We start from the raw sequence: 72089 nt of genomic DNA, 5'->3' as shown, positions 1-72089 counted from the left end.
CCCTTTTTAGCTCATATTTTTACTAAGTATGTCATATTTATCGTCATTAGAACTTACCTTAACATGAATTAACCTATTTTATGCTCAGTTATTTTACTCGACCTCTTTGCATCTATGAGACAAGTTGTTTCAATTTGCATGTTAATTCATGATTATTCCTTGACAAGAGTTAGCATGTCCTCTTCTTTTTCTTCTTGGAAACAAAAATTATGAGGTCCAAAGCTTTTTCATTAAGTTCATGGTATAACTTTGTAAACTTATCATTTCCTCTTTGATAAGTTTGATATTCAATTTACCTTTTAAACTATTTAGGACCAAATTGTTATTTAACTCTTCTTCTAACTTGTTAATCTTGATCTTCATTTTAAGATTTTCTAGATTATTGACCACTCATTCTTGGGCTAGTGATTTCTTTTATTGTCTTTACTTTTCTTTTTCTTGTAATCTAATCACCATTTTCTACAGTTTATTCTCCAAAACCACTATTTCATTTCTATTTCTTTCTAGATCTTGTCTTCAAGGCTTGAAATGTATTATCAAGCATTACCTCTAACTATGTTTGAAGTTTAGTTTTTCTTTCTTCCCGTAACGGTTCTATATATTCACAAACTTTTTAGAGTTACTTGGTTAGGCCTCCCCCTGAAAGCTTTTTGTAAATGTGGTGAATTACTTACATTGGAAAAAAGAAATGGAGAGGAAAATAAACTATAACAAATAATGGAGAAAGGAATTTTGCAACTTATTAGGTGAAGTTTTGTGCCTAGTGATGTATTTGCCTATGCCCCAATAATATATTCTCTAGATCCACCTCAGAGAACTATGGATCTACTTTTTGAACCATATAATGTTTTGTTCCTTATAATACACATCAATGGTGAACATAGTGACCTTTTATATACTTTTGGTAAATAAAAATCAAATGTATATTATAATATTTAATTATATTTTTAATATCAAATGAAATGTGTAACTATTAGGTTTTTTAATTGAGTTTGTTGGTATTAAGATAAAACAAAAAATTAACAATGTGGTGTTTCCTTCTTAAGTCTTCTAATCATGTAGCAAACTCTCTTCCAACTATCAAAATTTGATGATACGAGGACTTTGATTTTCCATTGATATGGAACTTTGATACATTTTTTACCAGGATCTATGCCAATTTACAATTCAATGAAACGCCTAAGAGCATCACTCCCCCATGCACAAAACTTCGAACATGATGGAATTCTCTCACACCTAAAATTTCTATCATTTTTTTGTCAAATTTGTAGTGAGGAAAAGGGTCCTTTTGTTATAAGATTAGCTTGCCCCACCACTTAACCACATCACATATCAATCCCAAGAACATGATTTTGTTTCAATTAGAGGCAGTCAGGCCTATAGGGAAAACAAGCACTTCTAACATAGGATTTGTGTAGCCCTCCAGATTGTCCATTTGTAATAAAATCAAAATATTTATCTCTACACATGATAACATAAACATTATTTAGGCTATGCACCTTCTCAATAACAATGAAACTAAACCAAAAATTCAAGATGTGAAACCAACCTATTAAATATATGTTATAAATTGTTGTCTCAGAAACAAGGACAAAATGGAGGCCACAAATAAGTTGTTGATACTTGTAATTTGTGAGCATATAAATGAACACCAAAACATAAAACCCATCCACCTCGAGAGAAGGGGAATGAAGGAAGTCATAAGGCATGATAATGAAGGAAGTCGTAAGGCAAGGTAGATATTAGATTGCCATCTACAACCTTTATCAATCTAATGTGTTATGCCTCTTCCTATGCCTTTTAGAAATCCCTTCCCCCTAATGCCGCAGATAAATGGTGATATGTCAAGGCATAATATTTCCAACAATCTCCAACAACCAAAACCTCAAAGTCCCTATTATTAAACATTATTATCCTTGTGTAAATCAATTTCCGGACTCATATTGCATTTGGTTGTTGTTGTAATCGACGTTTAGAACTAGCAACGGTGGTTCATCGTCAGGATGAGAAAGATCTATTATCATTGAGAAAGATATATTATCCTCACTTGTCTCAGTTGATAACTTGGAAATATTAGTTCCTTGTCCAATTGCTTGTCTTATTCATGGTTTCCCTTCCTTACTCTGTTGATGAATGAAATAAATTAGGGAAACATCATGAGGGCATTAATGGTTTGAGTGTTCCCTTGTATGTGGATAAATTGTGTAACCTTTCTCTCTTCATTCAATTATTGTTGCTGCCCATAATTATTGTATTCAACATCTATTATCAATTTGTCTTTAAAAATTAACTTCCCTAAATGTGTTTTACTTACCATCATTATATATTATTGATTCAATGTTAAAAACATCAAATCAAACTACATTATCTACCATTAATAAAACCTAACCACATAAAATAAGTATAAATCCAACATCAAAGTAAATATAATCTAACCAAATATAAAACAAATTACATATTTATACCATTACACGGTATTACAATTAATGACAATCAGTGTAAATCCAACATCAAGTCAATATAATCTAACCAAATATAAAACAAATTACGTATTTATACCATTACACGATATTACAATTAATGACAATCACTATAAGACAAAATTAAATACAATTCAGCCGTAATCACAATAAGTCAGAGCTACAAACAATGAATTTATTATCACATATTATTATATAAATAAATAAATATTAATTAATATCAACTTTAACATCTCCATGCCGAAGGCTATAGTGGTTGACATCTTCTTTGACCACTTATTAATTTACCGTAAATATTTGTGTGATCATCAATGTTTAAGATATCATTTCATTTATATAATAAATGAAAACCTTTTTATTTTAAATATAATTGGCCAATAAGATTGAGGGTCTTATTGCAAACTTCACTTTCTTTCCTACATAATTCTAGCAGCTCGGAGGTTTGAAATATATATATATATATATTAAACATGGATCAGTATAATTTAATTTTAAAAAATAAATATTATTTTTTAATATTATTAAAAAATTTATTTTTTAAATATTTTATTGGATTATAATTTGAAGGTTTTATTGTAATTTTTGCACAATATTATGTAATGTTGATAACACCTTACATGTTTATGTCATAATTTATAGATATGGTTGCAATATTCATGCATGATTATGATGGAGAGCATGCAGGCGTTAGAGACAATCTTCCTAATCTGTCAGCAAGTTCTGCTATGTATTGATCAACTTCTCTTTCTGGTCCTTCTTTAATATCAGTCATTAACTGATATTCTCATTGTCTCTCCAATTGCAACTTGGCAAAACAGTGGCTTTATCTGTATCGGCAGTAATTCTCAAAGAATTATGCCAACACAATATCGGAGGTCTTATAAGAAGGGTCAAAACCCCAACACTATCGGCAATCGCTTTACAAATGGAGGACTTATACAATATAATCTATCGGGCAGTAATTCTAGCGAATTACCTTATAACATACCCCGCTTTATAATGTCTCTTTAATCTTTTCCCCGATGCGATATCGCATCGGCGATCACTATCGGCGGCCTTGCTATGGAACACAAGCTCTGATATATTACGACCCAATATATATATATATATATATATATATATATATATATATATATATATATATATATATATATATGTATATATGTATATATGTATATGTATATATGTATATATGTATGTATTTATGTATGTATGTATGTATGTATGTATGTATATATATATATATGTATGTATGTATGTATGTATGTATGTATATATATATATATATGTATGTACATATATATATATATATATATATATATATATATACATACATATATATATATATATATACATACATATATATATATATATATATGTGTATATATATATATATATCCCCCCTATGTTGAGTTTGGGTCCGATACATGTATCGGCAGTCGCTCCAACCAAATGATCTCCTCCTCCGAATTCACGGACCCGATGCTTCCTTCCAAACTGCCCGATAAAGATTTCAGGTCCGGATCTTTCAAGGCCTCCGCGGACCCGATCCACTTATATACACGGCCTTTATAATTTCGGCGGGTCCGCTTTTCGGCGGTCGCCACAATTAACAATTCCCCCGCCTCCGAATTGACGGACCCGGCGATAAATATATTGTAATTTATATGGCTTCGGCTCCGAATATGGAAGCTCAGTCGGAGGGTTGCGCTATGGAATCCTTACGAACCCGAAAAGCTTTATACACCGGCCTCTATAACAAATCGGCTCTGGAATTTCGGAGTGCACAACTAAATGTTCCAAAGGTTCTCCCCGACGCCGATATGGGTTCGGACCCGATATGGGTAAGAACTTACAATTATATTATTTCGCGTCCGCTACAGCCACTTAATGAAAGATTTCAAGGATTCTTAGCATAAACAGAAATATATGCGTAGTTTTAAAATAAAAGTAACAGCCTGTATAAACATAATTGAAAGGGAAGGCGACTCGGAAGTTAACACATAGTACTGCAGCATGCGGAAAACAGTCACCGATTCAACACTATTGAGGCACTACACAATAATCAATAATCTATGCATGCATATTACAGAGTCATTTTAAATAAGAGACGCCGAGAGAACAGTTTTTAAAATAATGCTATGGCACTCGCTCCTCTCCTCTCTCTCCCTTTTGAGCTTCGCTGCCTCTTTATTTATAACTAAGGATAGGCCTTCTCGATCCTTATCCGATACAAAGAAAAGCATGCTTTACAGGATGATTTAAAGCTTGAAAAGATCTGTTACAAATAGCATGATTTATTGCTATAATTTATTCTATTTTTATCTAAGAATGCATAGAAATTGCAGGCTAAAGGACCCCACTCCCTTGCGTGTAAATTTTTTTGGATTTTTTGGAATAATTTGGAAGATTTTTTCCCTCTGAGTCACATGCTCCGGCATCAGACTCCTGAGGACAAAATTCTTCATGGGCTCCTGTCCATGAGCTCATCTACAGATTTGCCCAATTTCTGTAGAATGTCTTCTGTAAGCCAAGTAGCTTCAGCGATCGGCTGTCCTTTCCATTTCACCAGATACTGGAAATACTCTCGTGCCCTTGTCTTCTTATACACTTTCTTATCCAGAATTCTTTCTGGCTGTAAATTCTTGGTTGTGGGTAACTGTTTTACCCAGTCAATCTCTGGAGTCTCTTGATCTTGTGTTGTATCATCTGTAGTTTCATTCTCATACTTGTACAAGTCTGCAACATTAAAAATTGGTGATATTCCCACACCAGGTGGTAATTCAATCTCATAAGCGTTTGCAGAGAACTTTCTCAGTATCCTGCATGGCCCAATTTTCTTGGATTTTAACTTATTATATGCTCCCTTTGGAAATCTCTCCTTTCTGAGGTGTGCTAAAACCAAGTCTCCAACTTCAAAGTTCATTTCTCTTCTCCTCATGTCAGCTCTGGTTTTATATTGAATGTTGTTGTCCTGTAGCTGTTGTTTCACCTGTTCATGTATCGCCTGCATTCTTGAAGCAAAGTCTTCACCTTCTGCACTTCTCACTTCTTCTTTTCCCAAATTCCTTAATTCAGATATTCCCCTTGGGTGCATTCCATAAACAATATGGAATGGACTCTGTCCTGTGCTCCTGTTTGGTGAGTCATTATATGCATATTCAACTTGTGGTAACACTTGATCCCATTGCTTTGGATGTTCTGCAGTAAAGCTCCTCAAAAGATTGCCTAAACTTTTGTTCACAACTTCAGTCTGTCCATCAGTTTGTGGATGATAGGTAGAACTGAAATTTAATTTAGTTCCCAGCTTCTTCCATAGTGTTCTCCAGAAATGTCCAACGAACTTTGAATCCCTATCCGAAACAATGCTTTTGGGAAATCCATGTAATCTTACAATTTCTTTAAAAAACAAGTTAGCAATATGAGAAGCATCACTAGTTTTATAACATGGAATAAAGTGTGCCATTTTTGAAAATCTGTCCACTACAACAAAAATTGAATCATAGCCTCTTTGAGTCTTTGGCAATCCTAGCACAAAATCCATACTTACCATATCCCAAGGCCTATCTGGAATTGGCAGTGGAATATACAACCCTGTGTTCTGGCTCCTTCCTTTTGCATACTGGCAGACTTTACAATTTCTTACATACTTCTCTACTTCAGATTTCATTTTCGGCCAGAAGTAAAATCTGTTGAGCTGTTCAAAGGTCTTCTCTCTACCAAAATGTCCTGCAAGTCCTCCACTATGCTTCTCTTTGATTAAATTCTCTCTCATTGAACAGTTGGGTATGCACAGCTGATTTTTTTTAAATAACAGTCCATCTTGTATAAAATAATCCAGCCACTTGCTCCTGTCCGCCAAAACAGGATTCTTACAAGCCTCAAATGCCTCTTTAAAATCTGAATCGGTCTCATATAATTCTTTAAGAAAATCAAAACCCAACACTTGGATTTGACTTTCTTGCAGCAATACACTTCTCCTACTTAAGGCATCTGCCACTTTGTTTGATTGTCCAGTTATATGCTTCAACACAAAATGAAAGCCTTGAAGATATTCTACCCATTTAGCATGTCTCTGGCTGAGTTTTGGCTGCTGCATTATAAACTGCAATGCATGGTTATCTGAATAAAGAATAAATTCTTTTGACATTAAATAATGCCTCCACTTCTTTAGTGCCTGCACAACTGCATAAAACTCCTTATCATAAGAAGAATACTTCCTTTTGGCATCATTTAGCTTTTCACTGAAATAAGCTATTGGTCTATCTTCTTGGCTTAAAACCCCTCCAATTGCTTCTGCGCTGGCATCACACTTAACTTGAAAAGTTTTGTTAAAATCAGGAAGAACCAAAACAGGCTTTTCAGTTATTTTCCTCTTTAACAGCTGAAAATTTCTCTCTGCTTCAGCAGTCCACTTAAATGGTTGTTTATCCTTCTTTATGGTCTCAATAATAGGTGCATTAATCTTACTAAAATTCTTAATGAATTTTCTGTAAAAACTAGCAAGACCATGAAAACTCCTTACCTCAAAAATACTCTTGGGTGAAGGCCACTCCACAATTGCTTTGATCTTTTCTGGATCCATCTTTAATCCTTCAGCTGAGATAACAAATCCCAAGTATACCAGCTCCTCTTTCATGAATAAACATTTCTTCAGATTCAACAATAATTTTTCTTGCTGTAGCTTCTGTAATACATAATGTAAATGCCTCAAGTGCTCCTCTTTGGATCTGCTATAGACTAATATATCGTCCAGATATACTATTACAAATTTACCAATGAATTCTTTAATAACTTCATTCATAAGCCTCATGAATGTACTTGGTGCATTGGACAACCCAAAAGGCATCACTCTCCACTCATATAATCCTTCATTGGTCTTAAAAGCGGTTTTCCATTCATCCCCTTCTCTTATCCTTATCTGATGATAGCCACTTTTAAGATCTAACTTTGAAAAATATTTTGCGCCAGACAAGCAATCCATTAAATCTTCAATTCTGGGTAATGGAAATCTATACCTGATTGTAATCTTATTGATGGCTCTTGAATCTGTACACATTCTCCAGCCTCCATCTTTCTTCGGGCTCAGCACTGTTGGCACTGCACAAGGACTCAGGCTTTCTTTGATCAACCCCTTGTCAAGCAATTCTTGCACATGTTTCTTAACTTCTTCATTTTCTGCAGGAGTCATTCTATACGCTGCTTTGTTAGGTAAGCTTGCTCCAGGAATCAAATCTATATGATGACTGATTTTTCGTATTTGCGGTAATTCATTAAGAAAATCATCAACAATAATATCACAATAATTCTCCAGCATTTCTTGAATTTCAATGGGTAATTCAGAAATTTTAGTAGAAGTCAATATTACCTTGGGCTTGCAAATTACAGCAAAGTTTACCTCATTTTCTTCAATCTGCTTCAAGTATTCTTTCCCTCCAAGCAACAGAGTTTTTGGACTAGTCTTCTGTCCCGGTACATCTTCTTCTTGCAAAGGCAACAATGTATGATTAACACCATCCTTTCCAAACTTGTAGGTGTTTCTCTTCCCATCATGTATGGCTCCTCTGTCATATTGCCAAGGTCTTCCAAGCAATATGTGACACACGTCCATTGGCATCACATCACAAACAATTTTATCTTTGTACTTGCCCACTTGAAATTCCACTTCACACTGTTCACTTACCAACAGTTGATGTCCCTTTTGTAACCATGACACCTTATAAGGTGTTGGATGCTTCATTGTCTTCAGCTTCAATTTCTCCACTACTTCTGTAGAGACCAAATTATTAGTGCTGCCACTATCAATGATCATCTGGCAACATTTCCCTTGGGCTTTGCACACTATCCTGAATAAAGTTTTCCTTTGTGGCGGTTCAGCAGCCACCTCCTTCATTTGCTTAAGTAAGACTTTATTAACCACCAGAGATTCTCCTCTTTTTGGTGTATTTTCTTCTTCTGCTACCGCTGTCACTGGTGCTTCTTCTTTAGCTGGAGCAACAATTTCATTCCTCTGCTTTATGTCTGCATTCTCTAGGCACTCAAAAGCTCTGTGTCCCAGCTTGTTACATCTGTAACATCTTATTTCTCTGCCTCTTCCTCTACCTCCTCTTCCTCTGGAAAAACTCCCTCTGCCTCTTGCATCACCTTCTCTGGGTGCATGCTGGGTTGAGCTACTACTAGCTCCATCTCTAGGTGTTGTAGATCTTCCTCTACCACCTTGACTTCCTTTTCCTCTGAAAGTCCCTCTCCCTTTGGCAAACTGCTTCCTCATGAGTTTTTCCTCAGCTTTCAGCGCTATCTGATAAGCTTCCTCTACTGTTTTAGGAGACAACAAACTTATCTCATCCTGAATGTCCATCCTGAGGCCATTCATATATCTAGCCACCTTCTCATCTGTGTCTTGGGCTTCTCCAGCTCTTATGCTTACTTTATAAAACTCTTCTGTATATTCTTTTACTGTTAAAGCTCTCTGTCTAAGATTTTGCATTTGTCTAAACAATGTTTGCTGATAATTACTTGGCAAGAACTTACCTCTTAACTTTGCTACCATTCGGCTCCAGTTCTTGATTGGCTGCTTACCAAGTCTCTTCCTTTCTGCCTGCACACCATCCCACCATAGTGTTGCATGGCCTTTTAACTTGGTGACAGCAAACTTTACTTTCTTCTCATCTTCTGTTTCTTCGTAATCGAAGAATTTCTCCATGTTGTTAATCCAGTCGATCAATTCTTCTGGATTCAATCCTCCTTGATATAGCGGTACTAATTGGTTCCATGGCCTGGCTGTGGATTTTAACACTGACTGAAAGAATCTCATCTCAGGAGTAACCTGTACAGCTTCCTCCTCTTCCGCAGCTTCAATTTCGGGCTCACTGACATCTCCATCATCTATATTTCTATCTGAAGTTAATGCATCCACTCGAGCTCGCAGCTCTTCTACTGTTTCCATTAGTTCAGCATTTGCAGCAGGTCGTCCTCTTCCACCACGTCCTCGTCCTCTTCCAACTCTGAAAGCCATCCTTCTTCCGCTCTTGAGATTCAATTCAATGTCAGTTGATGGCTCTGATACCACTAATGATGGAGAGCGTGCAGGCGTTAGAGACAATCTTCCTAATCTGTCAGCAAGTTCTGCTATGTCTTGATCAACTTCCCTTTCTGGTCCTTCTTTAATATCAGTCATTAACTGATATTCTCATTGTCTCTCCAATTGCAACTTGGCAAAACAGTGGCTTTATCTGTATCGGCAGTAATTCTCAAAGAATTATGCCAACACAATATCGGAGGTCTTATAAGAAGGGTCAAAACCCCAACACTATCGGCGATCGCTTTACAAATGGAGGACTTATACAATATAATCTATCGGGCAGTAATTCTAGAGAATTACCTTATAACATACCCCGCTTTATAATGTCTCTTTAATCTTTTCCCCGATGCGATATCGCATCGGCGATCACTATCGGCGGCTTTGCAATGGAACACAGGCTCCGATATATTACGGACCCGATATATATATATATATATATATATATATATATATATATATATATATATATATATATATATATATATATATATATATATATATATATATATATATATATATATATATATATCCCCCCCCTATGTTGAGTTCGGGTCCGATACATGTATCGGCAGTCGCTCCAACCAAATGATCTCCTCCTCCGAATTCACGGACCCGATGCCTCCTTCCAAACTGCCCTATAAAGATTTCGGGTCCGGATCTTTCAAGGCCTCCGCGGACCCGATCCACTTATATACACGGCCTTTATAATTTCGGTGGGTCCGCTTTTCGGCGGTCGCCACAATTAACAATTCCCCCGCCTCCGAATTGACGGACCCAGCGATAAATATATTGTAATTTATATGGCTTCGGCTCCGGATATGGAAGCTCAGTCGGAGGGTTGCGCTATGGAATCCTTTCGGACCCGAAAAGCTTTATACACCGGCCTCTATAACAAATCGGCTCCGGAATTTCGGAGTGCACAACTAAATGTTCCAAAGGTTCTCCCCGACGCCGATATGGGTTCGGACCCGATATGGGTAAGAACTTACAATTATATTATTTCGCGTCCGCTACAGCCACTTAATGAAAGATTTCAAGGATTCTTAGCATAAACAGAAATATATGCGTAGTTTTAAAATAAAAGTAACAGCCTGTATAAACATAAATGAAAGGGAAGGCGACTCAGAAGTTAACACACAGTACTGCAGCATGCGGAAAACAGTCACCGATTCAACACTATTAAGGCACTACACAATAATCAATAATCTATGCATGCATATTACAGAGTCATTTTAATAAGAGACGCCGAGAGAACAGTTTTTAAAATAATGCTATGGCACTCGCTCCTCTCCTCTCTCTCCCTTTAGAGCTTCGCTGCCTCTTTATTTATAACTAAGGATAGGCCTTCTCGGTCCTTATCCGATACAAAGAAAAGCATGCTTTACAGGATGATTTAAAGCTTGAAAAGCTCTGTTACAAATAGCATGATTTATTGCTAGAATTTATTCTATTTTTAACTAAGAAAGCATAGAAATTGCAGGCTAAAGGACCCCACTCCCTTGCCTGTAAATTTTTTTGGATTTTTTGGAATAATTTGGAAGATTTTTTCCCTCTGAGTCACATGCTCCCGCATCAGATTATTATATATTTGTGGAGTGATTGTTTATTTTTAAGCTTTGTAAGAAACCATCCAAAATCAAAATCCTTGAAAATAGCTCATACATAGGTAAATAACATATTTACCATCAGTTACTTCCCACCATAATTTAAGCAATTCTTTGCATAAAAATGGCTAGGAATAAGATGTGGGAGCTACTTCCTACGATTATTTATGTTTTCCTCCACACTTATATAAAACTGAAACTGTAAATATGTAAACTTATTGGGAATTACTACTCAAAATTTATGCAAATCATTGTGTCTTAACAAGCACTTAATTTATCCACTTCATACCTCAATTTATTAACTCTTAGCCAAACAAAATTATTTACTTACGACATTTATTTGTTTATTGCATCAAGACGATTTAACTATTTACCTCTCACCAATTGTTAATGAACTTGTTGACACTTTCATAATATTTCTGGTCCATATCCTTCGCATGTTGTCACTTCTCCTGCAACCATATTGATAAATTATTGATTGAAACATTACAATTGCATATCAATGAAGAGGCATTTATGAATTGACACAGAGGGGCGGAGAAGCAAAGAAAAAAAAAAAAAAAAAAACTGGTAAGAGTTATTTACAATTAACTAGTAATAAATTCTCTTTAAAAAATATTGAACTACTAGACAAATTAGTGAAATAAATAGTTAAAAACCTATATTCTGCATGTTTATGTTAACATAAACATATTAAAGGGAAGAAATATTGAAACTTTACTGGCATCGTTGCTATTTTAGTGGTCCTTGATATGGGCTTGAATGTTATTGAACTGAAATATTTATTAAATATAAAATTGCAGGGAAGAAAGACTGAAACTTTACCGGCATTGCTAATGTTCTAGTTGTTCATGTTATGGGATTAAGATTAATTGTTAATTCAGTCTTTAGGGTGAACGCTATATCCAAAATTCCTTTCCAGAGCTAATAATTGCAGGGTCCTCGGAAAGACAATAGGAAGTTTTTTTAGATTTTGAGCCATGATGGTAAACGGGTTTTGAAGCTTTCCTTAGTGTGAGATATAATTGAGGTAAGATGTTGATTAATTCAAGTAAGATGTTGATCAATTGAAGTAAGAAATTGATAATATAGAAATTTAAGTTAATTGTAAGTTTTATTGAAGCAATGTCTTCAAATAGCATCTTGTAAGAAATAAAAATGAAACTTGAAATGTAATTGCAATCAGAAATAATTAAAATTTTGTGAGACCAAAACTAATCTACAAATAATTAATTAACATAAGAAAACACCTTAATGAGAGAAAGGAGGTCAAATCCTCATCTAGTAATGGGAGAAAACACAGAGGCAGAATAACAACAATTAGTTGTAGGAGGCTCACAAACATCTGTGATTATAGTTGAATATTCTCCAAAGGGAGTACTCTTTGTCAATATGAGCACAAAGAGCTCTATAATTTTTAGTTTTTTTTAGAAAAATATAATATATTTTTTTCTGGCCGTTAAAACACCTTTGCCATTGAGAGGTCATTGTTTCAATTATCTTGACACTCTCGAGGTTAGCCTCTGTGGTTGAGTCGGCAGGAAGTGATCCCTTCGAATGGATCTACCTATTACAAATATTTCATGGATGTAGCAGTCACTGATCTCTGGGATTCATGAACCAAATAGTGTGTGTGTCTGTATATATATATATATATATATAAAAAATACCTTTTCTAGCGATAGTAATAACTTTGAGATATAATTTTTTTGTATTGTATGCATGTTTGAAGCTTTGTCTATTGCTTGCTACAGCAAGGCATTTCTTTTATCTATCTCAAAGAGGAGCAACCACCAATAAAGGAAGGGATGCCTAGCCAAAGAATCACATCATAGTAGATTGTGCAAGATACCTTGGCATTCTATGCAAATGGGCAAAAAAGAACAAATCGGGGTATGGAATGTTTGATGGTAATCCTACCATCTTCCATTTGGATTACATGTACAAGCCATTTCCTTTGCTACACCTAATATTATGAAGAAAAAAAGATTGAAATCCTTTTTTTCTCTAATAATATCACAAGATAAATTTTCAAAATGTTACATTCCTTGTATCATTCCAAAATATGCCAAAAGAATAAAAGTTATTGCTTAAAAACATTGACAACAATAATCTATAAGGATGAGAAGATACAAGCTAATGACACTCAAATAAGTTAATACCACTAACATAAGCTACACTCCTACATGGTTTTGTTGTTGTGGTGGTGGTATTGAAGAGTGCAAACTCTGGGGCAAGATATAGCATATTATCTCATACCAACATTAAAATAACTGTGAAAATATTAAGCTTTAAAATAAAGCTCAAAAGTAAATAATGTTTTCACAAATCAAACTTTCTAAAAAATTATTGACCAATTCATAACTCATGTGGTTGCTTTAAAAAAAATCAAAGGTATTTTACCCTATCTCACGCTGCTCGTTATTTACACAACCTATACCAATGACAAGTAGCCATTGTACTCTGCAATTCTACCATCTTTGGATTCGAACTCTTCCACTCCCTCCTGCTCTGAGAGACAAGCGTTATTTCTTAGAACACAAGCTTTTCGATAAGCTTTTCAATGCCACAATCAACACAGAGAAGGTAGTTGATACACTCACCGGAGGAGATAAGATGGAATTACTCTCAACTACTGATATCACATTGATTGACCCCATTGATATCACACCAATCTGACGGGGTTACAGCCACAGTCTGCCTTTGAAACTCCTTCATACATAAAAAATCTCAGATCTATATCTATGCACCACATAACCATTTTTTTTCTTCCAGTGTGCACTTTCATTGGTGGCACAACACAACTCTCAGACTCAACTCATATTTAACACACCATGATTATATGTCTCTCTCACCAAAGATCAACTTATGCTTTGATACCAACCAAAAGTAATAAGGATCATAGAACATTGATAAATGAAACTTATATTAATTTATGCCTAGGCCTACCCACCCCAAATACATAACAATGAGTCCAATTATATAGTGATGGGATAAATAGAATCGATAGACATGACAACCTGTATTATAAGGACTCTAACTCAACTACAACTCACACACATTGGAAAACAATGACTTATAGAATATGACATGCATCATAACTAGCATACATATGTGTGTGTGCCTATGCAGACCAGATCATTAGGAGGAGCATATTATTTCTTGATATTTGTTTATGATTGCACAAAATATACTTTGGTTTATTTCATGAGAGAGAAGAGTGATGAATTTGAATACTTCAAATGGTTTAAAAACTTGGTTCGGAAGAAAATACGAAAATACATCAAGTTCCTTCGACCTTATCAAGGGGGAGAATATACAGAGGAGCATTTGTGAAATATTGCAAAGCAAATGAAATTGTACAACAAAACAAAGTGCCACATACTTCACAGTGGAATGTAGTAGTTGAAAGGAATAATAGAACCTTCATCAAATGTGTAAGGAGCATGCTGAAAGGTAAAAATCTTACTAATGCTTTTTGAGCCGAAACTATTAGTATTGTTGTTTATTTAAAAAATAGAAGTCCAACTAAAAGTTTAAATCATAAGACTCAATTTGAAGCTCTTTATGGTTATAAACCAGCAGTAAGTCATTTAAGAATATTTGGAAGCAAAGCATTTTCTCATGTTCTGAAAGAAGATAGGAGAAAACTTGATGCAAAATCTATCAAGTGTATTTTCATTGGTTATTGTTCTGATCATAAAGCATATAAGACGTTTTATCATTGCACACATAATTTTTTTGCAATCAGAGATGTTTCATTCCATGAACAAGCGGATGAAGGCCATAAAAATGATAGTTATGATGCATGGCATATTCCTCATGATTGTAATGATGTCACAGAAGAAGTTGATGACAAACAAGAGCATAAACAAGAGGAAGAATCAAGCAATGAAAGAACACCTAGAGGAGGATGTGAGTCACCACAAATCAGGAGAAAGGATGAAAGCATAAAACTACCAAGAAGGCCATCACACCAAATTCAACCGACAATAATGTATAAAGGCTATGCCTTGATGACTAAAGTGAAGAATTTCATAGAACCTTTGAACTTTCAGGGAGCTAATGAACATATTGAATGGAGAAATACAATGAAGGAAGAATATGATTCCATAATGAGAAATGATACATGGGAATTGACAGAATTGCCAAAGTATAAAGTTCCCATAGGTTCAAAATGGTTGTTAAAAACTAAATTTAATGGTTATGGAACTATTGGTAAATCTAAAGCTAGACTAGTAGCAAAAGGTTATTCACAGAAAAAAGGGATAGATTGTGAAGAAACTTTTTCACGAGTAGCTAAAATGAAAGCCATTAGAATAATGATTGTATTGACAACTAAGCATAATTAGAAGCTAAATAATTTAGATGTTAAGTCAAGATTTTTGAATGGAGAACTAAAATAATAAGTCTACCTTGTTCATCTAGAAGGATTTGTAAAACAGGGAGAAGAACATCTTGTTTGTAGGTTAAAGAAAGCACTATATGGACTCAAACAAGTACCCAGGTCATGGTATGTGAATATTGATAAATTCTTCTCTCAATAGGGTTTTACTAAAAGTAAAGGAGATCCAAATATCTACATCAAGAGGGAAGAAAAAGTCCATATTGTGTTGATTTAGTATATGTTGATGATCTCATCATAACAATAAGAGCTACTAGATTAATTGAAAAGATCAAAATTTATCTGTCACTGGAATTTGAAATGAAGGATCTTGGAGAATTGCATTATTGTTTAGGCCTTGATGTTTGGAGAGTAAATGGTAGAAATTTGGCCACACAAAGTAAATACACACAAGAATTAATCAGGAAATTCAACATGAATGGATATAAACCAGTGACTACACCACTAGAATAAAATGTCAAACTCAGTAGTGATGATGAAACAAAATAATTAAATGGCACATTGTATAAACAATTGGTGGGAAGTTTGAATTAGTTAACTACATCCAAGCTATATATTGCATATCTAGTCAGCATACTTAGTCAGTTCATAGCTAAGCCACATGAAATCCACTAGAAATCAGCCAAGAGAGTCCTTTGATATTTGAAGGAAACTAAAATTTTTGTATTAAGTATACTAATGATTTGAATGTTGAGTTGACAGGTTATTTATATTCTGATTGGGTAGGAGATCCAAATGACAAGAAGTCCACCTTTGGCTATGCATTCAATGTTGGATCTATTATTGTGTCATGGAGCAGTAAGAAACAACCAATTGTTTATTTGTCTTCCATTGAAGCAATTTGGCTAAGAAGCATTCTTGAAGACATGAGCGAGAAACAAGAAGGACCAACAATCATCAAGTGTGACAACCAAAGCTCTATAAAACTAAAAAATAACCCAGTCAATTATGCAAGATCAAAACACATAGAGACTCAACATCATTTTGTACGAGAAAAAAATGTAGTCAAAGGAAATTAATCTTATCTATTGTAATACAAATGAAAATGTGGCAGACATCTTTAATAAGCCTTTAAGAAATTATATTTTTATGTTCTGTAGAGAAAAGTTGGGTATAGTAAATAATTCATTTCTCCAATGAGGGGGAGACTTGGAGATAATGGAGAAATGTTCTAGACTTATGTGTGTTATGCAATGTTGTTCTAGAAGTCAATGTTTTTCAATGTGTGTGAGTTGTAGCTGAGTTAGAGTCCTTGTCATCTAGGTTGTCATGTCTATCAAGTATATTGATTCCATCACTATATAATGAGATAGATTGTTATGTATTTGGGGTGAGTAGGTCCAAACCTAAATTAATATAAATTCCATTTATCAATTCTTTGTGATTCTTATTAGACAACCTTATTATACATCCAAGACGAATTCGACTCTATGGAATTAAATTTGTTGCTCAATAGGTTAGCTTACTAACATGATGCAACAATGATTAAGGAAATTATGCATGATTTTCTTGGCTTCACTTCCAACCTATTGCGACTTGACCATGTTATTATGTCGATAGGCGTTATATTACGAAGTTCTTCTCGGTGACATTGTTGAGATTCGTTGTCCTCACCATTTTTCGTGAATCTCAATAGTGTCACCTTTATCACCCTTTATCTTCTATATTTCATCTACTCATTTTATCTTTCGCATTTCACCTACCCATGTTACCCGCATCCAATTTCGTTAACGCCATGTCTACCTTTGATTTTGTGGGCTAGAAGCCAAAGTCTTTCCCACTCACTTTTCCCCAACACTGTCATGGTCTCTATGTGGCCATAACCATGAGTAATAGGAAATTTCGGCAACATTTCTAATAGAGAATAGATTGCCATATACTGATAATTCATGAAGATAGACAACATGCAATTCATCCTCTGACCATCGAGTCTCTAATTCTAGGTCTCCCTCTTGCGATAACCCTTCCCTTCCCTTCATATCTTGTGTCTCTTGAGCTGAGCTCTAACTCTTTTCCATTAAAGGTTGCTTATGGTTGGTTCCTTCCATGACAAGAGGAAGGAAATTTTAATTTTGGGTAACTAACAGTGATTGAATTGAGCAGAGCAACCATTTTTGGAGCATGTGTTTACAATGTTAAGAATATCCCCCACCATTGGAACTGCAAAATTTATTTCAAGGATGTTGGGAGCCACCACAGATCCCTACATATGAAACCACAACAGCCACCACAAATACCTACATAGATGCAACGACAATGAATGAGATTAAGATTCATTCTTCTCTATTTGGTTTGAAAATGAGCATTCTGGAAAGATCCCATTCTAATACTTACGACATTCCCTCCCTTCTTGACATATTATTACGAACACAAAGAAAAGAGGCAGTGTCAGTGTGTGTGAAATGCATGGTCTGGTATTATAGAAAAGAGAGGTGGAGTCTCCATACACAGTGTCGTCTCTTTCTATTAAAGGAACAAATTAGGGATTACCAATATTCCTCCATTGTTCCTTCAATTCCTCCATTCTTTCTCTTACTCCAAAAATATACAAACTGGACGCTCCAAAATCTACAAACCAAATGTTGTAACTTCTGAAAAAATAGGCATGTGAATTCATCAAGAATTGCATATTAAATAGAGAGCTACTTGTATGCATTTAGAAAAACTGAACAAGTGAAAAAAAAAACAAAAAAGAAGAAAAATAGAAACAAAGAGACTATACATAAGTTTACTCAAAGATACGATACAAAATTTTACCACAGTTATGACGATGAGGATTGAATAATACACCTCCTTAATTTTGTGCCATGAATGTCCAATCAAGACTTGTGAAGTTTGCAATAGTTGTAGGAGGCAATAAACCAATGGCAACAGTGCATGCACTATAGGGGAAAGTGTTTCCTTCACTACTAATGTTATGTGACTTCCCTACAATATAAAAAGAAAACCCATAGAATATATCAAGAAGGAAATAAGGAAATTCATACATAGCAGTACATTACTCGGTTCATGCACAGATGTTTGAAAAAATAAATTCAAAACCAGGTAAGAAAAATTATTGTTTATTACAAGTCTGCCAACATGTATTAATAATATTTCATATTCAATTTAAATTTCTCATTATGAATGTTCACAGGTATTATCAGAGATGAGGGACATGATATGAAACAGAAGTATCCTACCATGAAAAGGAAATAATACATACCCTAACAATCCCATTACAAAAAATTGATAGAAGATGTAAAATGTGAGTTTGGGTCACACTTTGCTGCAATGTACAGTGTGTTGTGAGTTTGGGTCACACTTTATTGCAATGTATAGTGTGTTAGATGTAAATGTATATGCAGATAGGAACAAGAAAGCATTATATAGCTTCATGTATCTCATTAGACAACAATGCCTTCAATAATGCATTGGTTTTTGCAGACAAAACTGACTGCATTAGTTGTTGCAGACAAAACCGACTGCATTGGTTGTTGCAGATATAACAAATTGTTAAAAATAGCGACAAGAAAATCCTAATTTAATTTGTCCTTGAATTAAATTAGGAATGTAATTCTATTCTCATAGAAACTTGCAACGATTAACTAAGTTAAGTTAACTTAGTTTTCTCAGTAAATTCGAGTTGGAATTCTATCTAGAGTCATGTAGAGTGATCCCTAAATTTTAGGGGCCCAGGTTGAGTTCTTATTGAGTTGTAATTCTTTAATTCAGTTAAACTAGTTCTAACTGTTGGAGGAACTAGTGAGTGGTCAAGTGAATTAAATTAGATTTAATTCACATGCAATGATCAATTAGATAACTGATAATTCACTCATAAATAACTCATGCATGTCATTTCTGAGAAAGGCTCAGTGGATATTAGAGTTCAGGGACAGTGTACTATTAGTTGTAAGATCATCTAAATTAAATCGATGATGCATGCAATTAGAGAAAGGAATATGGATGGATTGCGCAGTTATTAGTGAGTAATTTCCCAATAAAATATGGGCTAATTCCAAGGGAACAATGCAAGGAAGTAGGAGCTTGGCAAGCAGCAAAATTGGCTAAGTATTGGATTGACCTAGTTTGTGAAGTAGTGAGATAGATTGTACTTGTGCAGAGATTGTTTAGGTTGAACAAGCATTGTATTTTCTTCTCGAATCTTCTAGTTAATGCAATATACAGATAGCAAGGGTTTTTAGCTGAGGCTTTCCCCATAAAATTATTGTGTTATGTGTGATTGAAATTCTTCCTTTTTTTCTGCTTCATGATTTCATTGATCAATTTTTGTTTCCGCTGATGAATAGAGTATATTCAAGTCAATTGTTTTATCATATCACATTCTGCAGTTTGAATCTACAAGAAAATTATACATGGTATCAGAGCTGAAATCACTATAGAAGAGGAGAATGTGAGTTTGTTGTGCAGGTGAAATCGAATTTGCAGTTTCATACTTCAGAGCCAACAGGATGTTGTTCTATGGTTTGAGACTTGAGTATGCTCTTGAGGGAAGCTCCAATTACATAACTTGGAAGTATAGGATGGAGGTAGTGTTGGAAGAGAACAGATGAAGGAATTCATAGATCATGATATCCTGAAGCCTCCAACATCTGATGCTAAAGATATGGCAAAGTGGAGAAAGTGTGTGGCAAAGGCAAGAAGGATTATCCTAGAAGGAGTTTGAGATCATATTGTCTCAACTCTCCACGGTAAGGAAAATCGATTTGTAATGTGGAAGGCATTGATGGACCTATTTCAAAACAGTAGTGACCACAAGAAGCTAGCACTAAAGGACAAGCTCAGAAAGATCAAGATGGAGAAGGGAAACTCAATTCCTAAGTACTTGACCAAGTTCACGCAATGTTGGGATGAGCTTGGAAGTGTCAGTGTTACTGTTGTAGAATTTGATCTCGTGAGACTAACACTTCTAGGACTTCCCAAGAGTTGGAACAACTTCCAATACTCAATTAATGGGAGGGAGAAGAGTAGTTATGGTCCGACTTGGTACAGGAAGAGATTCGGTGGAACACCAGAGATGGATCCTCATCCAAGCATGATGATTAGGAGAATTGTGCCTTAGCTTAAAGGAGAAGAAAGGGAAGGAGAAGACATCCCATTCCAAATAAGATTTCAGTCAGGGTGGCAAGAAGAAGGATATGTCGAAAATTGATTTTTTTCATTGTCACAAGCTGGGACACTATGCCACAGAGTGTCCGCACAAGAATTATGGTAAGAAGACCTCAGGAGGAGCGATAAATGAAGCCATTACTTCACAATTCAAACTATATTTCACCCTCATCACTTGTATGGCAACATCAGCATTGGGTAGGGTGAGGTACCTAGATAGTGGAGCCTCATTCCATATGACTGGCAACAAAGATCTCTTCAGTAACTTGGAGAGAAGGACCTCCAAATGCACATTGAAATAGGAGATGATGGGAGGTATAGCACGACCAACATCAAACAATTAACTTTCAGAGGGAGTCTGGTTCTCCCCTCACATTGAAAGATGTCATGTATGTTCCGGGTTTGAAGAAGAACTTGTTTTTTGTTGCCATGTTAGAGGATTGGCTACGATGTGATATTTAGTAAGGGAAATGTTTTCCTTCATCACATAGCCTCAAGACAGGTGAAGCAGATCGAGGTTTGGGTGAAGAAGCTCTACAAATTGGATGTATCAAATTGTGCTGCTTTGAGCACTAAAGCAGAGAAGGTGCAAAGCCGAGACATCGATGAGTTGTGGCATTGAAGATTTGGTCACTTATTACACCATAGAGATTTGAAGATCATGCAAAAAAAATTCTACAGGACTTACCAGAGCAGAGAGACACATGCAAAGGGTGTACATTAGGTAAGTACACCAAAGGTTCTTTTCATCATAAAGACAGTGGAGCGCAAGCGATCCTTGATCGAGTTCACTCAGATGTGTGTGGACCATTCTTGACAACATCCATGGCCAAGCACATGTATTATGTAATAGTTGTTGATGATTTTTCTCATAAGTGCTATATTTTCTTCATGCATAAGAAATATCAGACATTCTCTAAATTTTTTGAATTTAAAGCACTTGTTGAGAAAGATACTGGTAGGAAATTTAAAGCTCGCAGAAGTGATAACGGTGAGGAATATGTGTCGAATGAATTCAATAAATTTTGTGCAATAGAAGGCATTCGACGGAGTTGATAACACCTCATGACCCACATCAAAATGGGGTGGTTGAAAGGAAGAACATAAGTATTGTGGGAACGACACAGGCAATGTTACATGATCAGGGCCTACCATTGCACTTGTGGGCTAAAGCATGCAACATAGTTGTTTATTTGCATAAAAGAAGCCCTCATTGAATTCTCAGGATGAGTACACCAGAAGAATCATTTTCAAGTAAGAAAATAGATGTGGCACCCTTTATGATCTTTGGTTCATCAGTCTACTGTCATGTTACTAAGGATGCACAAAAAAAGGTAGAGCCATCAGCTAAGTTGGGCATATTTGTGGGGAACAGTGATACACCTCACAACTATCAGGTGTACCTGCCATCCAACAAGATGATAGTGGTTCGTAGAGATGTGAAGTTAGATGAAGAGAAGGCCATGAGATGTTCCCTTGAGAGGGAGTTTCAGTTACATGCAGATGAGGAGATTTTAGCTCCAAAGGAGGAACCTCGGGATGATGTGGAGCAGCCACATGCAGAGGACCAAAGAGTGGAAATAGCCACTCATGCAGAGACTTCCAGAGATGGGAGAAAGTGCACCAAATAGGCTGACATATTATTGCATGATGCTAGAGAGAATGTGGGAACACCCACATCACAACATAGGCAGAGGAGGTCACCAGATGGATACACTAGCTACATGGCTCTGATGAGCGAGAATGTAGAGATTGAGCCATCCTCATTCGAGTAAGAAGTGTAGCAACCAATGTGGGTTGATGCCATGGTTGAGGAGTATGACTCCATTATTAGAAACAATGTTTGGGAGGTAGTCCCAAGACTAGCAGACAAATTAGTAGTGAGTTCTGGATGGCTTTATAAGGTGAAGAAAGTAGCAGATGGTAGTGTGGAGAAAAATAAGGCTAGATTTATGGCTAGAGGGTTCTCTCAGGTGGAGGGAATTGATTACGGTGAGGCATTCTCTCCTGTAGCAAGGTATTCACCAATTAGATCTATTCTAGCACTATCAACGCAGATGGGATGGAAGATACATCAAATGGATGTAAAGACATCATTCCTCAATGGCATGATTGAGGAAGAGGTGTATATGGAGAAAGCGGAAGCATTCGAGACCTTCAACAAAGAGTCACATGTGTGCAGACTCAAGCAAGCATTGTATGGATTGAAACAAGCACCCCATGCTTGGTATATTGGGATTGACAACTATTTCACTGGGTTGGGCTTCACCAAAATTGAAGTAGATGAGAACCTTTACCATATTGTGGTTGAAGGTAAATTTTTTATTATAGTTTTATATGTCAATGATTTGATTCTCACAGGTGGTGATAAGCTGATTAAATCTTGAAAAGAGGATCTTGCAAGAGAGTTCAAGATGAAGGACTTGGGGCTCATGCATTACTTTCTTGGTATGGAAGTATGCCAAGGAGGTGAGGGATTGTTTGTCTCTCAGGGAAAGTATGCCAACAAGATACTAAAGAAGTTCCACATGAAGAGAAGCAAACCCATGGAGACTCCTCTAGCAGGTAACTGGAGGAAGGAGGGTGCTACTTCAGGTGAAGTAGTGGAGTCTACTATTTATAGACATATTGTGGGTTCACTTATGTATTTGGTGAACACACAACCATACATTTGTTTTGAAGCTAACCAGCTTAGTCAATCCATGGTTAAGCCAACCAAACTATATTGGAAGGCAGCCAAACATGTGTTGAGATACTTTAGAGGCACCACTTAGTTTGGTCTTTGGTACAGACAAATAGAGGGAGTGAAGCTTCAAGGCTTCACAGATTCAGATTGGGTAGGGAGTCAATCCAACAAGAAGATCACATCTGGGGGAATCTTCAGTATTGGGTCAGCAGTTGTTTCTAAGTGGTACAACAGGAAGCAGAGGTCAGTTGCACTCAGTTCAGCAGAAGCAGAGTACATGGTTGCTAGTCAAGCAGGTTGTGAGGCTATCTATATGAGGAAGATCCTTATTGGGTTGTTTGGTCAACAGATGGATCCAAAGGTGATTTAATGTGGCAATCAAAGTTATATCAAACTCTCTGAGAATCCTTTTTTTCATGATCGGTCCAAGCATATTGACATTCGGTATCACCATCTATGAGATTGTGTGCAGAGGATAATCGTGTTGTTGGAATACATTCTTACAGAGGAGCAGGATGCAGATATTTTGACAAAGGAATTGTCAAGATGAAAATTCGAGTTTCATGGAGGCAGGATTGGGGTAGTTGATAATCCCTTTCTTGTTGAGAGGGAGTGTTAAAAATAGCAACAACAAAATCCTAATTTAATTTGTCCTTGAATTAAATTAGGAATTAAATTATAATTATATTCTCATAACAACTTATAATAGTTAACTAAGTTAAGTTGACTTAGTTACCTTGGTAAATTCAAGTTGGAATTTTATCTCGAGTCATGTAGAGTGATCCCAAAATTTTAGGGGCCCGATTTGAGTTCTTATTGAGTTGTAATTATTTAATTTAGTTTAACTGAGTTAAACTCAGTTAAACTAGTTCTAATTGTTGGAGGAACTAGTGAGTGGTCAAGTGAATTAAATTGAATTTAATTCACATGTAGTGATCAATTAGATTACCGATACTTCACTCATACATAAATCATGCATTTCAGTTCTGAGAAAGACCTAGTTGAGATTAGATTTTCGAGACAGTGTACTATTAGTTGTCAAATCATCTAAATTAAACCGATGATGCATGTAATCAGAGGAAGGCATATGGATGGATTGCGCAGTTATTAGTGAGGAATTTCCCAATTAAATATGGGTTATTTCCCAAGGGAGAATCGCAAGGAAGTAGGAGCTTGGTAGACCACATAATTGGGTAAGTATCTGCTTGAGTTGGTTTTTGAAGCAATTAGATAGCTTGTACTTGTGCAGAGATTGTTCGGGTTGAACAAGCATTGTATTTTCTTCTCAGATCTTCCGGTTAATGCAATATACAGATAGCAGGAGTTTTTAGCTGAGGCTTTCCCCATAAAATTGTTGTGTTATGTGCTATTGAAATTATTCTTTTTTCTACTTCGTGATTTCATTGATCAATTTTTGTTTCCGTTGATGAGTAGAGTAGATTCAAGTCATTGTTTTAGCATATCACAATCTACAGTTTGATTCTATGAGAAAATTCTACACAAACCATCAATCTACCAAGGGAAAGCCAGGAGCTCCAAATACAACTAGTTGATGTAGTGATTCCAACGCATGACCTTGATGTGGGAGAAGCTAGTGATTACTAATCGAATGGAAGTGATACGCACCAGTTGTTTCAAACCACCAACCACTTGGACAAGGAAGAGATCCACTTGTTGTGCATTGCCAGAAATAAGGTTTTTCATTAACCAATATCTCCGAGTATGTGAGCCCATCTCATGAAAACACTTGCTCCCTCATGGCTCATTGTATAAGGCCTACACCTGTCTGTCTCCACTAAACCTTGTTTTGGAACTATTATCCATGCTCCATTCCATGATCCATGTTATTCATGTCATAATAAATAATAATCCATGATCCATGGCATTCATGTCATATTTCATGATCCATCACAATTAAAGTTTTAACTATTTTTTTTCAATATAAATTTGAAATTTTGTGCATGGATTTCTATATAAATTTGAAATTTGGAGTATGGATTTCTATATAATTTTAATGATGGAGTATTTATTTCTATTTGAAATTTGGTGCATGGATTTCTATATAAATTTGAAAGTTGGAGCATGGATTTCTATATAATTTTAATAACAAAGTATTTATTTCTCTATAATTATTAATTTTAATAGTGGAGGATTTGTTTGTCAAACTCGAATACTAAAGCATGCATTGTATATAAATTTGATAGTAGAGTCAACGTCTATATATTTCACAACATAATTTTATGTATTTATTATAGATTTGCAAAGATATATAGGATCATTGATATTTTCTTATGAAATTTTAAATGTGTTATGCATTTTTGCTAATTTTTGCCAAGTCATTCAAGTTGATTCTCAGCTTTGAGATGATGGATTTGGAATCCAAGTGTGTGAATTTGTTACAAATACATATTTATTTTGCATTTGACAAACCCATAATATTTCCTTTGAATCCTACAATGAAACTAAAAACACCTTCCACAGACCAAGGTGTTAGACCCCTATAATACTAGTGACTCCCCCATTACTATTGTCATTGTATCCCTTATTGTTATTATTGTGCCCCTATTGTCCCCATAGTGTTATTAGTATGCCCCAAAGAAACCCACTATTGTTATTTTTGTGCCTTCATGGTATTACTGTTATGTCGGCTTGATTATATTGTGACCCCTTAGACTCCTACATATAGAAGGGAGGTTTAGTCATTTGTATCATCCAAGAATTGTTCATTTGTGTAATGTAAAGGAGGTTGCCCCCTTGAAGAGGCTTATTTCTAAGGCGTTCATCTATCTTTTCTATCTCTTTGTGAGCTGGTTTCATAACATTTGGTATCAGATCTTTGGATTCTAGGGTTTCGCTGCTCCAAACAGGTCATTGTAGCATATTCGCTATAACTTTTTTTTCTGCAACGTTTCAGAAGTTAAAAAAAAAAACTGTTTGAGAAGAAATCACGTTGAACCTCTGGTTTCGATTTTAGATCTTGTCTCACTATATTTTCGGAGATATAATCTGAGGAAGTTAGGGTTTTTGCAGACCCCTGAATTACATTCCAAACAGGTCACCTTGGGAAAATCGTCATAACTTTTGCTCTGAGCATCAGATTGAATTTTCATAAGAAGTTACAGAAAGAGGACGGACTGTAGTTTTTTTGGGTATAATTTTCAGAACCTAAGGTTGAAACAATGACCCACGGTGCATCGTACAAGTTCACTCTACTGAACCAGTCTATACTCAGGTCATTGTGGGAGATTTGGCATAACTCTTCATTGGAGAATCCAATCTTGATCAGACTTTCGGGGTTAGAAAGATTACTCAGAGGGTTACCACAGGAAGCAATTTTAGACCTGGGAGATCCAAAATTACAAAGATACATCAGATTCAATATCGAGCTCCTACAAAGTGAAAAAAGGTGTGTAGTTTTTTTTAATTTTTGCATAAGCTTGGTTTGAAAAATTAGTTTGAAGGAATTCAAAGGGCATAGTGAAGCATTATTATCGGTAATTGATGCCCCGAAGAAAGAAAATGGAAACACCTAGTAAGCAACCTGAAATCTCTAGCATGACTCATGAAGAAGAGGAAGAAATGCAACATGATATATCAATATTACGAGACCAAGTGCAAGAAAGACGTAGAAGCTAATACAGATGGTTTGAAGAAAGGCGTAGAAGCTAAGATGGATGGTTTAAAGAAATGCATAGAAGCTAATATGAATGACGTGGAAGCTAAGATGGGCGGCGTGGAAGCTAAGATGGACGACATGGAAGCTAAGATGGATGGCATGGAAGCTAAGATGAATAGCATGAATGCTAAGATGAATGGCATGGATGATAAGATGGAAGAATTGAAGATAAATTTGAATAAGTTGCTACAAAAAATGGTCACTAATGGTGAAAGGGTAGTAAAGGAAACTCATGATGAGAACAAAAGAAATGTTAATCATGATTTCATAGACTCTAATGTTGGATTGAAGACCCACCATGTTCCAAAAATCGATATGAGGAAGTTTGATGGCAAGGATCCCGAAAGATGGATAATATAGATGGAGCAATTTTTCGATCTCCATAATATGCAAAACACACAAAAGGTACGTATTGCAACTTTATATTTGGAACCAAATCAGTTTGTATGGTATCAATGGCTTTGCTCTCGTAAACAAATTGTCACTTGGGAAATTTTTACGAAAGAAATGATAGCACATTATGAGGATACAAAAAGCAACACTTTTTTTAGCCAATTGATAAATCTCAAACAAAAGGGTTCAATGATGGAGCACATTGAGGACTTCCAAAAATTGAACATATGTGTAAAAGATATTCCAGAGGAGTAGAGGATTGATGTGTTCATAGGGACTTTAAAGGATAATATCCAACATGAGGTTCGCCTTTGGTAACCTGATTCATTGGAGAAGACATCCAGCTTAGCAAGAAAAATGGAAAGCAAAATTATGGCAACCAGGAAGCCTATCAGTCACAACTATAAAGATGGAAGTGTTGTTTCCCCTAGCCTTCCACAACCTACAAGGTTGACACCACAACAATGGGAATAAAAAAGAGCAAAAGGGCTTTGTTATAGTTGTGATAACAAATGCACTAAAGGTCATAAGTGTGCTGAGAAGAAATTATTCTACATAGATTGTGAAGAGGAGGAAGAAAAGGAACAAGAAAGGTCAAAAGAAGAGGATATACTCCAGGAACAAACCCTAGATAAAGAAGAAATGAATCCGACCATATCTTGTAATGAATTGGTTGGAATTACCATTCCTCAAACTATCAAGATAGAAGGACATATCAAGAAGAAAAAGGTAATAGTGTTGATCGATTCGGGAAGTACCCATAATTTTATTCATTATAAGATAGCAAAGAAATTAAATTGCTTCCTATATCCAGCACCAGAGTGTCAAGTGATGGTTGCAAGTGGAGGAACCATAAATTTCTCTGGAAAGTGCCATAATATCAAGCTATCCATGAGAGAATATGTATTGAATAGACCAATGCTTTCCATTCCAATGGGTGGTGCTGATGTTGTACTAGGAGTCCAATGGCTACAATCCTTGGGTACAATAGCTTTTAGTTTTCAAGAACTTTTCATGAAATTTTGTGCCAAAGGAAAGGAAGTTGAAATAAGGGGTATTGCAGGGAAACCGGGAAAGATAATCAGCTCTAACGGTATGACAAAACTTCTAAATAAGGAACAACAAGGTGTAATTACACAATTATGTTCACTAGAGCTTCCCACATCGAAATCATCTATTTCTCCATATCTCCAAAAAGTCTTGGACAATCATTCCAAGGTATTTGAGACTCCCAAAGGTCTCCCACCTATTCGTGATTATGATCATGCTATTCATTTGATTCCAGGAAGTGTTCCTCCAAACATCAGGCCGTACAAATATCCCTATGCCCAAAAGAGTGAAATTGAACGTATGGTTGTAGAAATGCTAGAGGCTGGTATAATTCAACCTAGTCAAAGTTCTTTCTCTACTCCAGTAGTGTTGGTGCACAAGAAGGATGGATCATGGCGCATGTGTCTGGATTATAGGGAGCTCAACAAGCTCACTATTAAAGATAAATTTCCCATTCCTGTCATTGATGAATTATTGGATGAATTACATGGATCAATTTACTTCACCAAGTTGGATCTTCATTCAGGATATCATCAAATCAGAATGAAGACTAAAGACATTCCGAAAATAGCATTTAGAACTCATGAGGGTCATTATGAATTTTTGGTCATGCCTTTTGGCCTTACCAATGCACCTTCTACATTTGAAGGTTTGATGAATTCCATTTTCAAACCCTTCCTTAGAAAATTTGTGTTAGTATTTTTTGATGATATACTAATCTACAGCAAGTCTTGGAAGGATCATGTTGAACATGTTGACAGGTGCTCAAACTATTGGAGGAGAAACAATTATATGCAAAAAGCTCCAAATGTTTCTTTGGAGTACAAGAGGTGGAATATCTGGGTCATATTGTATCTCATGAAGGTGTTAAGGTAGACCCTAGCAAAATTAAAGCCATTAAGGAATGGAAAATCCCCACATCCATAAAGCATCTGCGAGGATTTCTCGGGTTGACAGGGTATTATCGCAAGTCTATTAAGAATTATGGGAGAATATCAGCACCTCTAACAACATTATTGAAGAAAGATGCATTTTCATGGACTCCAAAAGCAACAAAGGCCTTTGAACATCTTAAAGAGGCAATGTGCCAAGCACCGGTCTTAGCTACGCCGGACTTCACAAAAACCTTTATTGTGGAATGTGATGCTTCAGGAAATGGAATTGGTGTTGTTTTAATGCAAGATGAAAGACCCATTGCTTTCGAAAGTCATCCAATCAAGGAAAGTATTTACAAAAAGCTATTTATGAGAAGGAAATGTTGGCAATACTACATGCACTTAAGAAATGGCGACCCTACCTAATGGGAAGACACTTCAAGGTAAAAATGGATCATGATAGTCTTAAATACTTTTTAGAACAAAGATTATCCTCTGAAGAGCAACAAAAATGGGTCACAAAGATGTTGGGTTATGACTTTGAAATCATGTACAAAAAAGGGAAGCAAAATGTTGTGGTAGATGCACTCTCAAGAAAGGATGAGGATGTGGAAGCATTGTTGTGCACCATTTCTATTATCCAACTGGATTGGATAAACGAAGCAAGGGAGGAATGGAAGAATGACAAAGAAGTGTGGGCACTCATTCGAAAGTTACAACAAGATCCCAGTACATCTGATACATTTAGCTGGAAAAATGATTCATTATGGTACAAAGATTGCTTATACCTATGTAAGAATTCCCAACTCAAATAAAAGATTCTTATGGAATTGCACATTTCTCCCTTAGGAGTGCACTCGGGATTTTTAAAAACTTACCACAGGGTTAAGAAGGAATTTTTTTGTGATGGCCTTAAATCGAATATTCAAAATTTTGTGGCGGAATGTTTCGCTTGCCAACAAAATAAAGTTAAATCAATTAAGACCCAGGTCTATTACAACCTTTATCCATTCCAAGCCAATGTTGGGAGGAGGTTTTAATGGATTTTATCACTGGTTTACCCAAGTCCGAAGGAAAGCGTGTCATCATGGTGGTAGTTGACAGACTTACCAAGTATGCACACTTTTGTGCATTATCACATCCATTTAAAGCCAGTATAGTTTCTACAACATTTATGGAAACAATTCAAAATCTACATGGAAACCCAAAGATTATTGTAAGCGACAGAGATCCCATTTTCACTAGAAATTTTTGGACAAAATTATTTTCTTGCCTCGGTACTCAGTTAGCTCATAGCTCATCTTATCATCCTCAATCTGATGGGAAAACTAAGATAGTAAACAAATGTTTGGAAGGATATCTTTATTGCTTTGTATCTGATAAGCAAACACAATGGGTCATATAGTTGCCTCTGGCTGAATGGTGGTATAACACTTCCTTCCATACTGCAGCAAAAATGACCCCATTTATGGCATTTTATGGATATCATCCACCATCCATCACATCATATTTAAGAGAAAATTCTAAGGTTCAAGCAGTGGAACATCACATCGAGAATCAACAACAAGTTCTCCAACTCTTAAAGGATAACCTCACGTTGGTGCAGAATAGAATGAAACAACAGGCAGATCAACATTGCAGCGAAAGAAGTTTTGATGTAGGTGACTGGGTATTCCTACGGCTACAACCATATAAACAAATGTCCCTCAAGCAAGCTAAGAAGGATAATAAATTATCACCAAAGTATTATGGTCCGTACAAGGTGTTGCAAAAGATTGGTATTATGGCATACAAATTGGAGCTTCATGTAGCTTCCTGAGTGCACCCAGTTTTCCATGTTTCATGTTTAAAGAAGGTTATAGGTGACAAGCTCCCAGTTCAAACAATATTGCTAGAACTTGACGAGGAAGGAAAAATCATATTGGAACCGGAAGCAGTCACGGAAAAAAGAAATGAAATCGATCAATTTCGGAGTATCTCATCAAGTGAAAGAACTTGTCTGCTAAAGATTCCACATGGGAGGATGAGAATTTTATACATAAGCATCCATAACTACTCAAGCATTGATGACAACACTTTTTGGAAGGAGAGGAGCATGTTAGGCCCCTATAATACTAGTGACTCCCCCATTACTATTGTCATTGTATCCCTTATTGTTATTATTGTGCCCCTGTTGTCCCCATAGTGTTATTAGTATGCCCCAAAGAAACCCACTATTGTTATGTTTGTGCCCTTATGCTATTACTGTTATGTCAGCTTAATTATATTGTGACCCCTTAGACTCCTATATATAGAAGGGAGGTTTAGTCATTTGTATCATCCAAGAATTGTTCAGTTGTGTAATGTAAAGGAGGTTGCCCCCTCGAAGAGGCTAATTTCTAAGGTATTCATCTATCTTTTCTATCCTTTTGTGAGTTGGTTTCATAACATTTGGTATCAGAGCTTTGGATTCTAGGGTTTCACTGCTCCAAACAGGTCATCGTGGAATTTTCACTATAACTTTTTTTCTGCGACGTTTCAAAAGTTAAAGAAAAACCCATTTGAGAAGAAATCGCGTTGAACCTTCAGTCTGAATTTCAAATCTTGTCCCACTATATTTTCGGAGATATAATCTGAGCAAGTTAGGGTTTTTGCAGACCCCCAAATTACATTCCAAATAGGTCACCTTGGGAAAATCATCATAACTTTCACTCTGAGCATCAGATTGGATTTTTTGTAAGAAGTTACAGAAAGAGGACGGACTGTAGTTTTTTTGGGTATAATTTTCAGAACCTAAGCTTCAAACGGTGACCCGTAGCGTGTCATACAAGTTCGCTCTATTAAACCAGTCTATACTTAGGTCATCGTGGGAGATTTGGCATAACTCTTCATTGGAAAATCCAACCTTGATCAGACTTGTGGGGTTAGAAAGATTACTCAGAGGCTTACCACAAGAAGAAATTTCAGACCTGGGTGATCCAAAATTACAGAGATACATCATATTCAATATCGAGCTCGTACAAAGTGAAAAAAAGGTGTGTAGTTTTTTTTAATTTTTGCATAAGCTTGGTTTGAAAAATTAGTTTGAAGGAATTCAAAGGGCATAGTGAAGCATTATTATCGGTAATTGATGCCCCGAAGAAAGAAAATGGAAACACCTAGTAAGCAACCTGAAATCTCTAGCATGACTCATGAAGAAGAGGAAGAAATGAAACATGATATATCAATATTACGATACCAAGTGCAACAAATTTCACTCACACAAAAAATAACAGAAAATAAGATGGATGGTTTAAAGAAAGACGTAGAAGCTAAGACAGATGGTTTAAAGAAATGCGTAGAAACTAAGATGGATGGTTTAAAGAAAGGCGTAGAAGCTAAGATGAATGATGTGGAAGCTAAGATGGATGGCGTGGAAGCTAAGATGGACGGCGTGGAAGCTAAGATGGACGACATGGAAGCTAAGATGGATGGCATGGAAGCTAAGATGCATAGCATGAATGCTAAGATGAATGGCATGGATGATAAGATGGAAGAATTAAAGATAAATTTGAATAAGTTGCTACAAGAAATGGTCACTAATGGTGAAAGGGTAGTAAAGGAAACTCATGATGAGAACAAAAGAAATGTTAATCATGATTTCATAGACTCTAATGTTGGATTGAAGACTCACCATGTTCCAAAAATCGATATGAGGAAGTTTGATGGCAAGGATCCTGGAACATGGATACTATATATGGAGCAATTTTTCGATCTCCATAATATGCAAAACACACAAAAGGTACGTATTGCAACTTTATATTTGGAACCAAATCAATTGGTATGGTATCGATGGCTTTGCTCTCGTAAACAAATTGTCACTTGGGAAATTTTTATGGAAGAAATGATAGCACATTATGAGGATACAAAAAGCAACACTTTTTTTAGCCAATTGATAAATCTCAAACAAAAGGGTTCAATGATAGAGCACATTGAGGACTTCTAAAAATTGAACATAAGGGTAAAAGACATTCCAGAGGAGCATAGGATTTATGTGTTCATAGGGACTTTAAAGGATAATATTCAACATGAGGTTCGCCTTTGGGAACCTGATTCATTGGAGAAGGCATTCAGGTTAGCAAGAAAAATGGAAAGCAAAAGTATGGCAACCAGGAAGCCTACCTCTCACAACTATAAAGATCGAAGTGTTGTTTCCCCTAGCCTTCCACAACCTACAAGGTTGACACCACAACAATTGGAAGAAAAAAGAGCAAAAGGGCTTTGTTATAGTTGTGATAACAAATACGCTAAAGGTCATAAGTGTGCTGAGAAGAAATTATTCTACATAGATTGTGAAGAGGAGGAAGAAAAGGAACAAGAAATGTCAAAAGAAGAGGATATACTCCAGGAACAAACCCTAGATAAATAAGAAATGTATCCGACCATATCTTGTAATGCATTGGATGGAATTACCACTCCTCAAACTATCAAGATAGAAGGACATATAAAGAAGAAAAAGGTAATAGTGTTGATTGATTCGGGAAGTACCCATAATTTTATCCATTGTAAGATAGCAAAGGAATTGAATTTTTTCCTATATCCAGCACCAGAGTGTCAAGTGATGGTTTCAAGTGGAGGAACCATAAATTGCTCTGGAAAGTGCCATAATATCAAGCTATCCATGGTAGAATATGTATTGAATAGCCCAATGCTTTCCATTCCAATGGGTGGTGTTGATGTTGTACTAGGAGTCCAATGGCTACAATCCATGGGTACAATAGCTTTTAATTTTCAAGAACTTTTCATGAAATTTTGTGCGAAAGGAAAGGAAGTTGAATTAAGGGGTATTGCAAGGAAACCGGGAAAGATAATCAGCTCTAACGGTATGACAAAGATTCTAAAGAAGGAATAACGAGGTGTAATTGCACAATTATGTCCACTAGAGGTTCCCACACCGAAATCATCTATTTATCCATATCTCCAAAAAGTCTTGGACAATCATTCCAAGGTATTTGAGACTCCCAAAGGTCTCCCACCTATTCATGATTATGATCATGCTATTCATTTGATTCCAGGAAGTGTTCCTCCAAACATCAAGCCATATAGATATCCCTATGCCCAAAAGAGTGAAATTGAACGTATGGTTGCAGAAATGCTAGAGGCTGGTATAATTCAACCTAGTCAAAGTTCTTTCTCTACTCCAGTAGTATTGGTGCACAAGAAGGATGGATCATGGTGCATGTGTCCGGATTATAGGGAGCTCAACAAGCTCACTATTAAAGATAAATTTCCCATTCCTGTCATTGATGAATTATTGGATGAATTACATGGATCAATTTACTTCACCAAGTTGGATCTTCATTCAGGATATCATCAAATTAGAATGAAGACTGAAGACATTCTAAAAACATCATTTAAAACTCATGAGGGTCATTATGAATTTTTGGTCATGCCTTTTGGCCTTACCAATGCACCTTCTACATTTGAAGATTTGATGAATTCCATTTTCAAACCCTTCCTTAGAAAATTTGTGTTAGTATTTTTTGATGATATACTAATCTACAGCAAGTCTTAGAAGGATCATGTTGAACATGTTGACAGGGTGCTCAAACTATTGGAGGAGAAACAATTATATGCAAAAAGCTCAAAATGTTTCTTTGGAGTACAAGAGGTGGAATATCTGGGTCATATTGTATCTCATGAAGGTGTTAAGGTAGACCCTAGCAAAATTAAAGCCATTAAGAAATGGAAAATCCCCACATCCATAAAGCATCTGCGAGGATTTCTCGGGTTGACAGGGTATTATCGCATGTTTGTTAAGAATTATGGGAGAATAGCAACACCTCTAACAGCATTATTGAAGAAAGATGCATTTTCATGGACTCCAGAAGCAACAAAGTCCTTCGAACATCTTAAAGAGGCAATGTGCCAAGCACCAGTCTTAGCTACGTCAGACTTCACAAAAACCTTTATTGTGGAATGTGATGCTTCAGGAAATGGAATTGGTGTTGTTTTAATGCAAGATGAAAGACCCATTGCTTTCAAAAGTCGTCCAATCAAAGGAAAGTATTTACAAAAAGCTATTTATGAGAAGGAAACATTGGAAATACTACATGCACTTAAGAAATGGCGACCCTACCTAATGGGAATACACTTCAAGGTAAAAACAGATCATGATAGTCTTAAAAACTTTTTAGAACAAAGATTATCCTCTAAAGAGCAACAAAAATGGGTCACAAAGATGTTGGGTTATGACTTTGAAATCATCTACAAAAAAGGGAATCAAAATGTTGTGGTAGATGCACTCTCAAGAAAGGATGAGGATGTGGAAGCATTGTTGTGTGCCATTTTTATTATCCAACCGGATTGGATAAACGAAGCAAGGGGGGAATGGAAGAATGATGAAGAAGTGAGGGAACTCATTCGAAAGTTACAACAAGATCCCAGTACATCTTATACATTTAGCGGGAAAAATGATTCGTTATGGTATAAAGATCGCTTATACCTATGTAAGAATTCCCAACTCAAACAAAATATTCTTATGGAATTGCACACTTCTCTCTTAGGATGGCACTCAGGATTTTTAAAAACTTACCACAGGGTTAAGAAGGAATTTTTTTGGGATGGCATTAAATCGGATATTCAAAAGTTTGTGGCGGAATGTTTGGTTTTCCAACAAAATAAAGTTGAAACAATTAAGACCCCAAGTATATTACAACCTTTATCCATTCCAAGCCAACGTTGGGAGGAGGTTTCAATGAATTTTATCACAGGTTTACCCAAGTCCGAAGGAAAGAGTGTCATCATGGTGGTAGTTGATAGACTTACCAAGTATGCACACTTTTGTGCATTATCACGTCCATTTAAAGCCAGTACAGTTTCTATGTATTTATGGAAACAATTCAAAAGCATGGAAACCCAAAGATTATTGTAAGCGACAGAGATATACATGGAAACCCAAAGATTATTATAAGCGACAGAGATCTCATTTGCACTGGAAATTTTTGGACAGAATTATTTTCTTGCCTCAGTACTCGGTCAGCTCATATCTCATCTTATCATCCTCAATCTGATGGGCAACTAAGATAGTAAACAAATGTTTGGAAGGATATATTTGTTTCTTTGTATTTGATAAACAAACACAATGGGTCAAATGGGTGCCTCTGGCTGAATGGTGGTATAACACTTCCTTCCATACTGCAGCAAAAATGACCCCATTTATGGCACTTTATGGATATCATCCACCATCCATCACATCATATTTAAGAGAAAATTCTAAGGTTCAAGCAGTGGAACATCACATCGAGCATCAACAACAAGTTCTCCAACTCTTAAAGGATAACATCACATTGGCGCAGAATAGAATGAAACAACAGGCAGATCAACATTGCAGTAAAAGAAGTTTTGATGTAGGTGACTGGTTATTCCTACGGCTACAACCATATAAACAAATGCCCCTCAATTAAGCTAAGAAGGATAATAAATTATCACCATAGTATTATGGTCTGTACAAGGTGTTGCAAAAGATTGGTACTATGGCATACAAATTGGAGCTTCCTGCAACTTCCCAAGTGCACCCAGTTTTCCATGTTTCATGTTTAAAGAAGGTTATAGGTGACAAGCTCCTAGTTCAAACAATATTTCCAGAACTTGACGAGGAAGGAAAAATCATATTGGAATCGGAAGCAGTCATAGAAACAAGAACTCGACAACTACGAAATCGACCAATTTCGGAGTATCTCATCAAGTGGAAGAACTTATCTATTGAATATTCCACATGGGAGGATGAGAATTTTATACAGAAGCATCCATAACTACTCAAGCGTTGAGGAAAATGCTTTTCGGAAGGATAGGGGCATGTTAGGCCCCTATAGTACTAGTGACTCCACTATTACTATTGTCATTGTATCCCTTATTGTTATTATTGTGCCCCTATTGTCCCCATAGTGTTATTAGTATGCCCCAAAGAAACCCACTATTGTTATTTTTGTTCCCTTATGTTATTACTGTTATGTCAACTTGATTATATTGTGACCCCTTAGACTCCTATATATAGAAGGGAGGTTTAGTCATTCGTGTCATCCAAGAATTGTTCATTTTTGTAATGTAAAGGAGGTTTCCCCCTCGAAGAGGCTTATTTCTAAGGCATTCATCTATCTTTTCTATCTTTTTGTGAGCTGGTTTCATAACACAAGGACAACGAATGACTTGAAATAAGCAATTTAGTTTTTAAACTATCCAATTATTGGCAAATCAATGCCCTGAGACTGATCTATTATGTGATTCAACTACTGCCAATTTTTGTGTCTTATCTTAGTGGTGCTAGGAGGACAACTCTAATGGATGTCATAGCTGGAATAATTTATGGTTATTGTGAATAGAATGACATACATTCTCTACAAATTACTATTAGAGAATCCTTGTTATATTCAGCATTTCTCTGTCTTTTCAAATATGTTGACAAAGAAACCAGAATTGTAAGTCTACAACTATGATTTTATCTTGCCTAATAGTGTTTTCTTTTAACATTATGTAAAATTTCCATGTTACTTATTTGCAATAAATTGAAATTTGTAGGCCTTTGTTGATGAGATCATCGAACTTTTGGAATTAGACAATTTAAGGGATGCACTGGTAGGCCTGCCAAGTATATCTGGATTATAAACTGAACAAAGGAAAATGTTAATAATACATGTGGAGCTTGTTGTAGATCTTTCTAATAATTTTCATGGATGAGCCCACTTTTGGTTTGAATGTTAGAGTAATTGCAATTGTGATGTGAATTGTCTATTATACAGTTGACACTAGAAGGAGTGTTGTGTGAACCATTCATCAGGCTTGCATTGACATCTCTAAAGCTTTTGACGAGGTAAACCAAGGTTTTTATGTTGAAGTAACTTATAACGTTTGTTTCTAATTTTGTTGTTGATTTCTAACTTACAATGATGGTTTCAGCTTTTGTTGATGAAAATAGGAGGGAAACTCATTTTCTTTCAGCCACTAGGCCGAAATTCTCACAGGGTTGTTGAGTGCTTTGAGATAATAACTTGGGAGATTGTTTTAGTCCTTAACAAAGGAATAGTTTTGAATACAACACTAATATACAACTAAAATGCAAGTTGATTTTCTTACTTTCATTACGAAAAAATGTGGCCTATTCCAAGGGTATCAAAGATAAAAGATAAATACAATCCAACCACATGGATGTTGGAAGTTAGCTTTGTTGTTTCCGAGCATGGTTTGGGGATAGAATTTGCAGAAAATTACAAGAAATGTTCCCTCTATAAGTAAGCATTATAGTTATCAATATTTCCCCACCTGATTCTTTATGCATATGATATCTAGCATTACAAGAAATGTACAAGCCATGAAGATATTAGCTTTATACTCACTCTCTAATATTTTTTCCTCTTTTTGGAAATAAGGGTGGAATAGGGCATTGTTAATAGAGTTGAAGTATCCATCTCCAAGAGCAATAGGTCTTTGCTTCACAACCTAGTACTCACAAGAATTATTTGGATAGTTCAATTCCTGTTTTTGGAAGGAATGGTGGACTTACTCGCGAAGTCCCGAATATTAGCCTACCTAGAGGAACATCAAGAGGCAACATAGACCTACAAAACTTATATAGATTAAGTGGGAAAATGGTAGTTGGAATTCATATGCCAATCATGGATCCAATAAGCATGTTGCAATTACAGAGAACTGCAAAATATTTTGCACGAATGGCCACAAGATTGAATGATCATTCTATATCAAGGAATTTAATGGGTGGATCTTATATTTATTTTCTTGAGTTCCAAAGAGCATACTTGATTACTTTTCTTACTCAACAAGAGTTGCAATATGGTGTGTCGTTTTTGGGAAAAGGTGGCAATGCTAGTCCAAGATGTTATGCCAGTCCTTCCTTTGGCTTTTCCATGCCATATCCAAGTAGCCCAATTAGAAGTCTTGTGCTTCCTGGTTCTCCTACAGTGTCTACAACTTCACCTATTCAACATAATGAATGAAGCCCTCATTATTCCTCTGATTCAAAGAGTTCATTTGTGGGAGCTTGGCAGTCTAAAAATGGGGTGACATAGAGGAGTGCTATGGTTCCTCTTTGCTAGAAGAGTTCAAGAATAACAAAAACTGATGTTTTGAATTGTTAGATATTGTTGGACATGTTTTTGAGTTCAGGTATCTTGATTATCACTTCATTCCATGATTGAAATATAATCCATTTTAGCAAGTGAAACTAATTTTGAAGTGTTTTGATATAATGCTAATCAGATTGGAAGTAATTTTATTCAACAAAAACTTGAAAGTGCAAGCTTTGAAGAGAAGAATATGGTTTTTATGGAAATATTTCCTTAAGCATTGATTTTCATGACAGATGTTTTCGAAAATTATGTTCTACATAAGGTATGTCTTGTCTATACATTAGCCATTAAATCATAAAGCTCCAAGGCATTATGATAATATCATTTTATTTTACGTCTTAAGTAGGTGGTGTTATAGCATGGATTTCAAATTGGTTATGTCTTTTTTATTGATTTTGTTTAAATTTTCGAGAATGGCGCTACAAAGCAAAGGCATTATCTGGCAAATCTACTTGTTGGCCATGTTTTAACACTTAGTCTTCAAATGTATGGTTGTTGAGTTATCCAGAAGGTACATTCAGGTTAACCATTGGATTGCATATCAAATTTGAAAATGATTTCTTAAATTTTCCTTTATAGGCATGCTTTTATTGCTTTCATCTTTGAAATTGTTTGTCATTTAAATCCTACACAGAAGGGCCTAATGACTTTGGATGCAGTTATTGTTTTGTATGGAACTAATATGTTATGCCTAAAACAAAACTGCTAGAGTCATGAGTTTATTTTTAAGCATGTGTTCACCTATAATTATTGATTACAGTAAACTTTTTCTTTTTGTACCTCACCTTTTCTATAAATATCTACTATTACCATCTTCATGTTTTCCAACACTATTTTGGGATGGTATTAGAACTAAGGTTAGAAACTTATATGTGATTTTTGATATGTTTATCTCTCATAACAATCTAGGTTATTTGAAGGATTCCTTCTTATTCACACCATCCATTTCAACATTTTCAATTTTGTATTCATGGGAGATGAGAACACACATTGAAAGTTGTGTTATGTCTATAGTTCCTTGAATTTGAGGGAACTTGGAAACCCTGACACATTTATATTTGGCACATTTGTTGGGTCCCCTGCCAATGGTTTTCTAATTGATTTGAGCAAGAATAAGATCTAGAAGAAAGTAAACAATATTTTCCATCACATTGAAATACAAGGTAGACTTCTAGGTTGCAAGGGATTGTGTGTGGGTAGGTGAAAATATGGGAAATGAGGATTATTAAATTCTTTTCACATGCAGGCTGAAAACTTGATATATCAATATCATTTCCCTCTCTACCCTAACAAGTGCACCCGGCAAATCTCTTTTCTTACAAGATGACCCTATAGAGTGAAGGCATTCAACTTGAAGGAATTGTGGAGTACCTTTCAGTAACAGTGACATTTTTTTATTTTGAGCAATATCTTTGGGGTAGATAACACATGTTTAAAGTAATGTTATGTTGATAGTTCCTTGAATTTGTGTGAAGTTGTCAATCTCAAGCCAGGTCATTTCTTTTCTGGAAGAGGATCTAATCCATTTAAGCAAGAATGAGATCTGGAAGAAACTAAACATTTTTTTCCAATATTTTGAAACACGAGGTAGACGTCTAGGTTGTGTTAGAAAATTATATTACAGATCAATGGAACACATAAAATATTGTAGAAATATAAACACAGAAAATTCATAAAACAAGAGAGACACAGATATACGTGGATCACCCAGTTTGGGCTACATCCACGAAGAAATAGCCAGTCCTTCTTTTATTACATTATCCAGCAAACTGAAGAGATACAACCTCCAGTAGATCCACTGTAACACCCTCTTCGCTCTCAATCTCCTCTCTCTTCCTCACTTTAAATACAGATCTACATAGACGCAATACAATTCCCTCATATATAGTGAGGGGTTGCCTTCTAGGGAAAAAAACCCTAAACTAAACATAACTTCTACCGTCAGATCATCCACCTAATGAATGGCTCAGATTGACTAGAAATTACTAGACTTTTACAAGGAAATTTTACATCTATTTTTAGCTTCGGGGGTGCTGCCCCAGAACCCTCGTCGGGGGACCGCTGGCCCCCAGACCCCCTAGTCGTGGTGGATTTACCCCCCCACGTGAAGGGTTGTATAGTCTTCCAGGGGTATACATCCTGCTGAAACCTTTGAATATAGAAGATAATCAGGCTCCACACCCAACAATCTCCCACTTGAAGACTGATTATAGCAACTCCACCGCTGCTTCATTTGCTAGACAATGACTCCACTTTGGACTTGGTTGTTTCTCATCTTCTTCATCATACTTGAAGACCAATTGAAACTGAGCAGATTCTCAGTTTCTCCCTAGTTACAACTTTTGTTAGCATATCTGCAGGATTCTGGCTAGTGTGTATCTTTTGCAGCTTCAATTGTCCATCTTCCAATGTTGACCGTATGAAATGGTACTTGAGCTATATATGTTTAGTCTTGGAATGAAATGCAGAGTTCTTTGCAAGATGTATGGAACTTTAGCTGTCACTATATAGCCTACCCAACTCCTACTTCTTACCCAATTCATCCAGAAACCTTTGTAACCAAATCATTTCTTTACTAGCCTCTGTAACAGCAACATACTCTGCTTCTGTTGTTGAAAGTGCAACAACACTTTGGATTTTTGAAACCCAACTAACAGTTGTTCCACCTACAGTAAACACATACCCTGTTGTGCTCCTCCTATTATCTCTATCACCTGCCATATCTACATCAACATATCCCTGTAGAGCAATGTTTGAACCACCAAAGAATAATGCTTGATTTGTGGTACCTCTCAAATACCTGAGAATCCACTTCACCGCCATCCAATGTTATTTTCATGGATTGTGCATGTACCTGCTTACAACTCCCACTACATGTGCAATATCAGGCCTTGTGCAGACCATTGCATACATTAAGCTTCCAACTGCTAATGCATATGGAACTTTAGACATATGAGCCATTTCTTCCTAGGTACACGCCTCCTTACTTAATTTGAAATGGCTATCCAAAGGTATACTAACTGGTTTTGCATTATGCATATTAAACCTTTTCAACACCTTTTCTATGTACTCACTTTGAGACAATGTTAATTTGCGATTCTTCCTGTCCCTAGTTATTCTCATGCCAAGGATTTGTTTTGCAACACCCAAATCCTTCATTTCAAATGAGTTTGCCAATTTCCTTTTGAGAACATTTATTTCTTGCATGTTAGAGCCTGCAACAAGCATATCATCTACATACAATAACAACAAAATATAGCTACCATCATTTTTCCTTTTTAGATAAACACAATGATCAGAGTGACATCTAGTATAACCTTGTTCAGACATAAACCTGTCAAATTTTAGATACCACTACCTTGGAGCCTGTTTTAAGCCATACAAGCTCTTCTTCAACTTGCACACTAGTTTCTCCTTCCCTTTTACCTCATATCCTTGTGGCTACTGCATATATATCTCTTCCTCCAAATCCCCATGGAGAAAGGTTGTCTTTACATCTAACTGCTCAAGATGCAAATCTTCAACTGCTACTAGACTTAAAATAGTTCTGATTGAAGTCATTTTAACAACAGGAGAAAATATTTCATCAAAATCAATACCTTTCTTCTGTGTAAACCCCTTCACTACAAGTCTAGCTTTGTACCTCTGTTGTCCTCCATCTTCTTCCTTCAGCCTGTAAACCCATTTATTCTGCAATGTTGTTTTACCTGCAAGAAACCTAACTAAGTCCCAAGTCTGGTTATGTGCTAAGGAGTCCATCTCTTCTTTTATGGCTTGCTCCCACTTCTTCCTGGTTTCTACCTGCACTGCTTCTCCATAACATTCTGGTTCACCAGAATCAGTCAATAATACATAATATAATGAAGGAGAGTATCATTCAGGGGGTCTACTTATCCTGGTATATCTTGTAACACCACTTTCATGTGTTTGAAGTGCTTGTTGCTATTGTGGTTGTTGTTATGGCTGTTGATCATTATGATTTTCAGGCACCATCACTTTTCCTATGATATCGTCAAGCACTGTGTATTCTTTGTTTTCTTTTTCCTATTTCTTTTCCTACAACTGATTCTTATACAAGACCTTTTCATTGAATATTACATCTCTGCTCCTAATGATTTTGTGATTTTCATAATCCTATAAGCAATAACCAAAATCATTAACACCATATCCAATAAAGGTACATTTCTTTGATGTTGCCTCAAGCTTTGTTCTATTTTCTTTGTTAATGTGGACAAAGGCTTCACAACCAAAAGTCTTCAAAAAGGAGTAGTTTACCTTTTTACCTGTCCATACCTCCTCTCGAATACCACCATCCAAGGAACTTGAAGGCCCTTTGTTTATTAGATAAACAGTAGTATCTACAGCATCTGCCCAAAATTGTAAAGGCAATCCTGCATGCAATCTCATGCACCATGCATGCTCCATGATTGTCCTATTCATCCTTTCTGACACGCCATTTTCTTGTGGTGTTCCTGGAACTGTCTTCTCTCTATGAATTCCATTCTCTGAACAGTACCTATCAAACTCTTTGCTACAATATTCATCTCCATTGTCTGATCTGAGACACTTCAGCCTTTTTCCTGTCTCATTTTCAACCAAAGCTTTCCATTTCTTGAAAGTATCAAATACATCAGATTTATTTCGAATACAATAAATCCAGGTTTTTCTGGTTGCATCATCAATAAAAGTAACATAATAACAAGAGCCACCAAGAGATGATACCTGAGCAGGTCCCCATACATCTGTATGCACAAGCTCTAATTTTTCGATCTTCTTTTCTTTCCCAACTCTAAAGAATTTGACTCTCTTCTGTTTTCCATAAACGTAATTCTCATAGAAGTCCAAATCAACATTCTTCAAACCCAGCAACAAATTCCTTGAGTGAAGAATCTTCATCCCTTTCTCACTCATGTGTTCGAGCCTATGATGCCATAATGTTGCATCTGCTCCTTTGGAAGTTAAAGCATTAACAGAGTTAGAAATACCATTGCATAAATACAATGTACCAACCTTTTCACCTTTTGTTGTTACCAGGGATCCTTTGGTGACCTTCCAAGCTTTATCTGTGAAATTTGTCACACAACCTTCACCGCCTAACAGCCCTGTTGAAATCATATTTTTCTTAAAATCTGGAACATGCCTTACCTCCTTTAGTAGCCATTGGTTTCCATTCTGTTGTTTTACAAGAACCTTACCCCTTCCAACAATTTTACAGGGTTTATCATCATCCAAACGGACTTGTCCAAAATATCCTTGAACATAGTCATGAAAATGTTTCTTATCATGTGTGGCATGGAATGAGACCCCTGAATCTACCACCCAGGCATCAATAGTATTTTCTACTGAAAGAATCAAAGCATCTTGCAACACATCACCTGTTACATTCACTTCATGATTAGTTTCTTGCTGCGCATCTCCTTCTTTTCCCTTCCGAGACTTGCAGTCTTTCTTCAGGTGTCCTTTCTTCCCGCATTTCCAGCACACTATCCCCGATCTGGACTTGGATCTTCCTTTTCTTGACTTACTACAATGTCCTGAGCTCTTTCCTCTTTCCATTTTTCTTCCCCTAGTCTCTGTAGTCAAAGCATTACCTGATGTATCACCGGAGCTTTTCCGTCACATTTCCTCGCTAAGGATTGCATTGACAACATCATCAAACTTTAAAGTACGAGATCCAGAGACAGAGTTACTAATGGCCATAACTAAACCATTCCAACTTTCTGGCAATGAGCGCAGAAATAACAGAGCCCTAACTTCATCATCAAAATTTACCCCTACAAAACTTAACTGACTTGTAACTGTATTAAAATCATTTAAATGATCTACAACAGATCCACCTTCTGACATCTTCATATTAAATAAACGCTTCATAAGAAATACCTTATTCGAGGCCGAGGGTTTTTCATATAGTTTGGCCAATGCCGACATTAAACCCTGTGTTGTCGTTCCTTTGAAATATTAAATGCTACCAACACCGCTAGGCATAGCCATATTGTTCCAAGTGCCTTCCTGTCGAGAATATCCCACTCTGTGTCTGTCATACTCGTCGGCTTCTTTGTCTTTCCGCTCAATGGTAGGTACATATCTCTCTGATACAAATAATCTTCCATCTGCATCTTCCACATCTGGTAGTTTTAGCCGTTGAATTTTTTGACCCTAAACCTGCCATCTTCCACCATTGCTCCCACTCGAACCAGGAACCCTTCTCTCCTGTGAGTTTATCAACCAAATAGACCTTCAACTCTGATACCAGTTGTTAGAAAAATATATATTACAGAGCAATGGAACACATAAAATATTGCAGAAATATAAACACAGAAAACGCATAAAACAAGAGAGACACAGATATACGTGGTTCATCCAGTTTGGGCTACATCCACGGAGAAACAGCTAGTCCTTCTTTTATTATATTATCCAACAAACTGAAGAGATACAACCTACAACAGATCCGTTGTAACACCCTCTTCGCTCTCAATATCCTCTCTCTTCCTCACTCAGAATACAGATCTACATAAACGCAATACAATTCCCTCATATATAGTGAGGGGTTGCCTTCTAGGGAAAAAAACCATAAACTAAACATAACTTCTACCGTCAGATCATCCACCTAATGAACGACCCAGATTGACTAGAAATTACTAAACTTTTACAAGGCAATTTTACATCTATTTTTAGCTTCAGGGGCACTGCCCCCAAACCCCCCAGCCGGGGGGGATTTACCCTGGTGGGGGGGAAAGTCCCCCCGCACCCCCCTGCGTGGAGGGGTGCACAGTCTTCCTGGGGTATACATCCGGCTGAAACCTTTGAATATAGAAGATAATCAAGCTCCACACCCAACAGGTTGCAAGGGGTTGTTTGTAGGCATGTGAAAATATGGGAAATGGATTTGTTAAATTGGTTTCACATGCAAACAAAAATCTTGCTATAGTAAATCATTTCCCTCACCATCCTTTATATTAAACTATTTGACAATTGCATCTGTGAAAGTTCCCTCTTACAAGATGGGCCTCCATCATCCAATGAAGGCATTGAACTCAAAGGAATTGTGGAGGAAATTGTAGTTATAGTAACATCATTGTTATGTTTACCAATATCTTGGGTTCCATTAGAACATAAGCCTCTGATTTTTGTTTCTTGGGATGCACGGGTGGGAGGTAATAAGAATTTGTCTTTGTGTTTCTCTCTTTCTTCCTTCATATGTTGTTCCGAATTAATGAAAGGTCCCACTCTTTCCTTTGTGTAACTGCAATTTCCATGCATACTGCATAATTTATAATGATATTTCCCCCCCATGAATTTTTGGAAAGTCTTCTTTACCTCACAATATTTTCTCAATATAAGCATTAATGTTATTGCTTGACATTTGCTTTATATATGTATGTGTGTGTGTTTTTATGTGGAGTGGGGACAATCCATTGCAACATCTAACTTTGTTATTGAAGTAGATGTATTTTGTGAAGAAAAATTGAATTTAAGCCACGTATGAGCCTTTTTCTTATTGTTTTGGTTGTTTTCATCTTGAAAAACAATTATATTTAGGATGATATCTATATTCTATTTCTTACTTTTTCGCCTCCAACATTGAGAATGGAAGAGGGCAAAATTTTCAGTAACCATTTGCATGTTTGCATGGTGATATCTTAAATGAATAGAGAGTAAATCACAATACCTAACCTAGCTTTAGCTCTTTCCCTCCCAACACAGGGAATGGAAGGGGGGAGGGATTTAGCAACCATTATTATTTGTTGCAAGCTGACAATCTTTTGAAAGTTGTCCTGAAATTTATTGTATGGTTAAGTATCTTGTTATCAGTAGTTTGAACAATGTATTTTACCTATATGTCTATTTTTATTTTTCCTTCTTCTATTATCTACTATTGTGGAGGAAATTCTCTTATGCAAATGGTGTAAGATAGTCGATGTATTCCATTTTTTTGTTCTTGTATTGAGTTACCTAGTATTATGAGGCAAATTTCTCATGAAAAAAGTGGCTAATATATTCTAGTTTTGTCCATTCCACTTAGAAGAACATAGGCACAATTGAAATTTATGTAAAATTCATCCATTCTGGAGGCATACTTTATAGTGAGAAAGATGTGTATTTCATATTTATGTAAAAGTATTCCAGTTAGCAATTATGAAGGTTTCCACTTAACGATTATACATATATGATATTTATGTAAAATTTATTGCCTTTGAGAACAATCTGTACCTATCTAATATCTATGTAAAATGCATTTACAACGATGCATATTTGATATAATAAAAGACATCCATTTTAATACATTGGAGGAATTTTATACTTTCTCCAATGTTCTTGATGGATGGGAAGGAGTGTTTTGTATGGGTAATTATAATCATTCCATTTTTTAGGAGGTTACACTTGTCCAAATTATTCTCTGACATTCAAATCATTCCATCTCTGAGGAGGTTTCACTTTTCCCAATTATTTTTTCAAAATTTGATGATTTGACTTACTTTAAAGTTAACTGAAAAATTGACGATTTGGGTTATTTAAAATTAATCATAATAGCCTATGGTCTATTGTCGCATCATATATCTTTATAAATATACCAACAATAGGCAAGTTACATTTACTAGGTGTTATTAACCATTATCGTCATTGGATGTCCATGCATAACACTAAAAAAACACCTATACAAAAGAACAAGAGCAATGGCATCACCGCCACGTGGCTCTTGTTAAAAATTGTTGCAAGATGAGTAAATTGTGTAGTTGAGGTAGAAGAGATAGAATCAAACCTGGATAAGGTTTGGCCTTTTAGGACCAACCCTTTGCAGAGCTTGTTAGACTCACATTTTATGGATTCACATTTTGGGAATAGTGCACATTTTCTTTTGGGTTTTGCAGGAAATTTGGTCATTCCTAATTTTGGAGAGGGTTTGGTGATTTAGCAGTACATGCTAATTGTGCATGGAGCATTAGTTAATGGACAATTTACATGTATCCAAACTTTAGATACTGTACTTTTAAGTTTCTTCTTTTCTGCTTGCACTAATATCCATTTTAATTTGCAAGCATTGTTCAGTTAAAATAATCTAGCCTCCATCTTGTGCAATTTTGATGGTTTGATGTGCTTGATATACATGTTTCAAGCCCACAAGTTATTGCTAACGCTTAGAGTAAATGACACATCAAAAAATTAGCAAGCATCCCAGATCATAATGTTCAAATTACTAGTGAAATCATCTTGTGTGTTACTTCAAATTCTTTGATTTATTGTCATAGCAGAATACAAACATCTAACCTTTGTTATGTCAACTCCTCAATAGCAACTATTCAAACTGACTTCTGTTTGATAAGCGATGGACATTTGATTCATAGTTTTACACAGTATTGTGATAGTAATTTTGTTTTGTAACAAAGTCAGTATCAATTTTGAACTTTAGCATCTAGACCTTGAGTGGGATATTAATAAAAAGAGTTGATGATCATTGTTGTTATTGTCTCTTACAGTCAGTTTCTACATAGATTTACATTATTTTAATTCAAAATTGGTGATCTACTACTGAGTGCCTTATACTAACTAATTATTCATATATAACCAATAGTTCCTAAAATTTAGGATCCAATTAATTTGATGTTGGTGAAAAGATAAGTAAACCTATTATGTATTCGTGGAAAATATTTATATATTTAAACAAAAAAATATAATCCCTTTATTGTAATTTGATTTCAAAAGCTTTATTGTAATTTAATTTTAAAATAATTATTATTTATATTCCTAATTTTATTAATTTTGAAATTATTTTATGATAGTTTTTTGGTATTCAAGTAGGTCAATTTGTAAATTATTTAGATTCTAGAGAGTTGTTTTTCACATTGCCTCACATTTAGATAAAAAAAAACAAAAATTAATAAATAATATTAAAAAAAAAATAAAAATGTTATTTTATGTAAATGATGTGATATTAGGAATTAGGATATTATATAATATGTAAAATTATTTATAGGTTTCCACATTCACATCCACCTCCACATCCTTGTTTCTTGTAGTGCTGCCTTTTTGTCATTCTACATTTATCTACAGTTTTATAGCATGCCCTTTGCACCTTTCGATGCAAATGCTAGTATAAACACTATGAGAATGAATATATTCTAATATTTTCACTATCTCCCCTCACGCTTTAATATTCCATGAAAATGAATGTATTAAATTAATATTAAATATAAATAAATTTAAAGATATATGTAACATTGTACATATAAATGAGATAAAATTTTATCATGAGGAAAAAAAACCGGCTATCAAACCCAAATCTATAAATATTAAAATAGTGAACAATTTCAACAAGGTGTTTTTAAGGTAAACAATGTCTATTAAAAGTATCATTGCGCATAAATTTATATTAATTTCACTTTTTTAAATAAATGTTATATATGGTAATGAATTGGGTCTCAATTATGCCTTAATATTGCTTTTGTTTGGCTAAGATATCATCTTTTTTGGATATAAGGAAACATGTTAATGGCCTAAGACACAGAGGTATCTGGCAAGAGTGAAAACCTTCCCCCTTACAGACCACCAGTGGATAATTCTAAGTGGAATGGTTTTCTTTGAATAACGGTGATGAATCGGCCTTCATTCGTGGGTAACACCCAATGATGTTTGTCCCCACTACTCATTTGACAACTGGATTATGATGGGTTTTCTCACTTCTTTAATATATATATATTAATGAGCCATTTGATTTCTAGTAGCTGTGAAATGAATTATGATAGGTTTTCCCACTTCTTTAATATATATGGTAATGAATCATTTGATTTCTAGTAGCAAAATTTTAGCTTCTACAAGTGTTTTAGGTTCAACTTATTTTTTAATGTGGAGTTTTAAAATAGTTATTTACAGACTTGCTAACGAGTATGATTTATAATTCAGGATTAACCAAGTGTCTCGAAATGATTTGAATAATCATTTTGGAAAAAGAAAAAGAAAAAGAAAAATTTTAACATAAGAGAGAAATATTATTCTAGATATATAAAATTGATATGTTAAAACATTGGTATATTAATGGAAATATAAAAGGTTTAGTATATCATATGGGTGGGTTATAATTCAGCAAAGATAAATATAATAAATGTGTAGAATAGAAAAATTTATATGGACAATTTAATTGAATCTCATATTTACATAATACTTCATAACACAACAATCACTATTTACCTTATAAACTAATTTATCAATCCAATCCTTATATATCTTTATATGGTTGTGTGATCAGTTGAATCCTTATATATCTTTATTTCTTTAAATAATAAAATTGAAACAGGTTTTATTGTACTTTCCCATGCCCAAGTTATACTATAATTTAGTTCAAGTCCATTTATTTTAATTTTTATTAATTTTCTTATAAAAAAATTATCATGTTTGTTTTTTATGTTTGTGTTATATTAACTTTCTGATAATCAATTTGAATTTAACACATTTTAAATAATTTAACGCCTCATATTTATTTTTGTTAAATGGAATATTTGATCATTAATTTAAATTTAAATTATTTTACGTGATTTTAAGAATATTCATAAAATAAAATATCTATTTGTTTTTTGTGACTAGCAGAATCAATAACATGTTGTTTCGTGTACTCACATGACACGCGGGGTCGATTCCCAATGACTATCACTATAACTTTCAGGTGCAACTGCACCGCCCCCAAGCACAGTGCATGGGTAAGATGAGGTTTGAACCCGTGACCTACACAGTGGCATGAACGCCTTAACAGTATATTTGTTGGTAAACAAACCGCACCCATAAGAGCTTTAATAATATAAAATTAATTTAAAATATCTTTCATGATTTTCAGAATATTTATAAAATGAATCAACTTAATTTAATAATATAATTTTTTTTAAATAGTTTTTTTTAAGGTATGTTAATAAGGTTTAGAAATTAATTTTTTATCAGCATAGAATTTTAATTGAAACTTTTTTAATGATATTTAAATGTTATGAAAAAAAATTAACTTATATTTTATTTAAATTAAATTTATTTATTAAAATATAAAATTTAAAAATTTATGATTGTGTTGAGAGGCATTCTTTAGCTCAATATGGAAGAGATGTTGTAACGTCCTATCATGTTATGTTATGTTATCTAAACATTTTGACTTGGCCAAATTACATAAAAATTAAAACTAAAAATAAATTAAAATAAAACAGAATTTTAATAATTATAATCATAATTATTAATTAAAACATCTTGACTAATAAAATTACATAAGAATATTTTAATATAAATAATTAGCTCTTATATATTTAATATATTTATCAATTTGACCAAAATCTATTATTTTATATTTTTATTTGTAAGTCAAGAATTTTCTATTAATTGGCAGGATAAGTTACACGAGCAGTTATATTTTCTCACAAATTTGTTGGCCTCACTTTTATCAAATTTATTGGCCAGCAGAAATATACCTAGACTTATGACAAGATTTATGAACATCCATAACAACCAAAATTTGATAGAACAGAGAATCCAAAAAGTATCGAGAATCAATATACAACCAACAATTATTAACTGCATGAAAAGTGGACTGGAATAGGATTTCCAAGACCAAAACCCAGAGGCAAAGGGGGTTTTGGGTCATTGTGGACATACTTCTCGATATGAGCAATTGTCCCCTCAAAACGGTCCAAATGTTCTTGAATTCTACCTTGGCTTCTTTGAATGCTAACCAGCTAGTCTTGCATATGCCACTGGTTGTGTTGTATATCATTCATAAAACTAGTAACTACATGGGGATCCTCATTGAGATTCTCCAGAAGATGAGTTACCTACCCAAGTTGATTGTACAAAGTTACCAGTGAAGGGGCTTATACCACACTACCCAAATTATCGAGGGGGTCAAATGCATTACCGAGGTTGCGGTATGTTGGCCCCTGACGACTCGGTTACCCACCAACCCCGTCATCCCCTCTAGCTCGACCACGATGACACGGCATGTAGAACTTGTTTAAAAACCACCAAATTGAGGAACCCAACAAATCCTAGACCTCACTGGAAAAAGGTCTATCAAAATCCTAATTTTGTAACATGACCCACTCAGTCTAAATGCCCTCAAGAGCAGGGTCAAGCCACCAAATCTAGAAAACCCTCACACAAATTGTGCTCCTCAACCATCGAGCCTTAACAGTTGGTGCTAAATTGAAATTAAAATAAAACTCCCAAAGCAAATAGACAGGTCCAAGATAAGATCCTAGCTTGGCCATCGCGAGGAATATAACCTTACAAAGATAGGAAAACCACTTACAAGACGTCGTGGCGTAGAAGAAACCAGATAGGGGAATGTAGCTACAATTATTGGCCCTAAATAATTCCAACCTTCCCATGGTAAATAAAAATAGGACCTTCAAAACTTCAAGGTTCCGCAGACAATGAAGGCCAAAGATAGAAAACTCAACAGAGAATTTAGCATCACCAACAGGGAGAAAGAACCTTACCATGATAAACAAAAGAGATTCCAAATCAGCTTTTTGCATGCATGGAACCAAGGTTTAGGACAACTCTTAAACTTACCTCAAAGGCGTGTATCCCATGAAGATGTCAGGGTCCCAAGTTCTGCTACATTTCATGAACACTCCAGTTGGAGTCTTGCCACTAGAGGCTAAAAATCTAACCCTCTTGTCCTTGTCCAATGCCTCTAAACAACTCGTAGTCACTAAAACAAGCTCCTCCCTTGGAATTGCAGAGGAATCCCTCAACAGTGTTGCACCCAAAACCCCCATACAAGCTCTACCGAATTCAAAACACCACCTTCAAGAATTATCATCTGCCAACCTCACCATCACAGGTGTGAGAAATAAATCGTATGTCGAGTTGCATGTAGGTGAGGGTCAGTGGGGTGGTCGGCCCCCATACTAATCCCCAAATCAACCATGCCCTTCACCCTTATTGGGGATTTTATTTTCATCATATAATTTCATTTAATCCTTCTTTACCTTTAACCCTTCCCCTTCCCCAAATTCTCTTAATTTATTTTACACTTTTTTAATCTATTTTTATATTGTTTTTACTATTTCTTAATCTAATTCTAATTTACTTTATCTTAGTACTTCTTTAACTTAATAATTTAATTTAATAATATTATTTTAATTCTGTAATATAAATTATTAACCCTTACCTTTTTAGCATCAATTTGACTATCGTCTAATTTATTATTTTTAATATATATAATTAATTTTGATCTCACTAATATTAATATTAGTTTGACCAAAATCTATTATTATTATTATTTGATTTTTCATTCCATTTTATTTGTCTTTCTCAAAAAAATTAGTTAATTTCATTAAATCAAAAATTATTAATAAATGTTGTTATCCTCATCATCATGCTCCGTACCAGTCATATCATTTATCTATATATTCTTGGTCTAGCGCTCTTCACAACAGCAATCTGAACTTTTTTTCCCTGAAGATGGGTGAATTGTTTGCCCAAAACATCATCGCAACATCAATCTTTTTGTCCTTGAAGATAGGTGAATTGTTCGCCCGAAACACCAAACAACTCAACGACTCTACACAGTACTCAACATAATAAAATAAATAAAATAAAATTATTAATTATTTAATATTATTAATAATTAAATCAACCTAAATCCATCTTAACTCGAGATCTACCAAACACCTAGAAAAATAAAATATCTTTTCACTCAAAAAAAATTACAACTTAAAAAAATTAATTTTTCTATACACTTAATAAAACCAAAATTAAAATAAATTTAAACTAATTATATTATTCATATATCATTACATTATTCATTAAAATTATTATTATATACCGCAATCATTCATTACATTACAAAAACAAAACAAATATTAGTAGATACAATGTCCAAAATAAAAAGGTTGTCTTCTCTCATTCATTGCACCAACTATTCTACCTTCCCTGCCCTTCGGTTGTACTATTAAATTGTATTTTGTATTTTGTAAGAAAAGAAACATGAGGTAGCAGGAGATCCCTTCAACATATTGCTCGAAGAAGCCCTCGAGCGACAGAGGAACGCGGTGATGGACAACTTTTCCCAGATCCTTTGGTGGATCCCCATGGGCGACGCATCTTCATCCAGCAGCCACTCTATAGGCACCACTCCCTTCAAGGTACAATTCAACTTTGACATTCATGTATTTGAAGGCCAGATACATGCAAATGTCATAGATAGATGGTTAAATCTATTGGAAGGGTATATTTCAATTCACAATTTTTCAAATAGGGAAAATATTACGTTTGCACTTGATGCAAGAGCATCTGGACTTAGCCAGCAATGTGAAAGTTTGTTCACATGTTGTGGCTAAATGAGTTGAATTTCACTGACCTGAGTGGTCAAAAAAATCAATTTTAATCGAGAGGGTTGGATCTCTCAAAAATGATATGTACTTCAATATTGTAATAGTTAGGAAATTGTCTTATTTTAGAAGGGATAAGTTGTTAGCATAGGTGTGTAATGGAGCTTGAAAATAGAGATTGAGTTGTTAGAATGATTAAAATAGAGATTGAATTGTTAGCACAGTTGGAATAGGATTCGACTCATAAAGTGAAGAAATTGTAATAGAAAGGGATTAGTGGAGTTGATTGAGGATTGAGCGAGGGTGAGAGTTGAGTGATAGAGAGGGTTTCAAGATTGAAACAGGGGTCTGTTAAGTGTTGTAATCGAGCCAGAGGGCCGAGACTCTATAACTATTATTGTATTGAAGAATTGATTCAGTGTGCGATTATGTGTCGATTCTGTTAAAACTCTCGTTTGCCTCTATATATTTGCATTCTGAACGAAATCAAACATTTTCTTTGTCTCATACTTTAAGTTGTAAATCTCAGTGTTTAAGGATTAATTGCGGTCATTAGTTTTAACAGTGGGGGTAGGAGAGTACAAAATTCCTTATCCGTGGCTGAAGCACCGCACTAATCCTAGTTGTTGATCTAAGTTCCAAACACTTGTGTCAGGTCCTTGTGCGATATCACGCTGACCGTAAATTATCCCCGCATCACAATATTTCATTTGTATGTGAAAGGACCTCGGGCCTTAAGAAAATGCAATGTGTGATCGCTGATCAATCGCATCGCAATATTTCATTTATAAGGGAATGGACCTTGGGCCTTAGGAAAGTGCGATGTGCGATGCCCAATGCGATCACTGATTAATTTGCATTGCAACGATTCATGGTGGATGTACCTGGGCCCTAAGCACTTGTGATTTTCAATTGTGATATTGTTGTGGACCGTCAGATCAAATGGATTGTGATCTATGGTGTAGGACCACCAAGCAGCTCTGTTGATCGGGTGAACTATCAGTTGTCGGACTTGGAGAAAGGAGATCAGTGGCGCAGCAAAAGCGCTTGTACATAAAGGGAAAGTTAACGCGGGATCAATTGTTGATCAATTGTGGTTCAATTGACCTCCTGCGTCATTTTTGGTATTAGAGCACAGAGATTAAGGTTGATTGCAGTAAACATGCCGCCGAGGAGAGGAGTTGGCATTGGTCGAGGAAGGCCTGAAGCAAATGCAGTTCTGCTGGAAGAGATCCAGAGTCTGCGTACGAGGATGGAAACAATTGAGACTGCTCAGAGAAGAACACCTGATGAAGGAGTTGACAGTGCTAAAGAAGAATCTTCTGAGGAAGAAGAAGAGGAGGAAAATGAAACTACCAGAGTTATTAAGATGTTGGCGAAAGTAGGAGGAAAACCAAAGGTGGAAATTCCTACGTATGAAGGGAGTCTCAATGCAGAAAAGCTAATGGATTGGATCAGTTCATTAGACAAATATTTTGACTATGAAGAGGAAGCTGGCGACAAAAATAAGGTGAAATTTGCAGTTACCAGATTGAAGGGTCATACAGCTATTTGGTGGGATGAACTACAAGCATCCAAAACAAGAAAAGAAAAGTCCAAGATCAAGTAATGGGACAAATTGGTGAGTAAAATGAACGCTACATTTATGCCTAAAGATTATCAGTTAAATTTTCAAACAGTTACAAAATTTAAGGCAAAAAGGAATGTTTGTTAAAGAATATACAAAAGAGTTTTATAGATTGAGTATTAGAGCAGGACATGCAGAGGATGACATGGAGAAGGTAGCCAGATATATCAATGGCTTAAGATATGACATACGGGATGAGATCAGCTTGTTGAGTCTGAATACCATTGAAGATGCCTATCAAGCAGGTTTGAAGGTAGAAGAGAAGATGTTGAGAAAACAAAATCAGAGGAATAGAGGAAGAAGCACAGACCAAGGGGTCAGCAACATCAGCATGAAGCAGGCAGTTCAAGTAGTAGACCACCACAGAGGAAAGATTTTAATAGAGGAGGATTTGCACCCAGAGGAAGAGGCCGAGGAAGAGATATTCGGTATTACATATGTGGAGAATGGGGACATGGATCATGGGACTGCCCTCATAATAAAACAGCAAGTCAGAGGAATGTGAATGTGGCTGAGGCAAAGCAAGAACCACCCCAAATCATAGAAAAGGAAGAATCCCCTAAAGTAGGAGAATCCCTGTTGTTGAAAAGGGCATTGCTTAAGGCAAAGAAAGAGACTGAAGAACCATCGCAGAGGAAGAGTTTATTCAAAACTACGTGTAAATCCAAAGGTAAATGTTGTAAAGTGATAATTGATAATAGGAGCACTGATAACCTTGTTTCTACAGACATGGTGGACAAGCTAGGATTAGCAAAGACAGTACACCCTACCCCTTACAAAGTGTCATGGTTGCAGAAAGGACATCATATTATTGTGATAGAACAATGCAAGGTAGAGATACAGACTGGTACGCATAAGGATGTGATATTATGTGATGTAATGCCAATGGATGTATGCCATGTATTTTTGGGAAGATCGTGGCAGTTTGATTGGAAAGCTATTCATGATGGGAGGAAAAATACTTATACTCTGGAGAAGGATGGAAATAAGCATACACTGCTGCCATTGAAGGATGACACTGACAAAGGAGCACCTGGAAATAGTGTTATGCTGATGAGTGGAAAGGAGCTATTGCAAGAGGTTGGAAAAGGTGAAGAAATGCATTTTGTTGTCATAGGGAGACCTAAGGTAATTTTAACTTCCACAAACTTAGATGATTTACCTGAAGAAATCAAAACTCTGTTAAATGATTTTTCTGATATTATTGTGGATGAGTTTCCAAATGCATTGCCACCAATCAGGAGTATTAGTCATCATATTGATCTAATACCAGGAGCAAGTTTGCCAAACAAAGCAGTGTACAGATTAACTCCTCAAGAGAATGCAGAAGTTGGAAGACAAGTGCAAGAACTGATGGATAAGGGACTAATCAGAGAGAGTCTTAGTCCATGTGTTGTGCCAACAGTACTCAGTCCAAAGAAAGGAGGTGAATGGTGTATGTGTATGGATTCCAAAGCCATAAACAAGATCACTATCAAGTATAGATTTCCTTTTCCACGCATGGATGATTTGATGGATTGTCTGAGTGGGTCAAAGTATTTTACTAAAATAGATCTGAAGAGTGGATATCATCAAATAAGAATTAGAGAAGGAGATGAATGGAAGACTGCATTTATAACAAATAGTGGGTTGTATGAGTGGTTAGCGATGCCTTTTGGACTCACTAATGCACCTATCATGTTCATGAGATTGATGAATGAAGTCTTGAAGGAATATGCAGGCAAGTTTGTTATTGTTTATCTTGATGATATTCTAGTTTTTACCAAAAATAAAGAAGAACATCTAGAGCATCTTAAATTGTTTTTAAGAACTCTGAAGGAAGAGAAACTACTGATAAATATGAAGAAATTTAGTTTCATGAAAGAAGAATTAATTTACTTGGGATTTGTAGTTTCTAAAGAAGGGTTGAAAATGGATCCAGAGAAAGTCCAAGCAATTTGGAACTGGCCTATTCCCAGGAATATGTTTGAGGTAAGATGTTTTCATGGTCTTGCAAGTTTTTACAGGAAATTTATCAGAGATTTTAGTCAGATTTGTACACCAATTCTTGAAATAATCGAGGAGACTAATCAGTCGTTCAAGTACAGAAGCAGCAGACATGAATTTTAAGTTGCTGAAGAGGAAAATCACAGAGAAACCAGTTTTAGCTTTACCCAATTTTGGAAAAGTATTTCAAGTTGAAACTGATGCTAGTGGAGGTGCAACTAGAGCAATTTTGAGTCAAGAACAAGGACCAATAGCGTACTTCAGTGAGAAATTAAATGAATCGAAGAAGTATTCTTCTTACGATAAAGAATTTTATGCTATTGTACAAGCCTTAAAAAAATGGAGACATTATTTGATGCCAAAGGATTTTATACTGTATTCTGACAATCATGCATTACAGTTCATAAACAACCAGTCGAAATTGAACTAGAAACATGCCAAGGGGGTAGAGTTTTTGCAAAACTTTACTTTTGTGATAAAGCGCACAAGTGGTAAGTTGAACAAAGTCGTTGATGCGTTAAGCAGGGTAAATTTCATTTTGCAAGAATTAAAAGTTGGTGTTGTAGGATTTGAAGAAATGGTTGAAATGTACAAAGAGGATGCAGATTTCAAAGATATTTATACAACAGTACAAAATCCAATAGTTCATAATAGAAGTCAGTGGTTAGATTATCTTATCCAAGGAGGTTTATTGTTTAAAGGCAACAAGTTGTGCATTCCCAAATGTTCTATGAGGGAAAACATAATAAAGGAGAAACATAGTGGAGGATTATCTGGTCACTTTGGACAAGACAAAACCTTTGCTCAGGTAAATTCTTTTTATTATTGGCCAAAAATGAAAACTGATGTTAAGAGATTTGTTGAGAAGTGTAGGATATGTCAGCATGCTAAAGGGAGAAGCCAGAATACAGGATTGTACCATCCATTGCCAATACCAGACCGACCATGGGATGCAGTTAGCATGGATTTTGTTTTGGTATTACCTAAAACTCAAAGAGGGAATGATTCTGTTTATGTTGTGGTAGATAGATTTTCCAAAATGGCACAGTTCATTACATGTAAAAAGACTAGCGATGCAACACATATTACTATCTATTTTTTTCAGAAATTGTAAGATTACATGGATTGCCTGTAAGTATTGTGTCTGGTAGAGATACAAAGATTGTAGGGAATTTTTGGAGAACTCTTTGGAAGAAACTAGGAGCTAACCTCAGATTCAGTTCAACATACCATCCTCAAACAGATGGACAGACCAAAGTAGTAAACAGAAGATTGGGAAACATATTGAGAATTTTAGTGTATTAAAATCCTAAGCAGTGGGATTTAGCACTAGCTCAGGCTGAGTTTTCTTATAATAACACTCCAAACCAAAGTACTGGAATGAGTCCATTTCAGATTTTTTTTGGGGATGAATCCAAGAGGTGTGTATAAGCCCATAAATTTGGGTAAACAGGAGACAAGAAGTGCAAAAGCTGAAGAGTTTGCAAAGCATATGCAGAGACTACAAGAAGATGTCAAAGGCAGATTGCAGGAAAGCAGTAACAAATACAAATAGAGAGTAGTTAGGAAAACAAGAGAGAAAGAATTCCAAGTGGGAGATTTAGTGATGGTGTATTTGAGAAAAGAAAGATTTATTGCTAAGACTTACAATAAAATAAAAATGAAAAAGATAGGACCATGTAGAATTGTAAGAAAGTTTTCAACTAATGCTTATGAAATTGAATTGCCAGAAGGGATTGGAATATCACCTATCTTCAATGTTGCATATTTGTATCCATACAAAGAGACAAAGACAGAGCTACATGAGGAAACTACAGAAGATGAAGTTCAAACTTTGAACTAGGAAGAACAAATTCCAAAGACAGTTAAGAAAGAGGTGGAAGTTGTTTTGGAGAAAATAGTATCCAAAACCACCAGAGGATAGGTTTATTTTCAATATCTAGTCAAATGAAAGGGACAACCAGTGGAGGATGCTAGCTAGTTGACAACAGCAGAGTTGCAGAAGTATGGAGTAAACCCTGAAAGTTTGAGGGATGATTTTTTTCTTCCTCAAGAGTCTGATGCAGGAACATTTGGACTTAGCCAGCAATGTGAAAGTTTGTTCATATGTTGTGGCTAAATGAGTTGAATTTCACTGACCTGAGTGGTCAAAAAAATCAGTTTTAATCGAGAGGGTTGGATCTCTCAAAAATGATTTGTACTTCATTATTGTAATAGTTAAGAAATTGTCTTATTTTAGATTAAGGGATAAGTTGTTAGCATAGGTGTGTAATGGAGCTTGAAAATAGAGATTGAGTTGTTAGAATGATTAAAATAGAAATTGAATTGTTAGCACAGTTGGAATAGGATTCGACTCATAAAGTGAAGAAATTGTAATAGAAAGGGACTAGCGGAGTTGATTGAGGATTGAGCGAGGGCGAGAATTGAGTGATAGAGAGGGTTTCGAGATTAAAACAGGGGTCTTTTAAGTGTTGTAATCGAGCCAGAGGGCTGAGACTCTGTAACTATTATTGTATTAAATAATTGATTCAGTGTGTGATTATGTGTCGATTCTGTTGAAACTCTCATTTGCCTCTGTATATTTGCATTCTGAACGAAATCAAACATTTTATCTATCTCATACTTTAAGTTGTAAATCTCAGTGTTTAAGGATTAATTGCGGTCATTAGTGTTAACGAAGGGGGTAGGAGAGTATAAAATTCCTTATCCGTGGTTGAATCCATGCACTAATCCCAGTCGTTGATCTAAGTTCCAAACACTTGTGGAACGTCCCTATGTGATATCACGTTGACCGTTGGATTATCCCCGCATCGCAATATTTCATTTGTATGTGAAAGGACCTCGGGCCTTAAGAAAATGTGATGTGCGATCGCCGATCAATCGCATCGCAATATCTCATTTAGAAGTGAATGGACCTCGGGCCTTAGGAAAGTGCGATGTGCGATGCCTGATGCAATCGCTAGTTAATTCGCATCGCAACGATTCATAGTGGATGTACCTGGGTAGATGGATTGAAATATTCTTTTTCAAACAAGCAAACCTCATTTCAGAAGACATTGTCAAGAAACTAAATTTGGAAACCATTCCTCATCCCAAACCTTATCATTTGGGTTGGGTATCTGAAAATGCCAAGTTGCAAGTGACAAGAAAATGCATACTTAGATTTTCCATCACTGCGAATTTTATTGATGAGGTAGAACTTGATGTGGTACCACTTGACATTTGTGGGATTGTTTTTGGAAGCCCATACTTATGTGATAGGAAAGCGATATTTCATCACCATGAAAACAAGTATCACTTGTTTAAATATGGGATTGAGTACATTGTTAGAGCACGTAGCAAGAATTTGTATTTATCTCTTGTGAATGCTGGACAAATGAAGAGGTTTGTAAATGGTAGTCAAAATTTTACATTGTTGATGATTAAACATAAAGATGTTGATGAATCTGAAGCTTTTCAAGCATATGAATCAAGTTTGAAATCTGATTTAATTGAAGCTGTTAATCCATTTGATAATACGTTTTAGGAGTCTAATATGTTTCCTCCTAAAAGAGTATAACAATATGAAGTTCATTTGCAATAGGATGCATCATTGTTGAACATTGGTATGAACAAGATGCCAACATTAAAGAATGCAGAGGTCAAAAAGTAGATGCAAAATCTATTTGACAAAGAGGAAATTGGTTCTAAAACATCTTCTTGTGGGTTTCATATTTTTTTGGCTTTGAGGAAGAATGGTGCATGGCGATGGTGGTCACATTTGGTAAAGAGTCAAGCCAGGAACAAGGCTAGACATGCCAAGCATCGTTATGACTGCAGTGGTCAAGGTGAAGTGAAATTGAAATTGAATGTCTTATTTGATTGAAGGTCGAAGAGAGAATGTTCATATTTCTTTAACAGAAGTTTTCTCATCTAAACATCTTGAAGAATTGCAACAAGGTCCTATCTTTGACAAAAAGACAAAGACTTCAAAAGTGAGGTACCTTCATGAAGAGCTCAAAGCGACAAAAACAAACAAATCCAAATGGGTTAAGGTTGGAAGGGTGAGGGAATTGTACCCTTATCTATTTTTTGATTGAAATTTGAGCTTTTGGAGGTCCAAAAGCTTCCAATGGGGAGGAGTGATCCAAGGGATCAGTTTAGTGCTTAAAATTTGAAGTGTTCAAAAATGCTCGAAACATATACTAGTGCGTATATCTCGGCAATCTGAATCCAACGCAACTCGTTTCACTCAAAACCGATATCATATTCTCCCGATTTCATTTTCTGATCGAATTCTCAAACAAGAAAAAAATTGTAGAATTGACAGGGCGACTGTACATTTTGGGCCAGTAGCAGACTGCCACTTGGCCATTCCTGATTGGTCCAAAAAATCAAAATTTTACTAGCTCATAAAAAAAAAAAATTTAATGTCAGTGTTTCCAATTTTTTATTAATATTTGGGTTGACTGTGGACCAATTGGAGGTTGCCACGTGAGCCAATTGGAGGTTCCCACATGGCCTCCAGTGATAGGTCAAAAAAAATTGAAGGGGCCAAGACTCCCACGAGAATCGAACCTGCGACCAAGAAACAAGCACCATAAGCCTCAACCATTGCACCACACCAAAGTTTCTCAACAACATAAATTCTCGGCTTATATTTGAACCATAGTGTTTTACATATTAGAGGTTAGGGTGGAGCTAACCCCCAACCCTAGACCTCGCACCCTCGAAACCAAGGGGCGGGACCAAGGGCCAAGGCTTATCCCCAACCCCATGGTCATAGCCCTACCACAACAAACCCCATCGCAGAACCGTGGTAGAGTGATAAATAAGACCCAACCCCTAGGGGACTAGCCCTAGTCCACATGCGGACAATATGACCACCAACGCAAAGGCAAGGGCGCTTGGCACTAGGTGTGAGCAGTGAGAGCCAGCCTCAGGGCCTATGGCCTGTCACATGACCAAGTTCATTGCAGTTTTGGGCATGCACGCGTTGGCACTAGGCCCGAGTCTTATGGGCACAATACAAACACATGTTAATTCGTTGGGGGCCACCTGATGGGGGCGGGCAGTTAGCCCCAGCCCCTGGGCATGTGCCCCCTTATGAGTGAACTTTTTGAAACTGGGGGCATTAAGGAACAACTTAACTATCCTACAAATTCGCTTGTCAGGCAGGATTGTAGGCTAAGTTTGTGCATTGGTTCCAGGTTTGGGGTGCTAAAGCTAGATTTGGGTCAAATTATAGGATGGTTACCTATGGAATTTGGAGAAAAAAACTTGTAATAGGCATAAATTTTTCAATTTTTGGCCAAATGAGGTGTAGAAAGAACCCGGATGGGGGTTTTTAACAATTCTGGATCCATTGGATACATTTGTATTACATTATGAGCATTGTAAATCCATCAAAACACATATCTGAGCAATTAATGAAAGAGGACCTGCATTGAAAGTTGGACCAAGAGATGTAGCCCAAAAGAGGGGTGAACTCCTTTATCATGTTTGATGTTATGTGTTTCTGATATGGTATTTTGTCTTTGTTTTAGTTGTTAATTAAGTTTAAAAATCACTTGTTTATGTGTTTTGTAACTTGATCCATTACCCATAACACATAAGATTTCACTTGCATTTTATATATCACCTTCAAGTTCCAATTTCAAATCAATTAGCTTTGACTTTATTATATATATAATATCGATGAGTTCATATTTTTATAAAATCAGCGCCTAGAATACAACAAAAAACTAGGATATTTACATCAAATTGTAAGGTCATATTCTTCGACAGATGAATACAAACTAGGAAGTTATACTACATCATCACAGTGATTGCTTGTTACATACATCCTACTAGCATATTTGCAACTGTAAATCCTCCAAAATTGACCAGAAAGTAATATTGTTTTACAATATTATGTCAATCACAAGAAGTGGAATCAACTGACATTTCTTACGTCTGATCTACATGTGTTTCCTTCTTAAATTTGATGTCTTGTAGCTTGACGTGTCAAAGATCGGTTCTCCAATTGGTTGCGAAGGGCATCTATTTCATTATTTTTTCGGTTAATCTAGTCTTGAAATCCTTGCACTCTTTCATTTTATTCTGCAACCGTGAGGGAGAGTTGAAGGAGTTAAAGAAGGGAATGACAGTTAATGCTATCAGTGACAGAAAGGTGTGGACAGAGGGGACACGAATTTGATGATCCTTCTCCTCCATATCTTTGATTATATTATTCCTTCGCACCCCCAAGAATTAGAGATCGCCAATTCTAACCTCCATTGCCAACTAAAGTCATCCCAAATACCCAAAAATTGCATAACAATTGAAGTGGGAGATAGACATAGGTATCCATAGAGAAACACCAAAGAAGGTTATTTTTTTATGCAACGAACAAGAAAGGAGGAAAATTACCAAATGTATCCCCAAACATTACCAGGGAGTTGCATATAGGCCAACATTTGTGTGGAGCAAAGAAGTATCATGTTGTTTGTTGCTCGGTCAACTAGCTCGTCCACAGTCAACTGCCACTAAATTTGTCCAGAGCTTGAAATCATACAGGTGTGGATTCCTTTCCTGACCAAGACCCCAAAAACAAAGCTTCGCTGTGAAATATAATCTTGAGGAGTGAAAATCAACTCTAGCGAAGACGTAATGCAACACTAGACTCTCATCTAAAGCGTGTTGACTCAGAGGGATCCCGGAGACAGGGAAGAAACAAAACCTAGCTTTCGCATAGTTTCAATAGTTGTCATGCTCCTCTAATAAATGAGAACCCTTCACAAGGTATTACTCTCCTCCATGAATGAGAGAAACAAACTTTGTACTTCCCATGGAGGTGCCATCCTTTCATTTGGTGTGAGCAATATACCTATCAAATCTAGCTTCCCAAAAACTATTATGCACACAATGTGAGAATTCAATCTAGATTCTTCCATGCAATTTCACCATGAGCAAGGGACAGGTGGGCACATGGCCTACAAGATGGCTTCTTGCCACCTCGCAAGAAAGACTATGGTCGGATTTAGTGATTAATTTGAACTTAAATGAATAAATAAGGATCGCAATTAAGTCAATGAGTTGGGAAATCAAATCAAGATTTCCCCTCCTGGCTCTAATGTTTTTTTGGTATAAAAACATAGAAGAGCTTGTCATATCCATTGATGAACTCATGGTATGGTTTGTCATCCCCTTTGCTCGTTAATCTCTATTTGCCCCTTTCCCAAACTACAAGCTTGATTAGCTTGTCTATCCGCTCAAAATTCTGACTCCTTAGAACATGATAGAAACTTTTATGCCAAAAGGAATCCAAGATGCTCTTGATTCGTTGAAGGAGAAGCTTTAGTTTATTAGCCTTAGGAGTTGTGCCATTATGCAGGAATTGAATTGTTATGAGAGAGTCCCCAACAATTGTGATCCTAGAGATTCCTTTTTCCTTGGCTAGTTGTAGTCCTAGCAAAAGCTCGTACATCTCTGCCATGTTGTTGTATTATTTACCCAAGACCCTAGGCGAACTTAATTTCTTGGTGCTCATTGGGATCCCAAAGGATCTCTCCCCCTCCTACCACTCCTATAGCAAAGATACTTTAACAATGAGTACTCGACCAATTGATCTAACTCTCAAAGTTCTTGAACCTATGTGGAGGAGATAACAACCATTCCATCCAACCACCCAAGATAACCTCAATTGACTAAAAATGCTTTCACAACAAAAACTCAACCAATTAAATTAACACTAGAGACTCATATATATATATATATATATATATAATGTAAAAAAAATAAATTTAATAATATAAAAACATTAATAATTTGATTGATAAATATTATATAAAATTAAAATTATTTTAAAAAATATTTATTACAATAAAAATATTAAATTATTTTCTTGAAATAAAATAAAAATCAATTCTTTTAATATTAATAAATATTTTGAAGAAAAAGTTCAGATATTTGAAATAAAAAACCAACTCTATTTTACAAATCCTTCTCATGGGTCATATAGCCATCATAACTTTTTTTAGTTTTTACTTCTATTTCATTGAAATAACATACATGCTGAAGTCCCCAAAAGGAAGTGGTCCCTATGTGTTTGGACAGTTTGCAAAGTATACACACTCTTCTGAATTTGAATTTGATGGTTGTACAACATGATATAAACTTTGACTTTAATGGTTGTGAAGTTAGAAAGGTTATGTATTACACAATTGGGCTGACAAGCCCAGAGTTGTACTTGGTTGGTATGTTTGAAAATTATATACACCTTATTTGATTTTGATTTTATATATTTTGTTGTCAAACCTTTTTATGGAGATGATAGAACTCGTGTCAGCATCTATTTTATGACCTAAATAATTTTTTTGTTATGATGGTGTCATTAAAAAATATTTAATTTAGGAAAATTAATTTAAATTTATAATTAATTGTATATGTAATAATTATACTAACACAAAGATCACTATCAAACATAAAGATAAAGATTAGCTTGTATGGTGTCACTAAAACATATTTAATTTATAAAAAATAATTTAAATTTATAATGGATTGTATATATATTAATATAAGATTATTGTTAATAATATTGTTAATTTATATTTATTATAAGTTATATATTATAAATGAAGTTGGTTCTTAAGTTTTTTTAATTAGAATGAGAATTTTTGGAGAATTGGATAAAATACAATGTCATGATTATATTATTAATCAAATTGATATATTATTAATAAAGAAAATTTTAAAGATTCATATTTATATTACAATATAGAAATTTTATTTATTTTTTAAATTCCAATGATAAAAATTTGAGTAATATTTTATAAAAATATTTAATTTTATAAAAATATTATATGATTTTTTTTTAATGGCAATTTTTAAAGTAAAATATGTTTATTTGAACGAATAATTTAAAAAAAAAATTAAAGCATAAAAAATTAATTCATAAGAGAATTTGATTCCTACAATTTTCCTTCGTAAACCATAATAAATATTGCTTATCATTATAATCAATATATATAGCAAAAAAAAGTCCATTCATATAGAAAATAATAATAATAATAATAATCAAGTAAACATCACTACAAGTATTTTATATATTTTGGAACATGTAGAACCCAAATTTATATTACAGTCTCAATAGTAATTTTTTAAATCATGTTAAATGTATAAATAGTCATGGCTCTTTAATTTAATTAAGATTACAAAGACAAAAACAAATTTATTTTAGCACAATAATATGATTTTGTTATAAGGCAAGGTAGTTAGGCCTTTAAAGAAAATAACCATTTTTAATTAAGCCAATAGGCTTTTTATGGTGAGGTTCTTCCTCACGATATTGTAGCATATTCATGTGCCTAGCAAGAATATACCATTTCGACAGTGCTTTGCAGTGTGACTGATCATTTCGCCTTTTTGGACGTGTCAGATATTGAGGATGAGATGGTGATCTGATGGTTCAAGGTAGTTGTCGACTCATCCATCTAATCTGAAGAACATTTTCCCTCTGTGTTGACATTGCCTCTGCCATAAATGGGAGTGATGTCCATATCCTTGACCTCTCCTTTACAGATGGGGCATTCTCTAAGATCAGAATGGAGATAGATCCATTGATGAAGACATGGCCAACAGAAAGTGCCCACAGGCCGTAACGACAGGATCGTTGGCCCCTTGCGCTTTTAGCCCCTTTCCTGCATTTTTTCGCCATATGACCGATGGTTGTGACCATCGGCTTAGCCTTAAGGTTCTAAGGCTTTTCGTTCGTTTCCTGGAGCTATTTTCCTTTGTTAAATGCTTTAATATTGAGGTTCTGTTGATAGGGACAAAAACAGTTTCCCCAAAATCCCTCAAAAAATAGAATGATTACAGTATGAATACGAAAATGGGAAGGATGTGATGGAAGTAAGTCCAACAAATTGGCCAAATCAGTCTGCTGATGAGAATAATCTCACTAGCTCAAGTTTGTTTGAAACCAAAATATTCATCGAATGAATTTGACCCCTGTTGGATGAATCGTGTAGATTTTCCTGTAGATTCATAGCTCATGTAATGTACTAAAACACAAGACAAGAATATACTCTACTCTTTAAATAGTGGAAACCAAGAATCAATGAAAACATAAATTGACAAGAGGAAGATAATAAAAGACACATAACACAATTATTTCTCTGGGGAAAACCACTGCTCAAAACTCTGACTATCTATTGCATTAACTGCAAATCTGACTGATAATACAAATCTTGTTCTCACAAGAACAATTACGCACAAGTATGATCAACTCTCTTCCTCACAAGCCCGCACTAACCAACACTTGGCCAATTTTTTTTGCCTATTGAGCCCCTATTTCCTTGCTCAATTCCTGTGAGAATAAACCCATATTTAATGTGGGAAATCCTTCCTCAAAATTTCGCAATCCAAATCTTTTCCTCTTTCGATTACATGCATGATCTGTACAACTTGGATCACTCTACAACTGATAGTACATTGTCCTGCACTCTAGTATCAACCGGGCCTTTCTCTGAACTGACATGCATGAGTTTCTCATGAGGGAATTTTCTTTTAGCTGAAGTAGCACTGAGGATGCACCAACTCACTACTATACCTCTACCAGTTTCACAAATAGTTATAACTAGTTTAACTTTCTATAACTTAGTCAAACTGAGTTATCTAATTACAACTCAAATAAACTGATCCTGGACCCCTAAAATTTAGGGAGAACATATACATGACTACAAAAAGACTTCCAACTCAAAATTCCTAAAAACTAATTAAGTCAATTAAACTTAATTAATTATTTACAAGTTGCTATGAGAATAGAATTTGATTTTATTTCTGAATTTAATTCAAGGACAAATTAAACTAGAATTTCTTGTTTCCATTTCTCAACACTCCTCTCAACAAGAAAGGGATTATCATCTACCCCAATCCTTTATCTATGAAACTCGAATTTACATCTTGACAATGCCTTTGTCAAAATGTTAGCATCTTGCTCCTCCATGGGAACGTACTCCAACAACATAATCTGCCTCAATACACAATCTTGAAGATGATTATATCGGATATCAATATGCTTGGACCGATCATGAAAAACGGGATTTTTATTATTGCAATAATCATAGTTGGATCCATCTGCTTACCAAACAAACCAACCAGAATCTTCCTCATCCAGGTGGCCTCACATGTTGCCTAACTTGCAGCCATGTACTCAGCCTTTGTCGAACTGAGTGCAACTGATCTTTGTTTCCTGATGTACCAAGAAATTGTCGCCGACACGATACTGAAGATCCCTCCTGATGTGCTCTTCCTATAGGATGGACTCCCTACTCATTTTGCATCGGTGAAGCCTTGAAGCTTCACTCCCTCTGTCTGTCTATACCCCAATCCATACTGAGTAGTGCCCTTGAGGTATCTCAACACATGTTGTGTCGCCTTCCAGTACAACTTGGTAGACCTAACCATCGCTTGAGCTTGACTAAGTTGGTTAAATGCATAGAACATATTCATTCGTGTGTTCACTAAATACATGAATGAACCCACAAGCTTCTTGTAAACAGCAGCTTCCACTACTTCCCCTGAAGTAGCATCGTCCTTCCTCTAGTTACTGTTAGAGGAGTCTCCATGGGTTTCCTTCTCTCCATGTGGAACCTCCTAAGTATCTCGTTGGCATACTTCCCTGGGACACAAATAATTCCCCATCACCCTCCTATACTTCCATACCCAGAAAGTACTAAATGAGCCCCATGTCCTTCATATCAAACTCTCTTACAAGGTCCTCCTTGCAAGACTTGATCAGATGATCATCACCTGTCAAAATCAAATCGTCGACATACAAAATTATGATCAACAATTTACCTTCCACCACTATGTGGTACAAGTTTGCATCTACTTCACTCTTGGTCAAGCCTAACCTGGTGAAGTAGTTATCGATCTTAGTGTACCAAGCATGGGGTGCTTTCTTCAACCCATATAATGCTCTCTTGAGCTAACACACATGCGAATCACAGTCGAAGGTCTCAAAACCTTCAGGTTTCTCTATGTACACTTCTTCCTGAAACGTGCCATTAAGGAAGGTTGTCTTTACATTCATCTGATGTATCTTCCAACCCATCATAGTTAGTCCCCTCTATCTTTGAAAAGCCACGGGCCACGAACCTGGTGTTATGCTTCTCCACACTACCATCTGCAACTTGCTTTACCTTGTAAAGCCATCGGGATCTCACCACTGACTTGTCCTCCAGTCTCGGGACCACATCCCAAACACTGTTACGAACTATGGAGTCATACTCCTCCACCATGGCATCAACCCAAACTGGTTGTTGCACTACTTCCTCAAAGGAAGATGGCTCTGTCTCAACACATCCACTCATAAGAGCCATGTATCCAGTGTACCTCTCAGGTGACCTCCTCTGCCTGCACTGAGATGTGGGTGCTCCCACATTCTCCTATGCATCATGCAATAACCTGTCAGCCTCTCTAGTGTGATTTCTCCCATCTCTGGAAGACTATGTCTGAGTGGTTGCCTCTACTCCTAGATCCTCTGCATGTTGTTGCTCCACATCAATCTGAGGCTCCTTAACCTTAGAAGCTAAAATGTCCTCAACTACATGTATCTCAATCTCCCTCTCAAGGGAAACTCACATGACCTTATCCTCATCGAATCTTACATCCCTACGAACCATTTTCATCCTATTGGTCATTTAGTACACCTAATAGTTGTGAGGTGTATCATTGTACCCCACAAATATCCCCAACTCTGTTGTTGGCTCAAGATTCTTCTGTGCATATTTGGTCACATGATAATATATCGATGACCCAAAAATCTTGAAGTGACCAACATCTGGTCTCTTACTGGAATAAGCCTCCTCTGGTGTCCTCATCTCAAGAATCTGATGCGGGCTACTATTCTGCAAATAAACTGATATGTTGCATGCCTTAGCCCACAAGTGTAGTGATAGGCCCTGATCATGCAACATTGCCCATTCTGCCCCTACAATGCTTCTGTTCTTCCTCTCGACCACCCCATTATGTTGTGGGTTATGGGGTGTCGTCAACTCCCGTTTAATCCCTTCTACTGCATAGAAGTTATTAAACTCATTTGAGACATACTCACCACCGTTATCACTCCCATAGCTTTAACCTTCTTGCCAGACTCTTTCTCAACCAATTCTTTAAATTCACAAAACTTTGTGAAAGTTTTCTCCTTCTTTTGCATGAAAAATATCTAGCATTTACGAGAAAATTCGTCAACAAATATAACATAATACCTATGTTTGGCCATGAATGTTGTCGAGAATGGTCCACACACATCTGAATGGACTCGCTCTAGAATCACCTATGACCGACTATCTTTGTCGTGAAAGGAAGCCTTGGTATATTTTCCCAAAGTACACCCCTTGCATGTATCAACTGTAGAAATTTTGAATAATAAACACTTATTCACGGAGATTATCCCGATTATACACTATTGCGGAATACATGCATAATACATAACCTCCTCTACGTTGATCATCCATTTAGCAGCATTAAAAACAATGAAACATCAATCGCATGCGCACATTAACACAGTATGTAACCCAGGGAAAGCATACAGCTGAAAACCCCACACTACCTGTCTATTATAATGATAGAGAAAATGTAACAATACATAGTACAATACTCCTCGCAAGTACTCAGTACTATCTCCACGTTTTATACACAAACTAGCTCAGATCTGATGCCTCAAATCTCCTCCACTGTTTGCCTGC

This window comes from Pinus tabuliformis, chromosome 2_1 (assembly GCF_031772625.1).
Source record: "Pinus tabuliformis cultivar Carrire ecotype Pingquan chromosome 2_1, CPIR1, whole genome shotgun sequence".
NCBI lineage: Eukaryota > Viridiplantae > Streptophyta > Pinopsida > Pinales > Pinaceae > Pinus > Pinus tabuliformis.
The sequence above is the reverse complement of the archived record's forward strand: the minus strand, read 5'-3'. Positions refer to the sequence as shown.